This window comes from Quercus suber, unplaced genomic scaffold, assembly GCF_002906115.3.
Source record: "Quercus suber isolate HL8 unplaced genomic scaffold, Cork oak 2.0 scaffold_130, whole genome shotgun sequence".
Lineage (NCBI taxonomy): Eukaryota > Viridiplantae > Streptophyta > Magnoliopsida > Fagales > Fagaceae > Quercus > Quercus suber.
In genome coordinates this window covers 554,897-626,985 of record NW_027069593.1, presented here as the reverse complement: position 1 = coordinate 626,985, position 72,089 = coordinate 554,897, and the positions used below count along the sequence as shown (strand labels likewise).

Here is a 72,089-nt window from a genome sequence, read left to right as displayed (position 1 = left end):
TGTTATTGTATAAACTCTTTTATATATATAAAATACTGTCCCCTTTTATTAATATATAATATATATATAGTCAACAAATTAACAACACAATAAATAAATATAAATATAAAAATAAAATTTATATATATATATATATATATTAAATAACACAAACCAAATATCTACCAAACAGCAATACCTAATATATGAAACAAAATTTGAACACTAAATGTAAGTTTGTAATTATTAAAAAAAAATGACATTTTTGTAATTATATTAGGATGGGAGATAGAGATTTCTCTTCATTACTATATCATTTCTATTCAAATAGAGAAAACCCATATATCATTTTGTTGATGCTCATTTTGAATAGCCCAGTAGAAAGAAGAAGCCCAACAGCATGGGCAGAAAAGAGTTAGTAAGTGGAAAGAAAAACCATTAATCCCAAGCGACGGGAATAATGGATCACAGGCCCATGAAATAAACAAATGGGCCTTGAGGAAGCAAATGGGCTTAAAGGAGCCCGGAGAAAGAGAAGTAGTAAACCCACGGGCAGTATGTAATGTAAAAAAGTGAGAATGGACCATAGTAAGCCCAAAGTAATGCAAGCAAAGAAAGTAAGGGGTTGATGGCAAGCCTATGAGCCCCAATGATGAATGATGAGGTAATTGGGCTAAGGAAACCCAAAAGAGTTAGTAAAAACTCATAGGAACACAGAGTTAGGTAAAAGGGCCAAGGAAGCCCAAGGAAAGCAAATGGGCCGAGGATACCCAGGAAGAAATAAATGGGACAAAAGAGCCCATGAGCCATGTAATGCCAAGCCCAAATGACCGTATTGAGTCGTTGAGAGAAGAATAAGCAGCAAGCCCAAAGAGACATAGCAGGCTGAGGTCAAATAACATCACAGCAACAATGGCAGAGTGGAACGGCAAGAACAGGTAGCAAAACAGCAGAAAGGATTAAAAGGGAAGGCTGAAAAGAGGAAAATTCCACCATCAAAGAAAGCCCAGCCCCCAAGGGGAGCAAACCATAAAAGGATGGGAAATCAGAAAATAGCTCAAACCATAAAAAGTCAAGGACGAACAGCAGACTGTGCAGACGAGCCTCCAAACCATGGTGAACGCATAAGCGGCAGGCAGATTTTAACATACATAAAGGTGAAGCACACACAAGACCCAGACATCATCAGCCTGTACCCAGCCAATACAGAACATCGTAAGGTCATGGGTCAAAGGTAAGAGGGCATGGTCTAGCAATGGGGAGAAGGGAAAACCTATTTTAGGGCTCTTGCTCAAGTTCTTTTGGGGGAAATGTCCTACTGGGATGACATGCCACCCAAAAGAAGTAAGAATGAGTTGGAACCACTAGGTGCATGTCATGAGGGATAGAAAGAGAGCACCCACACCATAATAGGTAGGAGGGCCACAACAGACAAACAAACAAAATAGCCTTCTTTGTCTGGTAATGGGAAGTGGCACAACCAGCATAGATAAGTGGTGATGGTTGAACGACTGACGAACTAGTAGTGGTCAGTAAGGACACTCATACCAGACAAAGATAGTTAAAGGTTAAAATAGTAAAAATCAGTCATGGTAGGCACTATATAAAGGGCCTTTGCCATGCACAACAGAGGGGGAGGGATCACGATCATAGTAATAGGAACCTCTAGAAGAAAATCACAAAAATAGGAGGAAGCACTAAGAACAGAAAAGGAAAAAACAAATTAAAAAGAGAGAACTTAGAATGGCAGGCATGCACCAATAGGTTGATATCATCTCTCCCTCTAAAGCCCTGCTCTCTATCAAAGAAACAGGATCCTCATTGAACATAAACCATTTAGGCCCATTCCCTCAAAGCAATTAATTTCTTTTCCTGGAAAGATTATTCGCATTAAAGGAGTGGTTTCCCTTCTTGGTTTTAAGCTCCATAGCCTTACTTGGCGTGGCAGACTATTTTTTTCCTTCCTTGAACCAGGAAGCCCATTTTATTTCTTGTGTTATCTTTATTATATTTGTCTGCCATAACTTCCCTGTAGCAACTTCGCCTGCCATGGGTATGTAATCAAAACCTGGCAAAAAGGGGGCATAGTTTGTACACAAGTCAAACCAAAGTGAGTTACTGTAGGACCAGTCTCAACTCCCTTACTCAGAACACTTGGGCCCAATACCGCAGGAGGCAACCCAGCCCAACATTGTAAAAAGGCCCACTACACATTTCAAATAGAGAAAATCCATACAAATTGGGGTGGAGCGAAACAAAATGACTTTGTCATCATGAATTGTTAGTACTGTATAACTTTTTTTTTTTTTGGGAATGTCGTCCTTACATGCTAAAACTATTGGTGGAATGATCCTAATTGAAACTAATTCATAATAGGGTCTAGTTAGATCATTCACATCCAGTTTCTACAAAAAATTCCATTTTATCATTTCAAAAGCTACTTTATCATTTATACCATACCATTTTATAATACACTCAACATCCTAACTTTTATTTTACCATTCAACACATCAAAATAATATAAATTATACAATAAAATAATATAAAATTATCTATCACTCATTTCTAATTTCTGTCTCTCTATCACTCTCTCAACCACACCTCCACACAGCAACCACCCTCTTAACCATGCCACCTCCATACAACAACCACAGTGACCCCAAACCCACCACAATCCCAGCAAATACCAACCACAAACCTAGCCACAACCCATTAAAAAAAAAAAACTATCAAACCACCACACATCAACCGCCATGACACCAAACCCGCCATGACACCAAACCCACCATAAACCCAGCAAATATCCAGCCACAAACCAACCACAAACCCATTAAAAAATAACCAAACAAACCCAGCACCACCAAGCCACCACCATGCCCACTGCTTTCTGCCCACCACTGCCACTGCCACCACTACGACACCACGAACCCACATCACCCACCACCATCATCAATCACCCATCCCCACCACCACAAAAACCCTCCACCACCACAAACAGCAAATACAGAGAAACCCACCCCACCCACGACCAAATCCATCACCACCCACCACCAAATTTGATTAGCAAACCCACGAACACACCGCCGCAAACCACTATACCCACGCTGATCTCGCAACTAGAACCACAACAACCCTTGACCATGCTGATCTCACCACACAAAAAAATCACCATCGTCGTGAGAGAGGGACTAAAGGACTGAAGGAGATCCAGTGGCTGCTCGTCTCAACAGACAAGCTCACGCCTTCATTGAAGCATGCTTTGGCCAACAACGGTGCCAGAAGAATGAAGGAGACGAGAGCGAGTTAGAAAGTGAGAGAGGGGGAGATGAGAAAACAAAGATGAGGAAAGAGAGAGTTGAGAAAGAAAAGGAGACCATCAAAGAGAGAGAGAGAGAGAATAAAAGTGATTAAAAAATAAGATACAATAGTGCTACAGTGCCATCATACTTTTAGGATGACACTATAGCACAATTGCAATTTTATTTGTAATTGCAAGACTTTGCAAGACCAGATAATGGTGGGTTTTGGGGCTCTGATGCTAAATATTACCAATATATGACATTTGCAAGACCCAATGTGAATGCTTTTAATGTGTGCCCTTAAAGCATACATTAATAAACTATTTTATGAAACTTTTTATGGGAAATTGAAAAAACTATAAAAAATGTCAATTACTTTTTCACTTCCTCATAAAAAATTTCTTAAAATGATTTATTAGTAAAACCCATTATATAATACATGTCAAATCTAAACCTCATACAAAGTAAGAATGGGGATTATCAATAAAAACGTAAGAATGGGAAAAAAAATTTATATTTTATTATTATACTTTTAGGGTTCTTAATAGTGAAAAATATATATTAAAGGTTTATTTGAAATCTGCTTATTTTATTGAAATTAAAAACTTTTTACTGAAAGTATTATATATAAAAGTAAAAATTAGCTGAAATAGTACAGTAAGATCCATAAATAGTACTTAGAACTTATAAATAGTAAATACTAACAAAAATAAAAATAAGATAAATAGTAAAATAGAGTTCAGAGATTCAGCAAATAGGCCCAATGTTAACAAAGGGTCCATCATTAACATAGGCCCATTGGTAATCTTGTAATCTGGTCCATATCCCAATATCACAACCAACACTTCGAAAACTGTGTCGGTATCAGAACAGAACTACCCACGACTGTAGTGTGTCGAAGATGAATCAAGGACTTCTACAATGGCGGAGTCATTGCCTACTCTCCTCTTCCATTCCCTTGTCTTCTATCCCCAGAAGCAGACTCATAATCTCCGCCAACAACGCCCAGCAGCAGCAGCAGGAACAGGAACTCAGCGCCAGGGAAAAAAGGCAGCTTAGGAACGAGAGAAGAGCCAGCAATAGCACCAACTGGAGAGAACAAGTGGAGGAGAGACTCATCAAGAAGCCCAAGAAGAGGTTCGCCACTTGGACTGAGGAGCTCAACCTCGATACTCTTGCCAAGTTGGGTCCCCAATGGTGGGTCGTTCGTGTAGGCCGTATCAGAACCGTGGACACCGCCGAAGTCCTCGCTCGCTTACTCGCTAGAAACTTCCCCGAAATTGACTTTCAGGTGTGTTTAACGTTCTACTACGCTTTGAAATTGAATTCCCACTTTCGGTTTACTGGGTTCCTGGAAATGCATTTGAAACCAGCTGATGGGTCTGTTTGCATTGGAATGAAATTGGTTTTTTCATGCTTTTATCTATGAGCTAATTACTAACTAGACTGTATAGGATGCATTTCTGAATTATTTAATGGCCTAATTTGGCAATAGATAATGTGGTGTTCTGTTTGTTAGATTAAATGGTTAAATTCACTATTTCATAATAACTTAAGCTTTTGGAACCATCTTTAATTTATAATGATTTTAGGGGCGGTTTGGATATTACTTATTTGCTGAGAACTGAAATATTATAGCTGAAAACAGCAAAATATTTTTTAAAAGGTAAAATACTGTTCACTTGTTAATGTTAAAGCGTTTTTGTGCTTTGGCTGGTCTATGAACAGTGCCATGGGACCAGCCAAAAAATGCAGACACCAGCTTTAATGCAGACACATTGCTAAACAAACGCACTTAGAGTAGGAGATTCTAGGTTTAACCCTATCTCCATCTTATCTTATAAAAAAAATACACATGTTGGGCCTCATTTAATAAGGGTAGTTTAGGCTTGAACGTGAAGGGGAGCGTTAGATGAAATGATTAAATTCACTATTTCTTAGAAAAATTACACTTTACCACCCCAAAGTATACCACATATTACACTTTGCACCCTAAACTTTTTGAATGCACGCTTTGTATCATAAACTATGACCCTTGTTACCCTTGATATTATTAATGATTTGCATTGGCACTAACACAGGACAGTGCCTTAAGGGCTTGTGTAGACACCTAGATAGGATGAAACTTCAGTGGGAATTACATAATTATGATGCATGTAGTATTTAACAGTGATTTATGGGCATATCTGTAAAACCATAATAAATTCAAATTTGAAGCCTAAGCTCAAATCTAATAACCATGGAAGATTGATGAAATTTTGACTACTTAATTTATTCACTAACATTGGGACAGTGTATATATATATGTATATATATATTTCAAGTTTGGCTGTTTGCATTGTTCCTTGCCAAAATTATTCACAATCTATTTGTTTTAAATTAGTCTTTGAAAGCTGAAAGTTTAAGATGGTAAACAATGGGTGGTTGAGAAATCAAAATAGACATAGATTTGCAACCCTGTAGTGTTTGCTTTCAGGTCTATACTGCAGCTGTCAATGTGAAGAGGAAGTTGAAGAATGGAACTTGCTCGGTTAAACCAAAGCCCCAATTTCCTGGGTGTGTTTTTTTAAGATGTGTATTGAATAGAGAGATACATGACTTCATAAGAGAATGTGAAGGAGTTGGAGGGTTTGTTGGTTCCAAGGTCGGAAATACGTGAGTATTTGTTCTTTTTGTACTTGAATGCTTAGTCCAAACCAGTTGTTTGCAGTTTGAAGCAAAAATATAATGTAATCTGAAATCATGCTGCACACTGTAAAAAATGTAATGAATGAAAAGTACTCATTTGAAAGAAAATGTAAACATCATGGTGAAAAACACATCATCTTGAGCTTTAATGCAAAGATGGAACTTTGAAAAGATTAAGAAAGATTTGTCAACTACTCGTAATTATCTGAATTATACCCTATGTGGGTCACTAGGTCTCACTTGGGTTGCAGGTTTCATGGCATGGTGGACTTGTACATGATATAGGAAGATTTCAAATCCGTATTGTGAATGCTGACTTTACCTAAATTTGAAAAAGAAATAATCTGAGGGGACTTGGGGTACCTTTCTGAAGGAGTTCCTTGTCAATATGTGAACTGGGATATATAGGCTTATGTTCTAGTGAAAGGGGATAACATGTAAATGTTTGGTCGAGTTTTCTGGTTTATTGGTCTTTGTGAGTCCTCAGATAGATATGAGAACTACAACGCTTTGTCTGTTGATTTTTGCTGGAGTTACTTCTTGTTATATGGAGTATATGTGTGTGTGTGTGTTATTTTACATTAAGAAACGGGTATTCTTGTAATCATGTCATAAATCCTAATATAAATATTTGCTAAGGTGAGAGACAGATTGACGCAATTCTAGAATTTTTTTTCAAATCTCTCTCTCTCAATTCTTCTTTCCTCCTTTTCTCTACCTCTTCCATTCCCTTGTCTTCTATCCCCAGAAGCAGACTCATAATCTCCGCCAACAACGCCCAGCAGCAGCAGCAGGAACAGGAACTCAGCGCCAGGGAAAAAAGGCAGCTTAGGAACGAGAGAAGAGCCAGCAATAGCACCAACTGGAGAGAACAAGTGGAGGAGAGACTCATCAAGAAGCCCAAGAAGAGGTTCGCCACTTGGACTGAGGAGCTCAACCTCGATACTCTTGCCAAGTTGGGTCCCCAATGGTGGGTCGTTCGTGTAGGCCGTATCAGAACCGTGGACACCGCCGAAGTCCTCGCTCGCTTACTCGCTAGAAACTTCCCCGAAATTGACTTTCAGGTGTGTTTAACGTTCTACTACGCTTTGAAATTGAATTCCCACTTTCGGTTTACTGGGTTCCTGGAAATGCATTTGAAACCAGCTGATGGGTCTGTTTGCATTGGAATGAAATTGGTTTTTTCATGCTTTTATCTATGAGCTAATTACTAACTAGACTGTATAGGATGCATTTCTGAATTATTTAATGGCCTAATTTGGCAATAGATAATGTGGTGTTCTGTTTGTTAGATTAAATGGTTAAATTCACTATTTCATAATAACTTAAGCTTTTGGAACCATCTTTAATTTATAATGATTTTAGGGGCGGTTTGGATATTACTTATTTGCTGAGAACTGAAATATTATAGCTGAAAACAGCAAAATATTTTTTAAAAGGTAAAATACTGTTCACTTGTTAATGTTAAAGCGTTTTTGTGCTTTGGCTGGTCTATGAACAGTGCCATGGGACCAGCCAAAAAATGCAGACACCAGCTTTAATGCAGACACATTGCTAAACAAACGCACTTAGAGTAGGAGATTCTAGGTTTAACCCTATCTCCATCTTATCTTATAAAAAAAATACACATGTTGGGCCTCATTTAATAAGGGTAGTTTAGGCTTGAACGTGAAGGGGAGCGTTAGATGAAATGATTAAATTCACTATTTCTTAGAAAAATTACACTTTACCACCCCAAAGTATACCACATATTACACTTTGCACCCTAAACTTTTTGAATACACGCTTTGCATCATAAACTATGACCCTTGTTACCCTTGATATTATTAATGATTTGCATTGGCACTAACACATGACAGTGCCTTAAGGGCTTGTGTAGACACCTAGATAGGATGAAACTTCAGTGGGAATTACATAATTATGATGCATGTAGTAGTTAACAGTGATTTATGGGCATATCTGTAAAACCATAATAAATTCAAATTTGAAGCCTAAGTTCAAATCTAATAACCATGGAAGATTGATGAAATTTTGACTACTTAATTTATTCACTAACATTGGGACAGTGTATATATATATGTATATATATATATTTCAAGTTTGGCTGTTTGCATTGTTCCTTGCCAAAATTATTCACAATCTATTTGTTTTAAATTAGTCTTTGAAAGCTGAAAGTTTAAGATAGTAAACAGTGGGTGGTTGAGAAATCAAAATATACATAGATTTGCAACCCTGTAGTGTTTGCTTTCAGGTCTATACTGCAGCTGTCAATGTGAAGAGGAAGTTGAAGAATGGAACTTGCTCGGTTAAACCAAAGCCCCTATTTCCTGGGTGTGTTTTTTTAAGATGTGTATTGAATAGAGAGATACATGACTTCATAAGAGAATGTGAAGGAGTTGGAGGGTTTGTTGGTTCCAAGGTCGGAAATACGTGAGTATTTGTTCTTTTTGTACTTGAATGCTTAGTCCAAACCAGTTGTTTGCAGTTTGAAGCAAAAATATAATGTAATCTGAAATCATGCTGCACACTGTAAAAAATGTAATGAATGAAAAGTACTCATTTGAAAGAAAATGTAAACATCATGGTGAAAAACACATCATGTTGAGCTTTAATGCAAAGATGGAACTTTGAAAAGATTAAGAAAGATTTGTCAACTACTCGTAATTATCTGAATTATACCCTATGTGGGTCACTAGGTCTCACTTGGGTTGCAGGTTTCATGGCATGGTGGACTTGTACATGATATAGGAAGATTTCAAATCCGTATTGTGAATGCTGACTTTACCTAAATTTGAAAAAGAAATAATCTGAGGGGACTTGGGGTACCTTTCTGAAGGAGTTCCTTGTCAATATGTGAACTGGGATATATAGGCTTATGTTCTAGTGAAAGGGGATAACATGTAAATGTTTGGTCGAGTTTTCTGGTTTATTGGTCTTTGTGAGTCCTCAGATAGATATGAGAACTACAACGCTTTGTCTGTTGATTTTTGCTGGAGTTACTTCTTGTTATATGGAGTATATGTGTGTGTGTGTGTGTGTGTTATTTTACATTAAGAAACGGGTATTCTTGTAATCATGTCATAAATCCTAATATAAATATTTGCTAAGGTGAGAGACAGATTGACGCAATTCTAGAATTTTTTTTCAAATCTCTCTCTCTCAATTCTTCTTTCCTCCTTTTCTCTTTAAATGGTAACATCTCAACTCAACTTGGTATTAGAGGGTACCAATCCAACCCTAAAATCCATTAGGACAATCTAGAGGTCATCTACATAGGATTGGGGTGTGCTAATGTCAGCATTCGTATGCTAACATCAATACCAACATGGTTACCAGATTATAGCAGCCACACGATCTAAGTTACCAGCTCCGTTGGTAATTATGATTTATTTTTCCAAATTTTTTTGAAATCATCTTATGTGAGTTTTTTATTATCTGCAGCACTATTTTTGTTAATACATGGTTTTGGAGCTTGGTTGCTGGTTTTGTTGCTTGTGTTTACTATGGGGACCGAATAAGACTTAAGAAGGCTTGAGTGATGGTTGTTTGCTGATTTGTGGAGTTTGGTGGATAATTTTGTGGAATTTGGGAGTTTCAGTTGGGCACTTCACTTATTCTTATTCTAGAGGTTGTTGTTGTTGTTGTTGTTGTTGTTGTTGAAAAAAAAAAAAAAAAAAAGGAAATAACCGAACAACATACTCTTCAGGAAGTTTGGCCAGCCTTGAAGACTGTAATTTCTGAAGGTTTGTTGCAATTTTACTCTATGGGGATGTTAGTTAATTTGTGAAGCTTTTTCTTTTTCCTTTTTTTTTCCCCCGGTGAATTGGGTTAATGCGTGTGCTGGAATTTGGTAGTTTTCCTCTTTTATTTTGGGTTGATCTTGTTTAGTTGATTGACTATTAGCTTGCTGAATTTCATTAATGTTCTACCTTGGATTAGTTGTGTTTAACACAATTGAAGAAAAATTTGTTGTCATGGCTTAGGGAAAAACATCACAAGTCAAGGATGATGATATTGGTTAATGAAATTATTTGGCTTGGATACATGCTATGAAAACCTTTGTGTGGGGGAAATATTGAAATATTTTATTAATAACCTGCCTAACTAGAAGATTTAGCTTGTAGGTACTAGATGAGTGAGGATTCAGTTATTTCGGGATGATTGTGGTATAGCATAGAACCTCATATTTCTGCTACAGTAAATTTGTGACTCTTTTAAGAAGATTTGAGTCTATTGTAGATTTTTCTTTTCATTTTTGCATCATAGTAATGTTTCTTGAGTTTATGAGACATGACAAAAAATTTACCACTAAGCAATCTGATAAACTATTGTCTAAGTATCATAGGAATCTTAAGAATGTTTTGATCTTTTACTACTGATTTGGAGCAATAAATGTGACCTTGGGAGGAATTTATGATTGCTTTCTTGTTATTTGGTTTAGATTCTGATCTACGTGGGTTCATATTAGCCAATAAATGTTTTTGTCCAAGAGCCTTGTAACTCATTTGGCACCTTCTGGTGTTTCTAATGGAAACATCTAAAGTCAAATCCCCCCTCCCCCAACTATCGAATTATCCCCACACACACACACACAACCAAAAAAAAATCCTTCTTGGCATAACCTTCAGGAGGGTGTTTTTCATTCTACTAATTTGTTATCTTTAACATCTTGTCTTTATGGTTCTGATTATCCTTTTAATATACTTTCTATAGTCAATTGACGAAAGCCTTACAATTATCTATAATGTTTTATCCCATTTCTTGTGTCTATTAAGATGAAGAAGATGATTGGTTTACGGCATGAGGACGAACTGTACTATCTAGATCCTAATGGCTCTTTCTCATTCACCCTCTCCGCTAAGTGCTCTGTGTCTTTACTTTAGTGATATTTTCGTTTAAGACACCCTTTCTTGGCCAAAGTCAAGTTTGCCATTCCTACATTGAGTCATGTGTCTAGTCTAGAATGAGAAGCATGTCAGAAAGGAAAGTATTACTGTAGTACCTTTTTCAGTAATAGTCATAGTCACCAATCTGAGTCCTTTGATGTAATTCGCGCAGTTATTTGGGACCTTCTCATACTTGTCCTTTGAATGAATTTTTAATTTTAATATATTTGTTGACACGATTGCTTTTTATGAAAGGAATGTATGAGTTATCTCATATTTTTTCTAAATTCATAAAGAAATCTTTGTTCCATTTAGTAAGCTCATTAAGATTCTACACTCTGATAATGCAATAGAATATATTTAGTTTGTAATGAATTCCTTTTGTGCTAATCACGGTTTTATTCATCAAACTGGTTGTGATTACACCTTTTAGCAAAATGGTGTTGAACAAAAGCATTTTCATTCATTGGATGTTGCACGCATCTTGTTTTTCAATATGCATATATTGAAACACTTTTGGGCTGATGTTCTTACCGCATGCCATCTTTTTAATTGCATGCCTTCCATTGTCCTTAAGTCATAAGTCTCCATATTTTTTATATTCTAATTGTCCTCCTTTTCTGCTTACTCTTCGTATGTTTAGGTATTGCCTTTGTTCATGTCCTTGATTTTGGCCTAGATAAAGTATGTATTCTGGCTCATAAGTGTGTTTTGGGTACTCAGAAGGGTATAATTGTTATACTCCTTAGTCCCACATATACTTTGTGAGTGTTGATCTAACCTTTTCTGAGTCAATGTCCTTATTTTCTTCACCTAGTCAGAATTTTTCTTTTGATCTAATAATTAGTCAGATTTTATCAGCAATCTCGAGATAGACCCATTTCGTATAAGGGCCACTACATCTTCTCCGTCTGAGGTTCCTACTCTATCCCCTCTTCCAGAAACTGATGATTTATTTATGACGAGATAAATGTTCTTGTACTCAACACCCTATTGCTTATTTTCTGCCCTATAATTGTGCTTTCATCTTGTCTGCATTCATTTGCTTGTACCATATCCTCTATCTCTGTTCCCTCATCTTATAAGCAGACTTTTGCCTTCGACTGAATGGAAATAGTATGGATGAGGAAATGGGTGATCTTTAGTCTTTACAAGAATTTGACTTAGGAGTTCACTGCTCTTCCCCTTAACGAAATAAATGGTATGTTGTCATTGGGTCTGCACTGTTAAGTGCCTCCCACATGGTTCTGTTAAGCATTTTAAAGCACACATGGTAGCCAAGGGGTGTACACACACATATATACATATATGGTGTTGATTATCTAGAGACCTTTCCTGTGGCACGTCTCAATTCTCTTCAAATCCTGCTTTATGATTCAGTTAGTCATTCTTGGCCTTTATATCAACTTGATATTAGTGTATATGGATTAGTCCTCTGGATATGTTGTCGCCAATGGTGAACACCTTGTGTCAATAGCAAAAAGCCTTGTATGGTCTGAAGCAATATCATTGTGTATGGTTGGATCAATTCAGTGCTATTGTACTTGGGTATGGATTCCAGTGTTATACTTCTACTCAATCTGTCTTTGTTTGTCACCCCACCATTGGTATTCTTGTCATGATTGTTTATGTGGATGATATTATCTTTGGAAGTGACTCCACAAGTTTGTTGATTTGAAAAGCTATTTGGCTAAGCAATTCCATACAAAAGACCTAGGTGTTCTTAATTATTTACTCAAGATTGGAGTTGCTTGTTTTTCTCAGGGCATATTTTTGTCTTAGCGGAAATATGTTCTTGATCTGGTATGATAGACTAGTCTCTTAGTTGCTCAATCTGTTGATACTCCTGTGGATGGTGAGCAAGATGATCTGTTTCATGGCATTAGTCAGTACCGGCAAATAATTGGGAAGTCAAGTAATGCATGCTGCCCATCAACCTAACTTCGAAACTATTTGCTGTATTTTGTGTTATCTGAAAGTTGCTCCTGATCATGGGGAGTGTAATTATACAAGACCTTTACTTCTTTGTCTGTGACAAGTTTTAGTGATGTTTACAGGACTAGTTTTCATTCTTTGTCTGATACAGGTTTTAGATGATATTGTCATACAGTAGATAACTCATGCCTCCTTACAAAGATTGTCTTTCAAGCTGGGCATGTTTGATCTATATGCTCCAGCTTGAGGGGGAGTGTTATTTTTTACATTAGCATAACAAAAGTCTTGTAATCATGCCATAAACCCTAAAGTAAGGTGAAGGACTGATTAATGCAGCCCTAGACCTTTTCTCAAATCTCTCTCTCTCTCTCTCTCTCTCTCTCTCTCTCCCTTGGGGGGATGCCCCCTCCGCTCTTCTAGGTGGGGAAAACCTGCATGGGGCAGGACAGGCAGGGCAGGGCATGGAATTAGTTTACCATTCCTAGATATGAGAGAGAAGAGGAGGGGCAATGATGAGGGTGCTAAGAAAAAAAGAGACAAGCATGTTTAGGAAATGTTAGTAGAATATTTATAGTAAAGTAAATTATAAATAGGACATGTATAAAAAATATTAATTATATTTATAAATAAATATATACACACTCGGGGTGAGATGGGATGGGGAATTTTCGCCATTCCTCTCTAAATTCTTCTTTTCCCTTTATCTCTCTTTCAACCCTTATACATCAAATTTTAAAACTGAACTATTTCAAATCTTAAAACCATGTTATAGATGTTCTCTTTTCATACTATCTTTCATTGTTTAATTTCCGGTCTTTCTAATTTGAAGCTGTTCTTTTCACATTTGCAGAAAAAAACAGATCAACAAACCTAGGCCAGTATCTGAGGTTGACATGGAAGCGATCTTTAAACAGGCAAAAGAGGAACAACAAAAAACTGACCGAGCTTTTGAGGAAGAACAGAAAGAAGAAAACCTCAACTCTAGGATGCTCAGTGTTGACACTCATTTAGATCCCAATGATGATACACAATCTGTTACAGAGTCCAAGTCAAGAAGGGTATCTAAGAAAGCTTCTGATTCTATCAGAAACGGTTCATCTACAGCAAAGAAATATAAGCTTCTTGTCCCAGGTTCAACCGTTCGAGTTGTATCTGGCACTTTTGCAGAATTTGTAGGCAGCCTTAAGAAGGTGAATCGCAAAACTGGAAAGGTAAGTCATTCTTTCCCACAAATCATTTGACTTAAAGTGTTCAACATCAGAAAATTTGTTTGCGTGCCATTTAAAGAATCTTCAAGGTCCAACTGATGCTTTACATGGAACAAAATGTCTTTGAGAAAACATTGGTGTCTCATTTTCTACTTATCTTCTTCAGAATCCAGAAATATATCCTTTCTTGGAAATTTGTCTTCTTGCAGGCAACTGTGGGATTCACACTATTTGGGAAGGAAAGCTTAGTAGATTTAGATGTCAATGATGTTGTTGCAGAGACTAACTGATGTAATTATTGTCTCTCCACATGACGATCATTCAAAGGTAAGTCTATGAATACTTTTGATATAATTCTCATTTACTAATGTTTCTTTCTTTTTTCTATACAGAGAATGTGGTGCCCTGCCATTAGGTTAAAAGTAATATATTAGGCAGTGCATATGAGCTGAGTTGTCGATTAAATATTGAGGTTCTTTATGACACCATCTATGAGTTGCTTAAATTCTTATACTTTTCAAGTTGCTACAGTAACGTGCTTCATCATGTCAAGATATATATATATATATATTAAAAAGAATCATTTACCAAAGATGCTAAATGATTGTGAGGATTAATTTACCAGTCAAATCAGAATCATCTTAAGGGTTTCACATGCTTAAATTTCAAGTAAGTTTCCCGGAAAACAGTTTCACACTTCTTGGCCTATTGGGGCATTTGCCTCCAATATGGGGGTTAAGCTTGACTTCCCCTAGAAAAAATAAAGTCCAAAAAGAAATTATACATCAGATTTTTCAGCTTTTTACTAGGTTTCAGTGTTTCACGGCACACTGCTTGAGGTATACATTTTCTTGCAGAGCATTGTCTTTATTCATTTTCCTGTATTAATATTAAAAAAAATTATTTGATCTTGCACATAAAATTCATGTGTTATAGACTCATATACCCATCTAAGCACATGGCACAAGTGCTTTTGGGTCATCTACAATGCTTAAAGAGTCTGCATTATAATGCTCGAATCAAATGTTACAATTCATTTTTTGCTATTTCTGGAAAGGAAAATTCTTACACAGGTTATTAAAGCAGGTAAATTCTGGTTGAATTCATTTTGGAAGGCATAGTTTAGGAAAAGCTTTCAATTTTTGTAAAAAAGAGTTGCAACTGTTGAAAAAAACTTGACATGGTACTAAATAGATAGTATACTGAAATCTCATATGAAAAGCTACCAAGGCAGACTCAGGCAAAGTCCATTGCATCATTGTTTTGGCTTTCTTTGCTCTAGCTAGACATTGAGCAAGGCCTACTAACACTAAATCCTTGATTGGATGCTGGATTTTGTGATCCTGATGTAGTTTCTGATGAGTTAATTATCAATAATTGTTTAGGCAAGGCAGTTGCATGTTTTATTATTCTATTTTAGAATCAAGAAAGATCCCAATATTAAGCGGTGAATGCTAGTTAATATGTGGTATACTAGCATTGGGTGCATCTCAAGTAACTGTGGAATATAAGACTCCATTTATCTTTTCACTTGCCAATTGTTGACATTTGCCATTTGGTTTGGCCTCTCTCTTCTTCCAATAGACATGGATGGAATCCAGCCTGATAAAGATTGGACCTTTTGTTCTAGTTTTGTTTTCTGAGCTTCTAAGAAGTTTTTACTGTATGCTTTTCTCCCAACTCTAGAGGACAGTTGATCTCTCGTATGCATATTTGCGCATGAAATGTTAGTTAAACACTACATACATAGCAAGTGTGCACACATTTATGCTCTTTCTTGCTTGCTTGTTAACCACTATTTGGTCAGTGCCGGGAGAATCTTTGTTGCCTTCTTGAGCCGAGCAACTGAAGTGTTAGAAACATTAATTGCAATCAATTATTGTTTTTAGGCCTCACCATCATGCTCTTACTTTAGACCCAGGGAAAATGTTAAAAGATACTACAAAGAGTGATGCTAGTGAATAGTGATATTTCAAATACATCAAAAGGATTCAGACTTACCTTTAAATAATCATCCTAAGGAGAGACAGTATTTACATCATTTTGTAAAAGTCATGTAGTAAAATTTGTAGTATCGACAACATTGCTGTAAATACAATTCTCTCTTTTTTTTTCTTTTTTTTTTAATTATTTTTATTTTTATCTTGAAGTTATGTCAATGTTTATAATGGGCTGAACAGCATGCTTTTGAAGCGGTCCTAACATGCATCTTTTTGTGAAAATCTTTAGGGCACCAAGCAGTAAATATGGCATCAACATTTGTTTAAAGGTTGTGTTTGAAGTTTGAACTAGACAGAAAAATCTGTTGTCTTTTGCAGTAAGGCTGCCACGCCAATGACAACTCTCTCTCACGAAAAGTTAACTGAGGCTAATACGAAAGAAAAATTCTGCCGACCGCCGGATATTATTTATCTTGTTGCTTTGAAAATCTGATTTTTTCTGGGTGCTTCTCTTTTGTTAGATCTACTTCATGCATTAAATGCCTAACTGTAATATCAATCTAGAGCATCAGATTTGATGGGCCACTAAGTTAAAACAGTCTTATTTCTATTATTATTGTTATTATTTCCAATCTCCAAGGGATGTGCTCTGCATGATGGCTCTCTCTGATTGGAAGACACATATTTTGGATAAGGTGCCTTGCTGATAATGCCACATTATGTGGCTCAGACTACTTTGTTGTATTTTAACTGTAAAGGCTTAATGATGTACCAAAAGAAGTATATAAAGGATGTAGAGAATTGTATTAAGTGTAGTTGGTATAATTACGCACGTTATTTGGATTTAGTTGCATTTTACTCTGTCATGAATTAAAAAGCATTCTTTTGCCCACATATAGATTAAAAGTTATCATTTTTCCTCCTTAGCTTACCACCAGTAAATTTTTAATTAGAAGTTTTTTTTTTTAAATACACAATAATAAGTGATAGTAAATTTTAATCTTCACTTTTTATTTACTCAGTCATGAATTAAAAAGCATTCTTTTGCCCACACAAAGATTAAAAGTTATCATTTTTTCTCCTTGGCTTACCTCCAGTAAATTTTTAAGTGGAGGTTTTCTTTTGTTTTAAATACACAATAGTAAATGGTAGTGAATTTTAGTAGGTGATGTGGTAGTTTCTCATTAAAATAAAAGGAGATTCCAGTTTAAAATGTACTAGAGGTAAGCCAAACTCCTTATTTAAAACTAGTTATGTTATACAATAATAGTTCATAACTCACCTATAAGCTTATCATTAAAAATCTAATAAAACATGTGGGTTCTAGCTAACTCAATTGATTTTTTTTTTTTTAAATGTAAAATCTCTTGTTGAATAAAAAAACTTTTGAGGTTGAACATTATTTATACCAAAAATTAATTAGTGTATTTTCTTAATAATAAAAAGTAATTATCAAGTAATATAGGTATTTGAAATCATGTTTTTTAATTATTTTTGGATTTTTTTTTTTATTGATAAAGGATTTTAATGATGTCTTTGTTTTAATATGCAAATTTGTTTTCCAAGAAAATTGGCTATAGTAAGAAAATCAAAATACAATTCCATATTTTCTATAAATTAAAATATCCATCAACACAAATAGACATTTCATTTAGGAAAACATGTAATCGACAATTTAAATTTTATAAAAACAAAACCAACTCCTTAATTTTACTTTCAGATTTCCTCATTGTTCAGAATGTAAAAGCTCCAAAATTGTCTTCTACTTCTTTTCCTTTGACCCAAATCACCATAAACACAAACCAAGACATTCAAATCCGTCTCAACCAAACCAACTCAAAACCATTAGCAAGTGGCAACCATCAACCAACCCTACAAATCCTATACCAAAATTGTCATGAGCCAGCAATTTATCTCCTAGCCATGTATAACCGCAGCCCCATAACCCTAAAGAAAAAACTCACCAAGACCTACTCAAAGCTAACCAAAGTTGCCACGATCGCCCTTTGGTCATGACCTATCCATCAATTCCCTCGTTAGATAAGGGGGGGAGAGGGAGGGGGAAGTGAGGATATGTGGTGCCACCGAAAAAAAAAAAAATCATTATCGTTGGGTTATCATTTGAATCCCAAGAAGTGGAGATAATTTTTTTTTTTTAAATGGACATAAAGTTGTGGTACGACTACATAATAATCTCAAGTGAGGTGGATAGAGACTTAAAGTGATAACTTTTAAAAGCATGAGTTGGATAAAGTGCAACCTATTCAAACCATAACAGATAGTGTGTAATTATTTCATTATGATTATAAAATTTAGAAAATTTTAAAATAAAAATTAGAAAAATGAGTTATTAGTTTGCGAACCCAAGACAAAGAGGGAAGAGTATCTCATTTAAAAGTAAAAACATTATTAATAAGAAAATACTTTTGAAGTTTCGCATTATTATAAATAAATAAAACCTTCATAAATGCTCCACACTATCTTAGGGTTGTCCATCTAGACCCGCAAACCGACCCACTTGCCATCCAAAATCAAATCTCTATCCATCACCATCCAAGATTTGGCTAAGATCTCATGATCTTCAACGAGATTTGGTGGAGATCTCGTGATCTTCATCAAAATCTTCAATTGTTACTACCTCTCTCGGTTTTGATTGAAACCAACTCTACTCATGAAATATCCAACTCGATCCAATCCAATGATGCTCTAGGTCGATGACAAGTCCTCCATTCTGCCACTTTACAGGATTGGGCTGAATTTGAATTGAGTCCAAACTCGACCTAGATCAACACATGGATAGCCATTTGTGACCACCCATCAATAATTTTAAGCGTATAATGTAAAATATGGGTAACTTTTGTACAAACAATGTTGGCCTTGTTGTGAAGTCCATTTAACTTTAATAAAAGAAGTAAAGTGATGCACGCAATCTCATGAGCACTTTGTTCGGTAAAAAAAACTAAACAAAGAGACAAAGTTTGTTTTGATTTTTGATTTGGTGGTGGAATGGTCAGGTCATTAATTATGATTTTCTTTTTCTTTTCCCTCTCTCTCAAGGCATCCGATTATTAGATATTAATCAAATAGCAAAGTTATGTGTAGTATTTAAGTGCTGTTTTTTAAGTTTTATTTTTTAAAATTTTGTCATGTAAAGTTTTTCTCATAGATGAAAGTGTATGTTTTAGTTAAGTATCTATATAACTAAATCTTAAAAGAAGAATTTAAGAAACAACAATTAACATACTGTACATAAGTTTTGTCTTTAATCAAATGGGTCCATTAACCACATTTGTTAATGGACAATTTTTAAAAAGTTTTTGTATCATTTTTATGAATAATGTAAAAAATTTTCAAAAAAAATAAAGAAGTGTTATATTCATAACATTTTTACAATATTTTCGCAACAAATTATAGGTAATTAGTTGTTATTTGTTCAAATTTGAACTTACCACTAAGATTACTTTTTTGCCTTAATAATAATAACCAGTAACAACCTGCCACTTAGAATTTGTTGTGAAAAGATTGCACACATAACATTTCTCAAAAAAAAAAAAATTGTTTTTCCTTTTTTTCATAAAAAACTTCTAAAAGCATCTTTAGGACATAAGTTAATTTTTCTATAATTGAATATAATGCATCTCTTATTTTGGTTGTAAACTTTTTCCTTTAAAAAATATTTTATTAATAAATTTTTTAAATTGGACTTTTCTTTTAAGAGAGTTTCAATTTTTAATTTATGGCATTTGCTCCTGATGATAAATTTTTTATCATTAAATCAATATATTAATCAGTTTTTAGTGTTGACAACATCAACGATGATATGGTTGTGATGTTAGAGGTAGTGTGGTACTGATAGTGACATTAGGCGGTGGCAATTGTTATGGTGTGACCATAAAGTTGACGGATATGCAAGTTTCAGCGGTGGTTGTGTTGACAACACAAAGGGAATGAAGGAGTGGGGGCATAGAGGGATGAGAGACGAAGGTTTTTATTTTTTTCTCTCTTTTTGGCTTGTTTTTCATTGATCGATCATTAGATACGTTTTTCATTGGCTTTTGTCTTCCGGCGTACCAAACATTAGAAAGTAAAAGAAGACCATTCGCTAGAACAAACAAAACATAATAATATGGTATAAATCTGATTCATGTAATAATACTAATACCATAAAGAAAAAAGAAAAAAATTGTCCCACAAAATTGGGCATAAGAACTCCCATATGTTGTGCATTATTGTTATCGTGTAATCTGAGTGGGACTTTGCATGAGAGAAGTTATGAATTGATACAATTATTAGTTTCTTTGGATGAACTTATTGGTTTATTTTGTTTAAAAGTACAATTATAATTAAAAATAGAGGAACTTTAAAAGTTGTGCATAATGTGATGGTAAAATAAGCTAGGATCTTAAGCTAAAACAAATAAATCCAATAACACCCTAATTATGATTACTTGCTTAAAGCTAAATCCTTTAGTGTATTGCTGACTACAAACAACATTTACACATGCTTCCTCCATTTATTAGATGAAGGGGAAAAAAAAAAAGATAAATCATCTTTACTTTTAAAAAATAATTTTATTCTTTTGGTGTCATGATGTCATCTTTTAAATGTCCATAACAACTTTACAAAAAAAATTATATATATCTTGTACAAAAAGAGATCTACAATTATGGCTAAAATAGTTTAAAAGAGAAAATTTTGAATGTTAGATTTTGTGGAGCCTAGTTGTATTTGATCCGGATGATGACCTGACCCAAAATGATGTTGCATGGTTTTTAATGGGAGATTTTTTTAGGCTTAGTCTACGGAGTGGAGGCTTAGGCCAATAGGCCCAAGCCGTAGCGCTCGTTGCCCCCGGAAAAAAGAATTTTGACCCGTTTTGTAGCCCATTGTGAATCCTGTGCGCAGGATATAGAAATCTTTGTTTTGGTGATTAGGATTTTCTTGATGTAGTTTTGAGAGAGAAAAAAACTGTACTATAGCACTTTGTATTTTTTTTTTTCCTGATAATAGTAAAATCCCTGCAACTCCATGAACATAAGCAAATTGCCGAAGCACATAAATACTATTTTGTGTGTGTGATTTTTTTTTCTTTGATGTGTGTTTTCTCTATTTTATTTCTCACAGGTTTGGGAATTTCGTGTTAACTCCCTGCATTGAAAATCCTAAAATTTTTCACATGATGTCTAATAGGATTCCAATGTATCCAAACTTTTCTCACTTCCTTAAGTTAATTTTGCACACATTTGATTTGAAACCAAATGTGAGAATGTTTTATCATTCCTGAAAATTCTAAAAGATTACCATATACCAAACGTATTAAAAAATAGTTTTACACCACTTATTGTATTTGACAGATTCAATAATGCATAATTTCAAAACTTTGAATTTTCTAAATAGGCATATGTTAACAAGTATCGTGTGGTGCTTGTTAAGGATGAACCAATATGGGTCCTATTTAATACAAAAATTAGATAAATGGAAGAAAAATACATAAAACTGACCCACAACTTATTTTAATTTTTTTTCTCTCTTTATGAAGCTGCCCCACGGCCTATAAAGCTACCCAAAAAAAAAAAAAAAAAAACATAAACATGTTGTTAACGAGCACACCTTATAGTGCCCGTTAATACAACCCTTCTTATTTATGAAGAAGCCAATTTTCCATAAAAGAAAAAGTTAACGAATGCTTTAAGAGAATTTGTTAATAAATTATTTTAGAAAAGTTTTTATGAGAAAAGAAAAAAGTAATAAATATTTTGATAGTCTTTTCAATTTCTCATAAAAGTGCTATAAAAAAAATTCTAAAATTTTTTATTAACAATTACTCTAAGGCATCCGTTAATCGATCCTTCTAAAAAATAAGTTTAATCTATTTAAAAATTTAACATTTCCAAGCTTATTTAGGCTTGCCACCTCAGCTCCCATGTGCTGAACTGCGATGGTGGAGGTTGAAAAAGTTTTACTCACAGAGTTCTTTGAAAAGCTATGGTCCATGGCTATAACAGCTCAAAAGGTTAGTGGTCCTACTCTTATCTCAATTTTAATGCTCATACAAGTGCAACTGCGCAAGTTCTTGTGGTTCTAACTTTTGTCAGATTTTAAGATAAATGCCTTGCATGTTCTAAGGTTCCAACTTTATTTCATTTCAAACAGCAACTTCCTTTGTGTAATTTTAGCGAGCTCTTTGCATTCTCACTCTTTTGCCATGGGTAAGACACGTTGTCAAAAATTATTTGTGAACAGATTTTTTTTTAAAGGCTTAGATAAATGATTATTTATCAACAATAAGTTACCATCCTTTTGCATTATAAAAAGGAAAGAATAAAAATGTCATCATAGGTGATAGGACACAGGTTAAGCAGTACGTTAGGAACTATAATTTTCACAATCAATTTTTCACTAGCATCATTATTACTATAAACAAATTATTAGCCATGTCAATTACTCAATTGTTGTAAAAAAAAAAAAAAAATGACTACATTAAAAATGTTATGTTTTAAACTTAGGATCCAATTAACTAGTGCCCTTAATTTTAACATTATTTTTATGTGAAATATGATAAAGCGTCCAAAAAATACTAAATTTTTTTCCTATATAAAGTTTTTAAAAATACACTCTAAACCAATATTTGCGTCTGTGAATTTTTCTCTTAACTCTAAAGAGTTAGCTAAGTAATTCCTAAATTCTTATAATATTCATGAAATTCTGAATTTAAAATCTTTTATTAACATTTTAGTACTATGACCTAGTGCGTGGAACGGCATACACCCATATAAATACTCAAATACTCAAAAATGTATGAATAACTTATTACAAATTAAATGCTAAAGAAGGATTAGCAGGGACCACATCGAAGTCACGAAATCAAACCACATCAGAGTAATTGTTGAACAGCATAACCAGTACACCCTGGTTGATGAATGATCATTCATTGTAACAGATCAGACTGCCCCAACATAACATAATTGATCCCCCCAAAAAAAAAAAAATAGGCCCCACTTCTTCAAAACTAAATGCTGATTCCATTAAACCCAGTTCTCAGTAGCATTTATGAACCTCATATGTCAGATGTACCTAGTTCAATACCAACACATGGCACAAATGTCCAAACAAAGGCAATATACAATTTATACATTGCCAAAAATAAATTACTACTAGTAATTTATTTTTTGATGTGAAAGCCAAATCGGAGAAGGTTCGTTAGAGGGACCGTTTGTTTTTGTATAGTACTGACAGTAGCTATAGTTATTTCTCTTTCTTTGTTTCATTTTTTTATATGGACTCATTAAATGAGACCAATCCAGTTGTATTTACCAAGAAGACAAAAGCACGCGCACATTAGTTTTTGACTGAAAAGAGTTTGCTAAAGAAGGCACAATGTACAATACAGTTGGTTGGGTCATGCGTGTGTCAACGCTTGCTGCCCAAGTTTGACGACTATGGTCCCCTTGAAAGGGATTCCCATTTCCTTTACACCAATTTTTATTAGTAAAACTGAAAATGGGCAGGGCGTCGGAATTAAAAAAATATATAAAGTTGAATAAAAAATTTAAAATTTAATTTTTTATATTAAAAATTAATTAATATTTTAGTTTGATGATAAAGAATACAATTATTAAAAGTGAACGTTATAAGTTAAATTTAAAAAAAAAATTAGAACCACTCTTTTTGTGCTATAATTATGATATTATACTATAAATAATAGGAAAAAAGTTATGAGTTTATGTAAAAGTGATATATAGACAATTATAGTTTGCTATATTAATTCACAACAATCACCATCCATTTTATTCTTTCATCCTCATAATATCCTATAAAAAAAAACTATATGCAAAATGAATAATATTAATGTAAATTTATACAATTATTATATCAATCATGTATTTTTATATTATTTTACATGATTTGATGTAGCTCATGTGGGTAAATTTTGAGTTTGATTATTTAAAATGTAGTTTTTTATTTATTTGTTACAATAGAGTGCTCCAAGATAATTTCAATTTGAAAGAAAAGTTTATTAAAGGTTGTGAATTTAAAATTAGTGGGAATCTCCCAGAAAAGAAGATATAAGTATATAACTGCAGAGTCGCGGACTATGTTTTACAGCTGTCCTGTTTTGTAAAGTCCTTCTCAAGGAGGAGCAAAAGAGGTTGTCTACACATGAGGGTGCATTAATTTATGTTCTCACAGGACTTTATATAATTGTTGCACTTCCATCCAGCTTTATTAAATTTGTAACTACCCACTGCTTCTTCTTTTATTTGCATTTATATCCGTTCTATTTTCTCTCTCTCTCATTTTGCATCTTCTATTTATAGACATTGAGGAATTACGTATATTCTTCTTAAATTATTTTGTGAAAATTTATTATAATACTTCTTTTTTTCAACTCTTTTTCTTTTTGCTCTATATTTCTGACATTTGATATACTCATATACTGCTAAATTCATGAGTCATGAGTTTTATGATTTTTACGAGGTACAGTAAAAGCCCTGCCACATCCTGGCTACTTTAAATTTTAAATCCTATTAATAATAGGATAATGAGATGGACAAATTAATAAAAAGTAAAATATAAATTTTATCACTAAAATCGAACAACAACAAAATGGACTCAAAAGTAAGAGGGGAAAATTCCTATCAAAAACAAAAAAAAAGGAAAAAAATTCAGCTTAAGTCTCATAATATATGCAAATCATCTAAGACTTTTGAGTATTTATCAAAATAATAAAACAATTTAAATGAGTTGTACTCAATAGAGAATGCCAAGTGGATACATTATTTTTTACTAATTTTCTTACTGCACACTATAAATATAATAAAATTATTAATATTGACGGTGCTTAGTATTTTAGTTGATCACCTAGCCTGCACAAATACAAAGAAACAAAACACTCTCAGTTAGAGGGGTATTCCAAATGACTTTATGTATATGCTATAAATCATTCGATTTGATTTTGATATGTGGTTTTCTATTAGACCATTCTCATTGGTCCAATAAAATGTTTAGCTAAGTCAGAGATAAAAGCCCAATTTTTCTATTTCAGCCACACTTTTTACATTGATCTCCATCAGCCTCTATCATTCTTCATTTCCATTTAAATATTCTTTTTATTCTATGCAATGCAACAATTTAAAACTTCTACTTCATTCTACATTTCTACCTAACCATGAAGATGCAAAAAACACTAAAGTACTCTTCGAGCTATAGTAATATGGAGCAAATGCATTAACGTTAAATTGTATATTCGGTCATAAACCTTTGATTTTTGCTTCAAATCATCATTATACTTTAAAATGTTTTCTCTTTAAACCTAATACTTTCAAATTATTATTTTAAGATAGGTATGATAGGAAAAGAGGAGGTGGGACAAATCACAAACATGAGATACTACAAAGAATACTATTATCGTTGGGCTATTGCTTGAATTCCATCATTTTTTGGTAAATGAAAAATCTAACATAATAGACAAAACTCATGCCATATCAAAGAATCAATGCTATCAAAGTACGACAGTAAATAAGTTTAGCTAAGCCGAGTATTAAAAGTTTAAACTTATTCATTTAATTTTTTTTCAAACACAAGCTGAGCTTGAGCTCATTAGTAAACAAGAGTTTTTAATGTTTAAGTTTGGCTCATTTTCTTGTCGAGCAAGCTCGAGTTTGTTTACGAACTATTTGATTAACTTATTTTTTTATATATATTATGAAACTATAACCAAAAGTTTTTAACTCTTCACAATTTTATAAATTTTTACTATGAATAGGCTATTTTTATCACCAATAAGCTACAAATCATAATTTAATACTATCATATAAACATATTGACAAATTTATATAATCTAATTTTAAATCTATATAAATATATTTTTAGACATGTATACATATAAAAATATAATATTATTTATAGTTAAATCGAGTTCTCATGTTCATGAGTTTGTTCATGAGCACATTATCATGCTTGAGCTTAACTTGTTTAATAATCGAGCCTAAACTTAAGGCTTGAACTTGACATGTTTTCTAAATAAACGAACATAAACAAGCTTTTTCTTTAGTCAAGCTTGAAATGTTGATAAACAGTTTAATTCATTTATAGCCCTCCATTAAAGTGACCTCAATTTCATAAATATTCCATTTACCATGTCAATATTTTTCATACTAAATGATGGTAAAGACATTTTAAAAACATTTTAAAGTTAAGGGTGATTATTAAATAAAAATTAAGTTGATGATCAAATATGCAATTTAACTTAAAATTTTAATTTACATTAAACTATATTAACAAAAGTTTAAAATCCTATTCGGATTAAACATATTACTAAATATTTTTTTAAAATAAAAAGTTAAAAGGAAGAGTTTTTTTAATCCATATACTCAATTATATCTGCATTGAACGTGTATACAAAATGTTAATAACACTGTCTTTCAGCCATTGAAATCATTGATAATCCCATAAAAAAAATTAAAATCGAGTTGAAAAAGGACCTTTCTTGGAAAGCTCTGGACCTCTGGTGGTCATAATCATTAAGATCCACCGGCAAAAAGTTCAAAATCTCAAAACATCATTCACGGTACACCGATCACCAATAGTCGATGTCACTGCCTACAAAAATGCAGGAAGAAAAAATGTGAATATACAAAGTTCAGGGACTACAATTACAAATTTTACAAAGCATGAGTGCACCATTGAAAAAATCACTTTATTATATTCCCTCTGTCAGCAACCACTCAGAGAAAGTGAGTCAGAGAGTTGCAGAAACGAGTAAACGTATTTAATTTTCACAACCTCCAACCCAACCTCCCCTATATTCTTTACTTTCTTCCTCTGCTTTTCACACTCACTCCAACCCTAGAAAAATTCAAAACTTTAGATGCAAGATGGGTTCACCCAACAAGCCCTATTAACCCACAAACTCTTCTCAAAACCAAAATTCATCAAAAACCCATTTCACCATGGCTGCTCTATCCATTTCCAGCCACTTTATGACCTTTACTTTCTTCATTTTCTTCTTCAAGTCATTAGCTGCAGACCCAAATCCTTCTTTTTCATTCACACAGTTTGAGAAAGATCCAAAGTTTGAGTCCAATATTGCTCTTTATGGGGATGCAAAGGTTGTTGATGGTGGGGATGCGGTTCAACTAACCAGTCCGGTGAGTTCAAGTGCTGGGCAAGTCATGTACAAGAAACCCATTAAGCTTGAAGAAGGTAATTCTAGAAAGATGGTTTCCTTTTCGACTTACTTCTCTTTCTCTATGTCTGCGGGCAATGGTGATGGTTTAGATTTCTTTATGGTTCCAAGTGCTTTTAATGTTAGTGAGTTTAATGATAGTTCATTTGGAGGCTTTTTAGGATCTGGAAAGAGTAAATTTAAGGTTATTGCTCTCAAATTTAATACATTAAGTGATGGTAATAATGGTTTGGTTAAGACTCATGTAGGAATTGGTGTGAGTGGCGTTGTATCAGCAAAATTGAGTAATGTGTCAGCTTATAATTTGTCTCGTATTAGTGAAAAAATCCATGCTTGGATAGATTATGAAGCGGGTTCAAGGAGATTAGAGATTAGGTTGAGTCAAAATGGTAGTTTGAGGCCCTCTGGTCCCTTGCTCTCCTACCTAATAGATTTATCCAAANAGTTTTACGATAAAAATATAAATGTATATTATTAGGTAAACAAAGTAAATGATTCAAAAAAAAAAAAAAAAAAAAAACACTTGCCAAACAAAATTGTTCCTTTTAATTATTTTTTTATAAATATTTTTTCTGTTAGAATTGATAATTAATTTTGTATATATATATTTTTTTAAAATAGTAATACTTATTAGAACAAACCATCACAAAAGAAGTATACTGAGAATTAATTCTGTATATTGATGTGTATAACTGTACAAGTGACCGCCTTTATATAGAGGTAAGTGTAGGAGTGTTGTACAAACGTTCTGTGTGCAAGTGCAATAAAAGTAATAATGCACGCCAGACAAATAAAATAAAATGGGCCTAAACACTATCAGGCTTGTACACTTATAGCTCCTTCAAACTCAAAATGGAGGATGAGAGACCAATTTTACTTTGGAAACTAGGTCACAAAAGTGTGTTGTAGGATGTGACGATATAAAAATGTATGTTACCTAGCTAATCTTGGGAAGAAGTGGAGATCAGCAAGAGAGAACCCCGATAGAGGTTGCCCAATCCTAAGATACATTATCATTGGTTTTGTCCATGACCGGAAAAACCCCAATACGCCCAAGATCAGAGAATGAAGCAATCGAATTTGCTAAGCTACCTTAAAAATGAAATCAGGAAATCTCTCGAGGGCATCTAATTTATTGTCAGCCCAATAAAGAGTTTGTTCTGGATCTGAGCTTAGCCAATAGTGCATAGGATATACAGGCCCATTTACTAGGCAAGGTACACTAGATACACATGCATGTCGATCAATCCAAAAGTGGTGGTAATGGAAGCCTGCATTCAACAATAAGCAAGAAAATATTCGAACATGCATATCCATCCATAGAGAAATATGAATAAACAGTTTATAGTCATATATAAATATATGCCTGAATACATGCCCAAAAAATACACGTATGAATTGATGATGCTGAAAATATCACCAGTGAGCTACACGATGCTTGCTCGGTCGATACGTCACCTACACAAAAAGAAGAAGAGAAGACCTCACGAAGAGCACCGGTGTGGTGCTGGCCAAATACCCTCCAATGGTCAAGTTAGAACTTCTTACAACTCTAGAGTGCTAGAGAGGGTTTTAATAATGCGTACCTTGATTTGTGAGGGTATTGAGGCTTTTATAGTAGTAGAGGTTCGACCATCTCTTCCTTGGGCTAGAAGTCCTTTCCTTATAGGAATCCTAATGAGCGTATATTACAGAATCCTTTCCTTGTAGGATACTAGCATTAAACGTGGGATACAAGTCGTTTCCTTATTTATTTATGTGTGGTGACCAAGTCAAGGTTTCAATAAGACCGTCGGCTTTCGGACCGTCAGTTTTCCTTACATCCTTCAGCCATAACGGTGTCAATCTCTTGATGGTGTTATCTTCAGGGTGAGCTAACTTCCTTCTTGTTAAGTCTCTGTCCGTCAGTTTTTTGGATCTTCAATCTGACTCATAGTTTACCCCGTCAGCTTAAGCCATAGGGCCTACTTTATGATCAAATTCGACGGGCTAAATCCAAAGCGCCTTGCTTGCTATATTTCTACTTATCATGAATATAAAAACGCACATCCCAAAAATTACCAGAATGAATAACTGCTGGATATGATAAAATTGTATATCTTACAAATTCGTGGCTTAAGGAACTAATGTTTATCACTGATAAGCAAGGTAGCAACCTCTTTTTCATCTGCTCAAGGATGAGGTATCTGTGAAGATTCAAGATAACCAAGAGCAAGGGACTGTGTCGTTTAACAAAAGAAAAGTGAAGTCAGAAAAGAAGAAGAACAACAACAGTGTTTTGATAAATGACAAGAAGAAGAAATTAAAGGAAACAATGTCGTTCCATTTAAATCAAGAAGATACAAGACACGTGTTGGAAAGTTTAAGCACGTGATTAGTTTGTTAGTTTGTTATTGCTTGTACAGATGTCAGTAACTTATTGGTGTGTTTACAAATTAGCTAGTTAGCTTGTTTTGGCTCCAACTTAATGCTCTAGTAATTGTATATATATAGCAGAGCTTGGTGTAATTATTTCTAATGCTTTCTAATTCATTTTCTCAGCAATAAAATCTCATATTCAGAAAGCTCTCTCAATTTTACATGGTATCAGAGCTCTAAAGCTCATCAATGGCTTCCAACATTTCTTCCAATTCTGAAATTCCTGCTCAAACTACACAACCTGCTTCTATTTCTCCATTAATGGATGATACTAATCCCAAAAGCCCTTACTTTCTTCCATCAGCTGATAATCCAGGCATTATATTGGTTTCTCAACCTTTGCTTGGTCCTGAGAATTACTCAGCTTGGGCAAGAGCTGTCTTTCTAATCCTGAGTGGTAGAAACAAGTTCGGTTTTGTGAATGGATCAATTCTGATACCTGACCTCTCATCACCATTGTTAGATGCTTGGAATAGGGCAAATACAACCATTCTCTCATGGTTGACCAATTCCGAAGACATTGCAGCGAGTGTGATGTACATCAACATTGCAAGGGATCTTTGGATTGACATGCAAGACAGATTCTCACATGGAAATGCTCCAAGATTCTTTGAGGTGCAGAAGGAGATTTCTAGGCTTTCACAAGGGCAACCTTTGATGAGTTCTTACTTTACAAGATTCAAGATTCTATGGGATAAGCTTGTCAATTATCAATCTTTTTCTGTCTACACTTGCACTTGTATTTGTGGTTCTCAACAATCTCAATCACATGCACAACTTAAAGATCAAGTTTTTTGTTTTCTCATGGGGCTAAATGATAGCTATGGACATGAACTCAAATCTTGATAACTAAGCCTCTTCTAAACATAAGCAAGGTGTATTCTTTGATTTTACAAGAGTAAAAGTGTAGACAAATAGGTCAAATTACTGAGGCGATTTTTGAACCAACAGCTTTGTATGTAACTCATCCCAATTCTAAGGGAAATCAGGGACATCAAAGCTATTAAGGTGGTGAAAATCAGAATTATCAAGGAGGAAATTATGTTTATTAAGGAGGAAAATGGGGGAATACAAAGAAGGAGAGACTTGTTTGCACATACTGTGGTTTTACAAGCCATATAGCTAATAAATGCTATAAACTTTATGGCTACCCACCTGGTTATGAGCCAAAAGGAAAGCTCTCAGGAAATCAAGTTTCCAGCAATGGATCTTTCGGAAATTGCCCTCCTACCAATGCCTGTTTTGGGAATTTTGGAAATTTTGTTTCTCAACAAGCCCCTAATCTTGCTAATTCTACTAAGATGATGCAATACTCCCCACAATTTCGTGGTTCACAACATCCACAGACTCAATGACAGTTTTCTATGCCACAGCCACAGTACAGTGCACCTCAATGCCCCATCTCACAAACTCAATGTGAGCAGTTGCTTTCTTTCCTTACTTCTTAGAATTACAAGGATGTTTTTGGACATCAAGTAGCTTCTGTGATAAGCTCTCCTACTGCCCAAGCCAACTTTGTCAACGATTTTTCAAGTAATCCTTTTTTGTCACCTCTTTCCTTAACACACTCTATTTTTTCTACCCACATAGTTGACAGACACGCACATAAAACATCTAAGTGGATTATAGATACTGGTGCCACAAACCATATGGTACACTCAATGTCTCTCTTAACCTCTATTACTTCCACCACAAACACTTTCGTATCCTTACCAAATGGAGAACATGCCTTAGTTACTCATATAGACACTGTACAACTCTCAGAAACATTGATTTTGCATGGAGTTTTATGTGTACCTTTATTTACTTTTAATCTCATTTCTGTTACTCAATTGACTAAGACTATCTTCTGCTGTCTTGTTTTTCTTAGTTCCTACTGTTTCATCCAGAACCTTGTTCATTGGAACACAATTGGTCTGGGTACAGAATCAAGAGGTCTCTACTTGTTGCAGTAGCACACTCTTTCAACCAAACCTCATTCTGTTTTAGCTACTTCTTTTGATTCACAATTTTGTAATAACTCCAACTTGTGGCATTTTAGCCTAGGTCATCCTTCTCATGCTAAGTTGAGTTTGTTGAATAATGTGGTACCTGATGTACATATTGATAAAACGCAGTGTTTTGATGTATGTCAATTTAATAAGCAAAAGAGATTTTCATTTGCTTCTAGTCTTCATGTTTCTAAATTTCCTTTTCAGCTCATTCATTGTGATCTATGGGGACCTTTCTCCACCCCTACCACTGAAGTTTTTAGGTTCTTTCTTACTATTGTGGATGATTTTTCAAAATGTACTTGGGTTTACTTATTGAAAATCCAAAGTTGAAACATCCATTTTGATTCAACAATTTTCAGCAATGGTTGAGACAAAATTTGAGTCCAAAATTATATGTATTAGGAGTGATAATGGAACTAAGTTCATAATGAAAGTTTTTTTGAAAAAAAAAAACTAAGGGCATTCTTCATCAGTTAACCTGTGTTGATACTCCTCAACAAAATGCTATTGTTGAAAGGAAGCATCAACACATTTTAAATGTGGCAAGAGCCCTAAAATTTCAATCCTCTTTGTCATTGTCTTTATGGGGGGATTGTATTTTGACAATTTTTTATCTTATAAACAGGTTGCCTTCCAAAATTCTTAATAACAAGAGTCCTTATGAACTTCTTTTCAACAAATTACTATTCTATGATCATCTTAGAACTTTTGGGTGTTTGTGCTTCATTTCAACACTATCCCACAATAGAAATAATTTTGCTCCTAGAGCCAAGAAGTATGTCTTCCTTGGTTACCCTTCTGGTATCAAAGGTTATAAAGTTTTGGAGTTGGAAACAAATACTATTTTTGTTTCCAGAGATATTGTTTTCTATGAGTCCATCTTTCCTTTTGCTTCAATTTCTCCTTTATCTAAATTGGACACTTTTGTTTTTCCTCATTCCATTCCTAATTATGATGCTACTCTTCCATACATTCCTAGTTTTGAATCTTTAGATACTGTTGATTCTTCACATGTCCTAGATAGTGTCCCTTCATCATTGTAGACACTCGATTTTACACCCATAATTTAATCAAGGAGAATGACTTAAATGATCATTCATGTACACCAAAAATCATGATTGCATTACATGCATTAACTTGTTCTTGCATTACATGCATCAATTCACTCATGATATATCATAAAAATGATCTTGAGATTTTAACGGTCACAATGGTATGTTCGATTTCCAAATCGGACCATCGAATCGAAAGATATCGCATAATCAAGTTTGCACGGTCAGCATGCATTGTGTCTAGGTAGAGTCGACCACACATGATTAATTTAAATTAATTCTGATTGGTTAAACAATTAAAATTAATTAAATAATTTTGTGATTGGTTGATAATTAGTGTTTAAAATAGGATTGCATGCATAGGAATAAAAGGGATGATTGGATAATAATAAAATTGTAGATAATCTGAACTTTATCAAGATCTATTTTAGGGTATTTATCTACAAGATAATTATTCCTAAAAAAACTTGAATTATCTAGAAAAAGAGATAAAAATCATAGACTAAGGATGAAAACACATCTAGGTGTAAGGACCGAATCAAAAAACCCTAAAAAGAGAATCCAAAACGCACCCGAACACGGAAGAACGTTCGGTGTCTAAGAGCACCATTCGGCACTTTTGGAGTGCCGAACAACACTTTAAAAGTGCCAAATTGGCTCCTTTCGGGCTTTGGCCCAGCTCCCTTAAGGTGACAATAAGGCACACCCTTTTCGATTTTTTCGTGGAAGGATGCATCCGGATTCGCATCCTAATCGTCTGTGCCTATTTTTTAGAGTCTTCTAGCCTCTATAAATAGAGATTGAATCTCATAATTCAGCACTATTTTTTACGCTTTGAGAGGCATACGTTTTAAGCTCTCAAATTGCTTGTATTTGCTGATCCTTTCTGATATTTGCTGCTAAAATTAGCGTTTTTAGGTTTCAAAGATAATTGAATAAGTTTCTTTGAACCCTAAAACATCCCCTCAAGAACAAGGAGTGCTCATGCAAGAGGTTGTTTTCAATCACCCTATTCTTTTTATGCTACTTGTTTATGATGATGCATTTTTTTTCATAACATGATTTATTAACTATTGTTTTGTTAAAAGCATGATCTTGAATCTCTTGTATATAATTGTTACAATCTCTTTCTTAATTTCAATTATCTGCATATAACCAATTAATTTTTCTTGAAATAAAAAACAGATCTACATCTTTCCTAGATGTAGATCTGATTTTTTCTTAAAATAAAAATGAATCTGCATCTTTCTTAGATATAGATTTGAATTTTTCTTAATAAAAATGAATCTGCATCTTTTTTAGATGTAGATCTGAATTTTTCTTAATAAAAAAAAGGACCTGTATTTTTCTCAAATCTGAATTTTTCTCAAATCAAAAAAACTGACCTGTATCTCTTATAGATGCAGATCTGATTTTTTAAAACATATGCAAATTTTGAAACAAAGAAAAAGATTATGTATGATTGTGTTTATGGTTATTTTTGTTTTGGTTGTTTCATAATGCATAAATTTATGTTATGAGTAAAATTCTCTTTATAAAAAATCTTTTTCATTTTTTAAACATATAAAAACAGATCCGGTTTTTCTGTCATAAAAAAAATAAAAAAAAATAAATAAATAAATAAAACCTTCTTTTTAGTTCTTAAAAATAGATCTGATCTTTTATAAATCAAAAACCATTTTTTCTAAGTTCTTAAAAACAGATCCAATATTTTTCAAATCAAAAGACTTTGTTTTATGTAATAAGAAATAGATCTGAATTTTTTTATCTCCAAAAACCATTTTTCTACATATTACAAAATAGATTTGGCACCTTTGACAAATTAAATTTTTTTTTTTTTTATCAGTAAACATATTTGAATTTTTTCTAACAAAGAAGAGATTGAATTCATAAACAAATTTATGTGATTTAATTTTTATTTAACATGTTCAACATATCATTCATAGCATGCATAAAGGGTACATAGGTCACAAGAGTCTAGAAGACCAGACTCTGTCTGTGCAGAATGGGTGCCTAACACCTTCCCATTCTGTAACCTAGTCTCTAAATCTAGTTCTTTTGGATAGGTAGATCTAAGCATTGTCCTTATCTTTATTTTTATTTTGGGTACAATGTAATTAGGACAAAAAGGCCATGTATTTTGGTAGATTCTAACTAGGACCTAAAGCCATGTAATTTTAAAATTTTCAAACATGTATTTTTATTCAATCAATGAGAATGGAACAATTCAATCATATATTTGTATATATTTAGTTTTTTATTTTTATTTTTTTGTATAAAAAAAAAATAATAAGTGACAACTCCACACCACTTATCCAAAAAAAAAGGCGCCCTAAAAAGTACCCAAATCTCTTTTTTTAAAGCACCCCAAGGCTCAAGGTCTCTCACAATCACATAATTCACCATTACATGATTCTGATGGTATTGATGTTTCTATTAAGTGCACCTCAGTTCCTCTACCTATTTCTAGGCCTCGTTCTCCACTACCATAACCTACAAGAAAGTCCAGAAGACCACATAAACCACCCTCATACCTGCAAGATTATTCTTGCTCGGCTGTCACCTCTAAACCAATCACAGGTTCTCCTTATGGCATTTCAGATTACCTTACCTATTCTCATCTCCATAAAGCTTATAAAAACTTTGTTCTAGCTGTACAAGCTACTCCTTTAGAACCTACATCCATTAACCAAGTTGTTAAATCTCCAGATTGGAGAGCTACAATGGACAAAGAAATTGCAACCTTTGAACTCAATAATACCTGGTCCATTACCTCTTTACCTTTAGGAAAGATCCCCATATGGTGTAAATGGATTTATAGGATCAAATATCACTTTGATGGTTCTATTGATAGATATAAAGCAAGATTGGTTGCAAAGGTGTATAATCAAAGGAAGGATCTTGATTATACAGACACTTTCAGTCTTGTGGCAAAATCTATTTTAGTAAGGATTGTTTTGTCCTCGGCTGCATTGAAAGAGTGGAAACTTCATCAAATGGATGTGAATAATGCCTTCCTCCATGGTGACTTGGATGAAGAGGTGTACATGTCCCTTCCACCTGATTTTCACAGTAAGAGGGAGAGTGTTTCAGGCAGTAGCAATGGCTGTAATGGTGTTTCAAGAAATGGTTCTATGGTTTGTAAGCTCAATAAGAGTATATGGTATGAAACAAACTTACAAGTAGTGGTTTGCTAAATTCTCATACACAGTCTTGAATTTTGGATTTGTACAATCCAAGGCTGATTACTCTCTTTTCACTTATACAAGAGGGTCCTCTTTTACCATTACATTAATCTATGTTGATGATATTTTGCTTACAGGCAATGACTACAGTTGCATTGTTGAATTGAAAGAAGTTTTAGACAAAAAATTTGGTTTGAAAGATTTGGGTTCTTTGAGGTACTTTCTAGGCCTTGAAGTGGCAAGAAATGAGAATGGCATTACCTTAAATCAAATGAAGTATGCCTTTGAAATTCTGAAAGACACAAGTCAATTAGGTTGTAAGCCAATGAAGACACCTATGGAACAAAATTTGCATCTGCCCAAGAGTGAAGGCAAGCCGATACTTGATCCTAGTAAATATAGAAGGCTCATTGGAAGATCACTTTATCTAACACTGACTAGGCTAGATATTACCTATGCAATGCATAGATTGAGTCAATTCTTAGCTGAACCAAGGGAACCACATAAGTTGGCAACTTGTAGAGTCTTGCAATACATCAAAGGCTCACCTGGTAGAGGGATTTTCTTTTCAAAGAACTTAGAATTGCATGTTAAGGCTTATTGTGATGCTGATTGGGCAGGATGCCCAGATACCAGAAGATTTTTAACAGGCTATAGTGCATATTTGGGTGATTCCCTAATCTCTTGGTGGTTCAAGAAACAAAGCATTGTGTTAAGGTCATTAGCAGAAGCAGAGTATAGGGCAATGACAACAACCACTTATGAGGTAGTGTGGGTTCTTCAATTGCTCAAGGATTTGAAAGTTCATCGTCCTCAAAGTGCATTGCCTTTCTATGATAATCAGGCTGCATTACATATTGCAGCTAATTCAGTATTCCATGAAAGGACAAATCATATAGAGGTGTATTACCACCTAGTGCAAGACAAAATTGTGGAAGGTGTGATCAAGACATTCCACGCCAAGCAATTTACAAGTAGTAGATATATTCACTAAAGCCTTGGTTTTACCAACCTTTTCCAGATTGGTAAATAGCCTAGGTTTAGTAGATATCTTTGCACCAAGTTTGAATGTTCGTTTTAGCTCTACTTCCACATTAGTTCAAGTCTCAGAGCAATTAGTTAAGGACTCGAGGGGGAGTGTGAAGATTCAAGATAACCAAGAGCAAGGGACTATGTCGTTTAACAAAAGAAAAGTGAAGTCAGTAAAGAAGAAGAACAACTACAGCGTTTTGATAAATGACAAGAATAAGAAATTAAAGGAAATGGTGTCGTTCCATTTAAATCAAGAAGATACAAGACACAGGTTAGAGAGTTTAAGCACGTGATTAATTTGTTACTACTTGTACAGATGCTAGTCATTTATTGGTGTGTTTAGAATTTAGCTAGTTAGCTTGTTTTGGCTCCAACTTAATGCTCTGGTAATTGTATATATATAGCAGAGCTTAGTGTAATTATTTCTGCTGCTTTCTAATTCATTTTCTCAACAATAAAATCTCAAATTCAGAAAGCTCTCTCAATTTTACAGTATCTTAGAGCTCAGGGAAGGGTTGATAGTGCAACTAGAGCCTGAGTGTGTGGAGGATGGTGCTGATAATAAGTAGTCCCTATTAAGATCATGTAGGCATCTAAAGAAGAAGGTTGATTCAGAGGAATGATCAGTTTAACTGGGATGGCAACATAACTAAGATGGACACCATGATAAGCTCCCACAACAACTCAACTCCAAGTGTCTAAATATGAGCTGTCAACATTAAAACATAACTCCTAGGCCTAATCTCTCTCATGACGCTCTAATTCAAACCCATCTCAAAGATGAGCTATCCTAGACTTAAGCTCAGTTTGCCAATAAGCATCTCTCTCCAATAACTGAGCCTCAACCTGAGCCAACTTGGCTTGAGTATCCCTCAAATTTGCTTGAACTTTAGCTAACTCAGTCAAAAGCCTCGCCCAAACTGAAAATGATCGAGGGTAATACCTCCAAGCACTCTCCTGCTTGTAACCAGGTTCTCACCAATTAAAGGACCCACCAAGTTTTGACAAAACCACTCACTATAATCCTGATCAGGATGAATAAATCGAGTAGTATCCACCCCTTCTTCTTATGGGCCACTAGGCTTGACCGCCTCTAAAGACAATTCAACCAGAGGGTTGTGAGGAACTACTACTCTTTCACCAAGCTATCGAAGAGTCCTTTCTCTTAAAAAAAAGCTCCCATGAGTCGAAACCGCAAAGCCAAACCCGCAGTCGTGTAAGAGTAATAGCCCTTTCCACGATACTTATACCCATCAACTCCTCATCATATGATAGAATCTCAATATCCTTATCTTGAAGGCAATCAATTTCTGTGCAATACTCTGACGAAGTGCGTATTGTGACCTTTTTCAATCGTTCAATGTCCCAACACCAAGATCAGGGGAATATTTGGCTATTGTTCTCCTCTATTACCCTCATATTTGGCCTCATAGTGGGAAAATGCTCAAATACCCAGTAGACTATGAACTGCCAAAAGCTTGTAAAGTTACTCGTACTCCAGCTAGCATTTTGACGTAATCCCCAATTGTAGTACGAAAAAGTCGAACTCCCCCAATCAATATCCTTAAGAATAGATATATCCCTGACCGATGAGACCAAATGTAAAGGGATGAAAGTCTTGTTATCCCCAAGGATATAAGCCCTAAGAAAGTACAACAAAAATTGTCGACGAATAGCCTCACTTGACGGCTTATCCAACTTTAAACTCCCTTTCAATGCGACGACCTTTATGCATATATTAGTCACCCCAAAAAAAATAACATGATCTCTGTAAGATACCCAGGAGAATCATCACCTCTTCTATAGTAATAGGGTCAGTAGGAATTGGACGACCCCCAATGGGATGCCAGGGATAACACTCCAATTGGGAGGCGTGGGGGCACCTCACAAGTGCATAGATGGAAAATGTGCCTGTCTTTAAGAAAAACCTCTCGTACCAAGCCCTAACTAGGCTATGTCTAAGAGCAATAAAAGGGATACTCAAGAAATGACCAAAACCAAGGCTGACCAAGAAAGCATGGTATTCAAGCAATGCACCACTCATCTTACGGAAAAATTCGATCCACCCACCCCACCCAAAAGTGGTTCTTGGTTGATCCTACATAATGAAAGACCATTATTATCCAAGGCATGAGAGTATATCACAAAATACAATCATAACAAGAGCAAGAGAATGCAAGAAATGATGCAACATGAATGGAAATGCTAATACCTCACTACATCGAACATGAATCAACAGTTGTGTAGCCAAGTTCCTCAAAAAATGAGTGTCAAGAACTTGAAGTCCGCTTGGTAACCACGAAGTTGTGGGACCAATTGGCAGATAATGGTACCCTAATTTTGCTGCCCTCACTAGATGCACCAGAAGAAGATCCTCTTCAAGAAACTCTTCTTCCTCTTACGGTTCTAGTAGCTGTGGCATCAAGCAATCAAGTCATTTGGTTTTGAACAAAATCTTGATGAGCCATGTGTGTACAAAAGACATCGAGATAAAGTAGTAATGTTCCTAGTGTTTAATGTTGATGATATTCTACTCATTGGGAATGATGTAGGGGTAATGTCATCGGTAAAATTTTGGTTGTCAAACCAATTTGATATGAAGGACTTGGGTAAGGCCAACTTTATTTTAGAGATCAAGCTTTGGCAAGATCGCAAGAATAAGATGTTAGGCTTATCACAAGCTAGATATATAGATAAGATTCTAGAACGATTTAGCATGCAAAACTCCAAGAAAGGGTTGCTTCCTTTCAGACATGGAGTTTCTTTGTCTGATGACCAAAGGCCTAAGACTCAAGAGGAAGAAAATATGATGAGACAAGTTCCTTATGCTTTTGCAGTAGGAAGTCTCATGTATGCCACGCTTTGTACTAGACCAGATATCTGTTATTCAGTTGGCATGGTTAGCTGATATCAATCAAATCCAGGACCAAAACATTGGCAAGCTGTAAAGCATATTCTTAAGTATCTACGAAGAACGAGAAATTATATGCTTGTTTACCGGAGTGAGGATTTGATTCCCATTGGCTATACAGATTCAGACTTTCAATCGGATCTAGATTTCAAAAAATCCACTTCAGGATGTGTGTTCACCTTAGGAAGTGGAGCCATAAGTTGGAGGAGTGTTAAGCAATCTTGTATTGCGGACTCCACCATGGAAGCTGAGTATGTTGCTGCTTGTGAAGTAGCAAAGGAAGCTATTTGGCTCAAGAAATTCCTTTCTGATCTTGGTGTAGTAAGAATGGAGCAAGTTCCCATCACATTGTTTTGCGACAATAGTGAAGCGGTTGCACAATCCAAAGATCCAAGGAATCATAAGAAAGAAAAGCATATCGAGAGAAAGTACCACATCATTCGAGATATTTTTGCTCGTGGAGATGTAGTGGTAGCAAAGATTGAAAGTGCAAATAATCTAGCATATCCATTTACCAAAACATTGGCTCAATAGACTTTCGAGTCACATTTGGAAGAAATGGGAGTTAGATTAGTGCATAATAGTCTTTAGGGCAGGTGGGAGATTGTTAGGATTAATGCCCTAAAATCCTATTGTATGATGCTATGTATGTTATTATGTATGACTTAATGTTGTAATTAATAAAATTGCTTTATTTTTATCTAAAATGATGGTAACATGAATATTTGGACATTATCATATAGTCCATGAGATGTATAGTATATGATTTATGTAAAAAGTCACAGAAGATATAAATCATAAGTTTTTTGTAAATTCAGAATTTTAGTTCGTAGTCAGCGATTAAATTGGGCATTTCATCTGCGAAGACTATAGCATATCAACTAAAATGATTTGTCTTGATCATGGAAGTGAAATCTTATAGTTGATGTATTGATATGTTTTAAGAGTTAAGACATATTGAACTGGACCCCTATGAGATTTATTATTCTCCTAACGACTGTCAAGTGAATAATAAATTTCATGACTTATATTTACATGAACTCTTAATCCTTGGAGAATAATGGACCTGATTATGAAGTGTAGCTTGTTTTGATATATCAGAAGTGAGATCTAAAGTAACGGTCAAAACCTCAATATGTTGGGCAGCCACATTTAGTGTTGATGGAACATATATTCTTAAGATGGAATTCATAGTCTCTTAATGGAGATACAAAATATTCCCTTAAGATAAGTTTAATGAGTTTGTTATTTAGAATGTTAGGCCTAACTACTTTAGTAAATAGTTACTAAAGTATATATTTATGAAATTGGATTTCATAAATATATGATGAATAACTTAAAGGATTAAACTAGGTACTCAATGATTAAAATGTAGTAATCTACAAAGTGGCAATTTACATTCATGACTTTGTGTTACTATGAATATTTTATGAAGGGGTTGCATGTACAATAAAGTCTTGGAATATAATTTATTAATAAGGTGTAGAGTGCAATTATATTTATGTAGTGGTATTAAATATAATTAATGGTAACTTTGAACTTGTCAAGAGTTGACAAAAAAGCCCAAGACCTATTGGAGCTAGTGTCTTATTTGTTCCCTTTTGGTCCCACTCCAAGCCACATACTAAAACCCAATTGAAAATGCCCAAAAGGCTAGCCCAATTAGATAAACAGTTATTAGGAGAAAAACATACAGAATTTTGTAACAAAAACAAGCAACATGAAATGGTATGTATATGAGTGTTGGACAGTCTTTCATTCTCTCTAGAACATACACATATAACTAATTGAGAGACCATACTTATTGGGCACAAGTGGAATTGGAGTGAAGATTGAAAGTGTTCTCAAGAACTTCTGATCTTTTGTTTTGAAATTCACCACACCAAAGTACACTCTCTTATTCTTAAATTCTGAAACTTACATAGTTCATGTTATCAATTGCGAATGAAGTAGATCCATTAATTTTCCATTGCGTACATTCATATTTCCATCAAAAATAGGACCAAGGCTCCTTAGGTGCATATAACTATTTCTAGGATTAATCTAAAAATTTAACATTCGTTAAAATTGGGACTATGATGACCTACATTTTTCCACCAAAAAAAAAGACATCCACCCAGATTTTTCTAAAATAGGATAAGGACTTCTTAGGTGCAGAGATTCATTTCTAGGATTAATATTAACAGTTTTTTAAAATTGAGACCAAAGCTTCTTGTTATAATCAATAGTAAGGCTTCCCAGGCGTGAAAACTTGCATTTTCCTTCTTTTTTTAAATCCCTACGCTTTTTCTAAATTTTTTTTTTTTTGAAAAAAATGATTAATCTAAAAGGGGTTTAGCAGGTATGAAGGCCCATATTTAAAAATTATTAAAAAAAATCAAATATTTTTTAATTAAAAAAAAAAAAGGCTGAGATTAAACCTAACTTCAAAGATTAAACCTTAAAATCAATCTTCAATTCACATAGAAGTCCCTAATAATTTTTGTTGATGCCCATTTTTTATAAGAGAAGCCCAACGATAGAAAAAACCCAGTAACAAGCAAAAATGAAAGAAAGAAAAGATTAGAAAGTAATGACAGGAACAATGGGCTATAAAAGCCCAAAGAGAAGGGATACCCATGAAGAATGGGGAGTGGAACACGTTGACCCATCGGCCATATGAAAGGGCCTACCACTGAAGGATGGTCCCCTTCAGGAAAAAAAAAAAAGAATGGGCCCAAAGAAAAAAAAGGAAAGAAAGAAAGCCCAACAGGCCAGCCTAGCAGAAATCAACAGCCGCAAAATCCATAGGCCCAAGAAGTGGCAAAATGGGGCAAGCCTAACAAGTCCATACCATTCTTCAAAGGTGACAAGTATGGGTGAAGCAGATTCAGACTTAATAGAGGAGCAGAACGGGACAAAGGTAAGTAGCAGCGGTAGGAATGGCATGGGAGAGGAAGAAAACAAAAGCATAAAGTAACAAGACAACCACACTATGGCCGTAGCACCACCAACTTGTACTCAGCCAATGTAAAGGAGGTCAGCCACTTTCAAGAGACTTACAGAGAGTGATTTGGTGGAGGGGGGAAAAGGGTCTATTTCTGATATCCAGGCAATGCCTCTTTTGAGAGGTGCTTAGCTGTGAAGGCATCTTTACTCAAAATAGGTAGTAGATGGTTGGGACCGCTTGATGCATGCCAGAAAAATATGTAGAGAAAGACCCCATAGGAAAGAGAGAAAGACTCACAACATAATCAAATGGATAAGAATTGTCATGGAATGGGTAGTGGAAGAGAAAAAAAATAGGCATGCTCAAGTGTAGTGGAGGTCAAATAGCCAGCAAGGTAGTAGGTAGCTCTGAGGAGGTGTTCACAGCAGACAAAAATGGTTGGTGAACAAGGAGTAAAAGAGAGAACGAAATTAAAAAATGTAAGGACCAAAACGATATTGCCTTTTGATTTTAGAGACTAAATGTGGTAAAATTAAAAAAATATGGACTAAAATGCGAATAAGGTCAAAATGTAGAAACCAAAAAGGTCTTATGCTTTTCTCTCTCCTCTCTTTTCTCTCTATTTGCTCTCTCTTCTTCTCCTGACTTAAACTCCCTCAAAAAACTAGTGTAGAGATCAGCAACCACGTGGAGCATTGGTGTTTTGGGTTGCTAGGTTTAGTGGGTTTGTGAGTTTCCTGTTGGTATTTTTTTGGTTTTTGTTGGCAGTGGTTGGTGAAATTTAGGTGTTCTGATTTGGGTTTTCTTAGGTGTATGTTCATACGGGTTTATGTTTGATATAGATGTGGGCCAAGGCTGTGGTGGAGGTGGTTGATTTTGAGTCATGGGTTTGGTGGTTGTGGGTTGAAGAGCCAAGAGGCACTTATTCCTCGTTAATTTACTAGTTTTCACTATCGTATTTTAGTGTACTTTGGTTTTCACCAAATTTATTGATGATGTGCAGGTTTTGGCTTACTGCAATGGCCGAACATCAAATTATTGAAGGTAATAACTTACTTTTTATTGAAGCTATTACAAACTTGTCTACTTCAAACATAACAGAATTTCCCTTAACATCTATAATTTTTAGGCATTAGCAATGATTAACTCGACTTGGTTATCAAAAACTAGACGTTTTCACCGAGTACATATGCAGCATAATTCAAGCAATATGCCATGTATCATGATAGAAATCAGCGGGGAACAAAAGAGCAGATTTAAACATTGACAAAAGAAAATGAGCCCTCACTTAAAATCTCATATAAACATATATAATGGGTCCTTGTTCCCTTTACCCCCATTCCCTACTCCCCAAGTACATAACAAACCAGAAACAAACTTGAGATTGAGTAATGCTAAAAAGATTAACCTACAGCTACTGGAACAGGAACAATCCACACAACTTTTTGCAAGAGACAGGCAAACAGGAGTGCAGGCATTTATGCATTCATTCAATACTCTCCCACAATGAAAAACTCCATACATCAATTCAATACCAAGTACACCAACATCACATTACATGCCATCAACTTCCTCCTCTTCCTCCTCCTCGTACTCATCCTCATCAGCAGTGGCATCCTGGTATTGCTGATACTCAGAAACCAGATCATTCATGTTACTCTCAGCCTCAGTGAATTCCATCTCATCCATACCTTCCCCTGTATACCAATGCAAGAAAGCCTTTCTCCTGAACATAGCAGTGAACTGCTCGCTCACACGACGGAACATTTCCTGGATAGAAGTTGAGTTACCAATAAAAGTGGAGGCCATTTTCAAGCCTGTTGGTGGGATATCACAGACAGTGGATTTAACGTTGTTGGGAATCCATTCCACAAAGTAAGAAGAGTTCTTGTTCTGCACATTGATCATTTGCTCATCCACCTCCTTGGTGCTCATTTTGCCACGGAACATAGCTGAGGCAGTGAGATAGCGGCCATGTCGTGGGTCAGCAGCGCACATCATGTTCTTTGCATCCCACATTTGCTGGGTGAGCTCTGGGACAGTAAGTGCTCTGTACTGCTGGGAACCTCTGGAGGTTAAAGGAGCAAAACCCACCATAAAAAAGTGAAGCCTAGGGAAGGGGATTAGATTCACAGCAAGCTTTCTAAGGTCAGAGTTAAGCTGCCCAGGGAATCTCAAACAGCATGTCACTCCAGACATTGTTGCAGATATCAAATGGTTCAGATCTCCAACTGCACCAACCCAAACAAATCATACTCAGTAACCTAATTCATAATAAATTACTAATCATCCCAGAAGCTTAATCAACCAATGAAATTTTAAACTTTTTAAAGTGGGATGTTCCTTAATAAGTAGGATCTAGTAGAGTAGAAACATGATTCAAACTCAGAACCACCTACTCAAGTAACATGTTGAACTACAAATTGATTCCAAAAGCTTAAACTGATAGAAATTAGTGAATTTAATCACTTAAACCTCACACAAAAGGGGATCATCTCCATTTCACTAGAAATGCGAAGAGTCCATTCCACCATTAATATTGTACTTCTTAGATTTGACAGTGTGTACAAAGTGCTATGTTATTCAACATTTTAAATGAGGAGACACTAGATCTACCATTAGATTTGTAATATTCAATCTAAACCATCAAATTGATTCATTTCAAATGCAGACATCCTAATACCAGTTACACACACAAACACAAAACCCACATAAAGGAAAAGAGATCTTTGATTAGAAAATGTTAATTAGCAATTGGCGGTATCAGATCTTACAGCTTGGGGTAGTGAGCTTGAGTGTGCGGAAGCAAATGTCGTAAAGAGCTTCATTATCAAGGACCATACACTCATCAGCGTTCTCAACGAGTTGGTGAACAGACAAGGTTGCATTGTAAGGCTCAACAACAGTGTCTGACACCTTTGGAGATGGAAAAACCGAGAAAGTAAGCATCATCCGATCTGGGTATTCCTCTCTGATCTTTGAGATCAAAAGGGTACCCATTCCAGACCCAGTTCCTCCTCCTAGTGAGTGACACACTTGAAACCCTGCAAAAACCCAGAACCCAAAAGTCACAAACCAAACATAAAAACAAACAAACAAAACTGTATATTCTTAAAAAAAACACAGAGAAACAAAAACCAGACCTTGCAAGCAATCACAGTTCTCAGCTTCTTTACGAACCACATCGAGAACCGAATCGATTAGTTCAGCTCCTTCAGTGTAATGCCCCTTGGCCCAGTTGTTTCCAGCGCCGGATTGGCCGAAAACGAAGTTGTCGGGCCTGAAGATCTGGCCGTAGGTACCAGATCTGATGCTGTCCATGGTACCAGGTTCCAGATCCATGAGAACAGCACGAGGAACATAGCGACCGCAGCTTGCTTCATTGTAGTAAACGTTGATTCTCTCGAGCTGTAGATCTGAGTCTCCCTGGTACTTCCCGGTCGGATCTATGCCGTGTTCGGCACACACCACTTCCCAGAACTTTGCTCCGATCTGGTTCCCACATTGTCCACCTTGGATGTGAAGAATCTCACGCATTTTCTCTTTTCTTTGGAATTCAAATTCTTGGGAAAAAGTTTTCCTCAAATAAGAGAAAAAAAAAAAAGCAGAGAGAGTGAGAGAGTGTTTTTTGAGAGAAATGGATGGAAGTGTGGGGACGGAGAAGAAGGGTCTTTATAGAAAGTGTAGTCTACGTCTCTACCGGCTCAATTATTTTCTTTTTATTTATTTATTTATTTATTAGTTTTTTTTATTTATTTTGGGTTTGAATGAGAAGCGGGAGTGAGAAAAGGAAATGATTTGTGAGGAATCTTAAACGGAGTTGAAAGTAACGGTCGGATTGAGCTGGATGGTTTTTTTTTTTTACGTTTTAGTTTTACTAACAAGTTTTGAAATTTGAATTTTGTGAGAGACAGCTGGATGGAGATGGGGCATAGGGTTTCATTAATATGTTTGTTGAGTTGGGGAAAAGGACAGAGGGAGCCTCGTAATACAGAGCTGGCGTCTTTTTCTTTTCTTTTAATTGAAAATTTGAAATTTAAAAAAAAGGTCATTAGTCAAAAAGGAAATTAAAAAAGAGGTGGGGCCAACTATAATGATGTTACCATTTAAAATAAAATTCATAACAATTTCATAATATTTTTATATTAGTATTAAATAATTTTAAATTTCTTATTACGGCAGACAGATGATAGGCTACAGTGTATTTTCTGATAGTGTGACCAGACACCTAATTATGTAACCTTTGGTCCTATCAAAAAATATATATATATTATGTAACCTTTGGTACCTCTGGCTAAAAAGGAGTTTCTTTCAGGAGCTTATTTGCATTATGTTTGGTTATGGTGAAAAGTAAGAGTATGTAAGATAAGGAAGGAAAAAGTGGGAGAAAATTGGGATTTGTCGTTGTTTGGTTATAATAAAAAGAGGGAGAAAAGAAAATGAGTTGTGTATGATTTTCACCGAGATTCACCATTTATTTTCTCTCCAAAATAAGGAGAAAACAGAAAATAAAATGGCATTGCAAAGAAAAAAACAAACCCCACCCCACTCCACTTTCTCATTTTTATATAATGTTTTGCTTGATTAGGGGTGAAAAAATGGGAGGAAGGAAAAATTGTGAGATGATAGAAAAGTAGTGAGATAAGAAAAGAAAAAATTAGTTTTTCCTCATGTTTGGTTGAGAAGATAGGAAAGTGGAGAGATAAAAAAACAAATTTATCAAGAAAAAAAATAGAAAATAAATAATGTAATTTATATAAATTTATTATTGTGTCTCTATTACATAAAACAAAATTTTAAATAGTTTATTAGGGGAAAAAACACATAACAACAATACTAGTACACACACAATGGAGGGAAGACAGAAGGGGGATAGCATTTTTCTTTTTTTTGTAGGCACAAGGAGAAAACATTTTCTTTTCCCCTCAACCAAACAACACTCCTACCTAAAATCTCCATATTTTCCCCTCCCTATTTTCTATTCCCCCTCAAATTACCCTAACCAAACAAAGGCTTAATAATAAGGGTATAATAGAAATTTATTATTTATCCTTCAACTTCTCCACCTGCTTTACCAAACTCACATTATGGAAAATGCATATAATTTTTATCCTCCCACTTTCAATCCTTTTAAGTTCCAACATTTTTTATCATCCCATTTCATAACCAATCATAGCCCAGTAATAAAGTATGCAATGTACAAGTCTTGGATTGAACACTATTTATACTAGGGGTTATCCAACTCATACTCGGACAATAAAGTATGCGTTTGGATAGAGCTTCTTCTCCCTGCGTTTGTGTTTTGTTTTGTTTTGTTTTTTTTTTTTTTTTTTGAAAGATGCATTTCATGTGGTAATGTGTCTATTAGTAGGTCTTGTGCATTGTGCATAAGACTTAGAGAGCATTTGGGTGGCACGTTTTGCTGCGTTGCGTTTTGCTTTTTTTTTTTTTTTTTTCCTCACGCGGTTCAGTCCACTGTTTTTCACTGTAGCGGCTACTGTTCATTGAACAGTAGCCGCAAAGTTTGACTTTTCAGCACAATTTTACTGTTCATAGACCCACAAATTTCACTTTTCAGCAACTTTTTCATTAAAAATGGGTCTCACGATACTATTCACATATTTAAAAATTATTTTGCTACAGTATTTTTCAGTTTTCAGTTTCAGTTTTTAGTTTTCAGCTGTATCCAAATAGGCCCTTACGACCTCTTTGACTAGCAAGCATTTCATGTGGAAATGTGTCTGTCAGTGGGTCCCGTGTACTATTCACGAGACCCATAAACCTATTTTTTTTAACAATTTTTTCATTAAAAATAGTCTCACAGCACTATTTACACATTTAAAAAATTATTTTGCTACAATATTTTTAGTTTTAGCAAAATAAACAATATTAAAATAGACCCTCAGAGTGTTAGAGAAAACTTGATTAAACATCATCCAATTCAATCACAATTTTGGTCCACAACAGATGTGTCCTACGCAAACTCAATAATCTCAGGTAGAGTGATGGGTTTCCCCATCTGAAATTCAAGACTGACAAATCCATTTGAAAGTATTATTATTTTCCTCCTCCTCCCTTCACGTTGAGCAACCGTTATTTGTTGCGTGTTGCTGTTTTTCGTAGATCTAGCAAGTTGTCCACCACATTTGGCAAAATCTAGACTAGAGCTAGCGAGTCTCCATCAGAGTCAGACATGTCAACTCTACCATAATGCATTGACTCCACCTATTTTGAGGCAATTTTGATCAATCCAATTGTTGGAACTTCCACATCGTGGTGGTTGTGATCCGTGTACTGTACCCACCATTGGCGACAAGTTGGGTAATTTTAGGAGAAACCGGGCACGACTAGGTCAATTATCACGTTAACACCAACCCACAGATAGTAGTAGTAATAATTATGAAATGAGGCGTCATAAGTTTTAAATCATTTTGGCATGTTTGGTAGATGTATTTAAAAACTAAAAGTTATTGTTTAAAAATATTTGTAAAAATATGTGTAAGTAAAAAAGTATATTGAAATACTTAAAATATTATTTAAAAACTGAAAATGATTATTTTAAAATATAACTAAACACCACCTTTATATCTTAAAAAAGTAAAAATAAAAACTCTATTTAAGATGCATTTCACAGTTTCATATTGAAAATTTTCAAATCCATACCAGTTCTCGGACTTGGCCAATCATTCCACGTCCATAATCTCTATCTTTTTTCTTTTCTTTCTTTTTGGTGATGAAACCATTATCTCTTAAATTATAAACGAGAAATGTTAGATTGAACTGCTAGTTCTTGTATGAGAGAACTCTTTATGGACCTTTCAACTGGCTTAGACAAGCCAAGTTCATAGAGGAATTTGTATAATTTTTTGTTTACTACATCTGTTTAGTTTGTAGCTATTGATTCATTTTATTGTATTGAGTCACTCTGAATAACCATTACACACTTTATCTCATCGTCAATCTAACCACCAAGATTCAGATCTGAATCTTTCTGAATTCTCATATTTAAAATAAAAGTTTATATTAATAGATGCTCTTAGTACAATCGTTATAAACTATTTTTAAACTATTTTTAAGAAGTTTTGAATCACTTTTATTAAAATATATATATATTAAAAACATTAATTATCTTTTTTTCAATAATAAATTTCTCAAAATGTTTTTTTTTTTAAAAAAAAGATGTTAGGCATCTGATAACTTCTTCCCAAAAAAAAAAAAAAAAAATATATATTAAAAACATTAATTATCTTTTTTTCAATAATAAATTTCTCAAAATGTTTTTTTTTTTAAAAAAAAGATGTTAGGCATCTGATAACTTCTTCCCAAAAAAAAAAAAAAAAAATTCAGACAATATAAAATACCGAGAATGAAAATCTCAAGGCAGCCAAAAAAGAGCAAAGGCCCCACTTAACTTATATATTACTAGTATTATATTAATTACAAGAAGCTAGCATGTGCAGAATCTGCAGGTGCACCTACCAAATTGATAACGATGCTCTTGCATGTGAAGAAGCACATATGGAGTAAAACTCAAGATACGAAAACTCCAATGAAAAATACAGCCTGGAAAACCTAGTATCAAAACTAGCACATGGTGCTTCAAAAACATGAAGCCATACACAATCAAACATGAGCTTTATACGTATTTTAATTGTAAAGTTCACGTGACACCAATGGCCACTCTGACATTGTTTCAGAGTCCAAGTCTTTTTTATAATGGCACATGTAAAGCTCAATCCTGGTGGTCCAAAAACAACATGTTGTTGCAAGCACAAGTAGTTGATGTAGAGAAACGAATCAGAATAAGATAATGTAATTAAAAAACACTAGTCAAGAAACTTGAACGGCGCAATTTCCATTCATATCTTATAGAGGTTAGCACCATTAAAAAATGAACACTTCACGGGTTAACAGTTGCAGCATTTCAACTAAAAAACTTTTCTTCAAACTCATGAATCTTTCTTTCGAGGGAACCCTCTTCCAAGTTCAAACTCAGGGATGTGATGAGTAAGAGAGAGAGAGAGAGAGAGAGAGAGAGATAGTCTTTAGAGAATTACAGTCAACCCCATCTTTAAACCAGAATACATTGGAAGAAATAAATTAAGCTTTACCTACAAAATTGTTTGGAAAACCTAAAAAGTACACCAGGTAACCATATCTGTGGAACTGCTATGAAACAGAAATAAAAGCCACATAAAGGATCATCAAGCCACTAAACGTGTTAAAATGCTTTGTTAGATGTTTAAGCAACTTCCATGTGATAAAAGTAAAACTGATACTCATACAAACTGCTCCATCTGATATGGTTAGATAATGATATTCTGACATTTGCAAAATACAAGTATATAACAAGTACCTTCAAAATTCTTTAAAAACAAATCAAACCCGGGAAAAAGAATTTGCAGAAGAAAAATAGCAATGACAAAATATTATTTTTAAAATCACTGGATCTCAGAATGTTATTATTATCTTCAATTCCATTTAGGAAATTACAGATAGATAACGCAGTTTCTAAACATCATTGATCCAATAATGATACATTTGTGCCGATGGCTGAGCTTGAAAAAACATCAATTTAACAAATGCCTTACAAAATATTATAAATAAGAAAAATATACAAAATACAAAAGTAAGTAAGTCTCTGATATGAATCAATCCTCACCCTCTTCTTCTTTTTTTTTTTTTTTTGGTGTGTGGTGGGGGTGGGGGCGTAAGTGGAGAAGCTTCTTTCCAAAAGCCAAACCACTGATTGAATTTGCAGACAATGATTCTTCAGCTGATTATGTGTCACACAATTAAAATAAGAACTAACATTAGTTGCAACCAAATAAAGGTTAGAGAAAGTGCGAGATATCAGGCCAATATATGATGGGCTTCATATCTTTTCACATATTTGAGGGATATAGTATAGATCCAACCCAATTAAGTCAGTCTGGAAAGTACAACATTGAACATTTCCCAATATGTCTTTCATTTTATATGGAAGAAATTATTCAAATATTTCATTTTACATTGCTATTACAAATATGGAGATCCATATCTCCAGGTCATTTTTTCATCTTCTAAGGAGAAGATTGGCGATAAAAATGACTTACCACTCAAGTCCGTGATGGACTTCATTATAATCTAACTTCCACTCATTTCATATAAAATGTAAAGATATAATGCAGAGTGCATACACTGAAATTCAGTCTCGCAACCACCACAATAAGGTTAAGATAGAAACTTAATTTCGTGACTTTATGTATAAAAAGTAGACATATTTGCTGCAGCCTAGAAGTAACTAGTACTTGAGATGAAGACAGACAAATGTCAACACGTCATGTTTGTCCTGTGATGTGGTGGGAAATAGCTAAGGAACTTTGAAAGGAAATGGGTTGGGATTGAGTTGCTTGAGAGAAAGAATAAAGAGAAACAACTCTTCAAGATGACTATTGGAAACCCAGTGTAAAACTGAAAGGTTTAGAAAATTTCAATCAAAAGACCCCTTTACAAATGCATAGGAGCTGATATTCATGATAGCAGGGTAATGGTGGCATAGCCACTCTAGACTTATAGGATTGTTCTAACTACTTTCTTGACAGTTAATGCTTAAGAAATCAGCCAAGATGCTTTCTTGCTTGTGCTGTTACTGAAAGCACAACCATAAAGTGATATTTACTAAGTTCGAACAATGATGCACTGCATCTAATTTTGAGAGAAGAACAGATGGGTGAAATTCATATCAATAAAGATTTGACATTCGCTAAATGTATTATTAAATTTAACAAAGGTAAACAGAGGAAAAACCATCTATATACACCAAGACCAGACTAGTTCACCAAAGAAGCAAGTTTAGAGCAAATGAAAAAAAAAAAAGATTGCCAAGCGTGTTATCTCACAACAATGAATCAATTAAACAGAGATGCGCTTATTGAACAAGTTTTAAACACACCCCAGAAAAATACTCAGATGCTTCTGCAAAATTGATTAACTTACAATAACCACAATGCCAAAGTATCAGCGAATCGCCCACATGCAACTCAATAGAAATAACTATCACAAACAAACATATGCACGGCAAAATTTAAGGGGGCTTCAAAAACTATACAAGCTTGATGCATATTTAAACTATAGTTATTCTACAGGCACTATGAATGCATTAAAATGTGTAAAAATGCAATTAAGTAATGCACAGAGGATCTCAGTAAATTATGATTATCTTCAATCCCTTTACGGAAATTGCAGAAAGATAACGCAGATTTTTACAATCATCAGTGATCCATAGTAATGCAAAACCCATAAAAACAGAAATAAGAATTAAAATATAAGTATAAAAGCAGAAACAAAACAAAAAAATAGAGCATCTCAGATAGAACTTTCCCCATAATTTTCTTCACGGGCAATCAAAGTGCAAGGATAACAATGGAATCTACTCATCACTGATGCCCAAATCAGGGAAATAAAATTCAATAAAAACAAAAACATAAAAATCTACTAGTCCTAAAACAAATATTCATACGCGCAAAAATTAACCTTAAAAAGAAAGACAAAGATCACATAATATTAATATACCTCGATGTTTATTGTTCAACCTAGCTAGGACAGATACAGACAGAGATATAATGTGAAAAGAGGTCTAGACAAAGCACATATAGCGAGCATTAGCTTCGAAAGTGGTAGTCTGAGCTCACGGAGAAAAGGGATTAGAGTTGTTTATGAGGCCAAAAGGAGGAGCAACAGAATGGAAAACGAGAGACAACGCGAATGAGAGTTGAGAAAGACATGGCAGTGGGGGCTTTTAAAAACTGGATATTCTGCTTGGTTTGGGAAACCCTAGGGTGTGTTTGGTATTTTTCTTTTATTTATCTATTTTTTACGATAAATTTTTTATTATTATAAAGACTTATAATACTTAAACGCTTTTTAAACTCACACGCATAACTGAAACTAAATAATGTGAGACAAGAGCCCTATAGGGAACCTCACCACTTAGCTAAACTACAACCATTTGTTTTTTTGACTATAAAGACTTACAATACTTAAACCTTCAAAATAGCTTAACTCTTGAAGGCTTAAGTAAGGCTTTTTAAACTCACACACACAACTGAAACTAAATGATGTGGGACAAGAGTCCTATAGGGAACCCTTGGATTAATTCACCACTTAGTTGAATCACAGCCATTTGTTTTTTTGATTATAAAAACTACAAATAAATATTTTTTACGATAATTAATGTTGTTTATTTATTTATTTTTAAATTATAAAGTTTAGTTATAAAATTAGACTACAAATTTGCTTAATAAAATAAATATTATTACATATTTTGAAAATGTTCTTTACGCTCTTAATACGTATGTCTAATTTTGTTTTAATAAGATATTATTTATTATATGATTTATAAACTTAAATTTTTATGCATAATTTTAAATTACAAAAAGTTGTAATTAAAACAATTTATTGATGATATAGTTATTAATTTTTAATTTTTTATAAATTTTGCAAGTATGAAAGATATAAGAAGAAGATATAATTTAATGACGGTTTTGGTAAAATTCACCTTCCATAAAAATATATTAAGTAAGATTGTAACCTTAGTCTACAACTGATTTTATAGCTAAATTTTATCATTTTTAAAAACGCTTAATTTTTTTTCCTTTTTTGGGGTGTGTGTGGAGAGAATGTGAAAGGCCAACAAGGATTGGCTTTAACATTTGAAATTTATAAATTCATTTTTTGATGATTACTCTTTTAACATAATGTTAATATACTTTTAACCTAAAACACTTACTTGACAATAAAAAACTATATATTGAGTGTCCATTTCATAAATTCATATTTTTTGTAACTTATTTGTTTAATATAAGACCAAAAAAAATTAAAGGTTAGCTTATTTCTAAAAATATGAAACTTAAATTATTTAAAATAAAGTTGAAACAAAAAAGTAGGTGAGACCCACAAATAATACATAAAATAAGCAAAAAGCTAGTTTATAATTAAATGCCAACGCACACATTGAATTAGCTAGTATAACAATATCCATACAAAAACCTAATGACGTATTTGTTTGATTTATAAATTTCATTTAAACCAGTCACATAATGTTTAATGGTGTTGACATAAAAAATGTGATGAAAGATTTAAATGTTTTCATTTAATTTTTTATACTGTTTAATTTTTATAATATTTGACTTGTAAATGATTAAGTAGGTAAAGTGATTTTTATTATTTAAATTATATAATTAAGTAAATTTGTAAATGTTTCTTAAATTTAGAAACTGCTAATATACTCTAACTTGGTAATTTCTAACTCATTTGACAAATTAAAAAAAAAATCCAAAATGTCTGAAGAATATTAAAAGGAAGAATATAACTTAAAAACATATATAGTTGGGATTGTTCATGAGTCGGACTGGGTTAGGTTTGTACCCAACTTAGACTTGACCTGATCAACCAAGAAAAAGAGTCGGTTCGGGTGACTTGGGTCTCTTTGAAACTCACTGGATTTTGTGAGACCATCTTAAATTTATTGAGGTCTATACAAGATCTTTCGAGATCTCATAAGATATAGACCAAATCTAATTGGAGAAAGCCTTATTCCAATGGAGAATGACGACTTATGATGGTGAAAATTGGTTGGGCCAGTTAGAATAAGGTTTTCATGCAATGACCTGCCAACTGACATGCCATAATCGATTTTTAAGGGTGGTACCTACCATTGATCATCACAGGCATCGAGTCAAATCTAGTCGGTTGGTGCATGTGAATCGATTCCATTGGTTGCTTGGACGTCCCTTTTATACATTAATCTCTCTCTCTCTCATAGTAGTGACAACACAGGCACAGTAGGCACATAACAAAATTTGTCTGTCTGTCTCACAGTAGTGAGAACACAGGCATAGTGGGCACATTATGAAATCTGTGATGTGCCTCCAAAAGGGTGTTGAAAGATGAAAACTATGATAAAGATTTATAAGTCAAAATTTGTAGATCTATTGTGGGTCTTTCTATTTCCTTTTCAAAAGATTAAAAAACAAAAACTAAGATCGAAAGTGCCTCTGATTGCTTTAATAACTATGACTTTGGGATCATTTTGGCATCTTAACAAAACCGTTCAAAACTAGTTGAGTCGTGTCGATTTTCGGTTTTCATGGTTAAACCGGCCGGCTCCAATTAAACTTGTTTTTTTTGCTATTTTCGGTTTTTAGCCATAAGGCCCATAACTGGAGTTGAAAGATGAAAACTGTGATGTGCCTCCAAAAGGGAGTTGAAAGATGAAAACTATGATAAAGATTTGTAAGTTAAAATCTGTAGATCTATTGTGGGTCTTTCTATTTCCTTTTCAAAAGATTAAAAAACAAAAATTAAGATCCAAAGTGCCTCTGATTGCTTTAACAACTATGACTTTGGGATCATTTTGGCATCTTTACAGAACCGTTCAAAAATTAGTTGAGCCGTGCCGATTTTTGGTTTTCATGGTTAAACTAGCCGGTTCCAGTTAAACTTGCTTTTATGCTATTTTCGGTCTTTAGCCATAACTGGATTGAATTAGTGCTCAGTTCTCAGTCAAATTAGTTAAACCAGCCAATTCGGTTTGTAAAACCATGATTATATCAAATATGTATTATATTTATATCAAATCTTTTGTTCTATATTAAAAAATAACATGTAGTTCCTATTAAAAAAATAATAATGTAGAAATTAAAATATAAATATATTTTATGTATAAATAATAGATATTTTATCAATAATTACTATAATACTAATAGGCTATTATTTGAACTAAAAAAAATAAAAATTACTAGGTAATTTATGGGTTTTTTTTTAATGGGTCTTTGTTAATCTGCTGAAATGGGAGAAAACGTCTTACGGCTGCCCGAACCGGAAGGTGTTGATCTTCCAACTCTTTTTGAGGAGCTCAGCAATGGCGAAAGTGCGAATGATAGGCAAGTAACTCTTCAACTCCCCCTCCCACTTTTTATAATGCAATACGATAATCAACCATTCTCTCTCTCACTAAGCTCCAACTAATCACTTCTCATCCTCTCTGTATTCTCCGACTTGCTCTAATTGAAAACAGATATAGCCGTTAACTTCACAGGTCAGTCAGGCATTTCGTCAAACACGTTTTGAACTTCAATTTTCTTTAGTATATTCCTTAATCAAATATGAATTTCGAGTTTCAAACAACAGATGGCATGTTCAAAGGGATCTACAATGGCAAGCAATGCCACGTATCGGATATAGCCGTGGTTTTGAGCAGGGCTTGGAGTGCCGGCGTCGACCGAATCATCGTAAGTCTTATAAGACACTGCCTTTTGCATTGTTTGGTGCACAATTTGTTTTAACTTAGTCAATAATTTGGTTCCTAAGTATTTGCAAGGACCAAAGCGACTGAATTTTGACGACTTAGATTATTATAGTACTTTTGATGGGCTTAGTGAAGTTGGGAAAACCATTGGAATTTGGACCATAAAACATGGGGTTCAAAGATTTCAATTGTTATTGTTTATGTTTCTTTTCTTTGCCTACTAGTTTTCTTTAGTTACTGAAATTGGGGAAATTTAGACTGCCAATTAGCAAATTCAGAAAGACTAGTTATGAGTTCAATTGGGTTTATTGTAGTGTTCTGTATGGTTTGTTTGTGGTGTAGGTGACTGGTGGGTCACTTGAAGAATCAAAGGAAGCTCTTGCAATTGCAGAAACGGATGGTTTGTTAACAATATTTATATATATTACTCACATTTTCTTGTTTTTGGCTATGAACACTTTATATATGTTTCTCAAAATGGGGTTTTCACCAATTTGATGGTTCATTGTTTGTCACAGGAAGGCTCTTTTGTACGGTTGGTGTGCACCCAACAAGATGCAAGGTCGATTATTGTTCCTTGAAGTCGTGACTTAAATTTTTTTTTCACCACGTATACCAATTATGAGTTTAATGGCATAGTTTGGTAATCAAAGTTTGTCATTGTGAGATATTGTGTTTTGTTTAGGAGTTTGAAGAAAATGGGGATCCAGAAAAACATTTTCAGGCTCTTTTGTCATTGGCCAAAGAGGGGATTGAGAAGGGGAAGGTATGTCTTATTGTCTTTATCAGAAACTTCAAGTATAGATGGTATGCAATTTTTTTTTGATAATTTGATAGTTACAACAAGGAGAGGGGATTTAAACCCGGGTTCTCCTCCTAAGGAAAGTAGACAATGTCACTGAGCTGCAAGGCTCGTGACAGATCATTTGCGATATATACTTGAAGTTCCTAATCAAGTATCTATATGTATGTATATGTTAAAGTTTTAAATGATTTATGTTATAAACTTTTTTGTGTTTCTTCTTTATAAAGCACTTTGTTGGATATGTTTTGTTGAGATATGGATATTAATGGAAGAAATGGTACTTCAATTGCATCTTATGTAGATATGAACAACAGCAACAACAACAACCAAGTCTTAGTCTCAATTTTTTGGGTTTCACTATGGATCCTCAACAGATTAGTTGGGGTTAGCCATGTGTATTCTTTTCCACCATTCTATTCTTTTTGAAGTCATACTCTCTATTGCTTCTTTAATTGATACATCATTTTTTACTACTTCTCCCTATATTATATTTAGTATTCCTTTACCTTTTTTTGTTCCCTCAACTTGAATCAACTCACTCTTTCCTGTTGGTGCATTAATCACTCTCCTTTGAACATGACCAAACCATTTCATGGGTTATTGGAGAAGTTGAAATGATGTAGGAAGTAATCTGAAAAAAATTTCATGGGTTATTAGAGCAGTTTGGTTCTTCACGAGTACTATTCATGTGTTACTGTAGCAACCTGGTTTTATTTTAGGTTATTTAAGAGTATTTTGGTATTTTGTTATATTTTTATTATGTATGGATCGGATTAGTTTGAATAAGGTTTGTGCTAGATTGTTTCGATGATTTTCAGGGCTATGTCTTCATATAAATAGAAGATTATGAGATTATTATAACGATTTGACTTTTATCATCAATAAAAATATAGCATTTGGCTTACCTATCAAAAAAAAAAAAAAAAAAAAAAAAAAAAAAAAAAAATATCCAAGCACCCACTCTTTGACATATTTCCCTCAGCTACTGATGCTAGAAAGCAAATCACTGCTGTCAAGATTGTTCTCCACATTTCTTTCCACCACCGGTGGAGAAGCAGACTGAGCCCTTTGTGCAGCCATATTTAATCGTAAAGGCCGCCCTTCAACCTCCTAATTCCACAATTACATAAAAAACAGGTTATTATTGATTAATCATTAGAATGATTCGCTTCTGTAAATTCAGTAGCCAAGCTTATCTTACCACTCCGTTCATGGAACTCAATGCAGATTCTGCATCCTCAGCGGTTTCAAAAGAGACAAACCCAAAACCACGAGATCTTCCTGTGTCTCTCTGGTAAATGACTTTGGCACCCAATAGGCCTCGCTGATCTGCAAAAGCATCTCTTAGACCCTGGGAAGTGAGGCCCCAACCAAGGTTTCCAGCATAGATCTTGTGAGGGCTGTCTATATAGCCCTGTTGCTGCCCACATCTTTGGCCCCATTACTTCCCTTTCACCTCCCTTTGGCACTTCTGGGAAGTTCACCTTAACAATTCGGCCTCCAACTTGCTGTCAAACCATCAGAATCATTAAGAACAACATTAACTTTCTCTGCTCTTCATGTGTTCTTAGCTTTTGTAAGCTTCTGTGAATTATTTTGACAGTTTTTACTTTAAAGTTAATGTTGAAATTGGAAACGTATTACCCAGACATCCACACACACACAAACACATACACATACAATTTTAAGTTAATCCTTTGTTTTTTTTCATATGCAAATATTTGCTGACTTTCATATATTGGTATACTTTTTTTCATCTGCCAACTCCACACACACAAACAACTTTAACACGAAAAACGTTATTGCTAAAGTTGATTGAGGCTCTATTGAGTTTATATGTGCTCAGGTTGCCTTTTCAGGGTAAGGCTTCCATGAGTTATTTTCAATTAAACATGGTTGTTTTCAAACAAAAAAAAAAAAAAAAAAAATCCATCCAATTTGGACTGCTTTCACTGAGAACAACATGACTTATTCTACAGCCTGTAGGTGTGTCACAAACATGGTTGGACAAGAAATAAATTTAAGAAAGAACCACTGGGTCTATGTTGAAGCCATTTAATGACCAAGCTAGAATTCTATTGACCATCCATGATTCTATTAGCAAAGCAGAAAAATGATCATTTGTGGCTAATTTTCCATGATCCCTACGCTACAACTAAAGGCAACACAGAAGGCCTATATTGTTTCTCAAAAAAGAAAAAGAAAAAGAAAAGAAAGCCTCTATCCTGGTATGGTAACCACACTACTATAAATCCAAGTAATTCTACTATGCTTGCAAGTAGTTCAGACAAACTGAACATTCTTTTGCTTGGACAAGGTTCTACTGCTATCAATGTTATAGTTACACTACAAAGTACAAACAAATGCAAAAACTCTATTAACCTACTAGCTTTAGGAATGGGTGACAAAAAAGAGTAATGCTAAATAAATGTNTCTAGCCTTTGGCTTAAAAGCTCCTTAAGAACTTTGGTTTGCTTGAATATTAACTCAAGAAGAGGATTTCCTTTGTTTTCCTCCAAGAAACTTAGGCTTTGGTGGACAATCAAAGTAAATCCTTGTCTCATTGCTCTCTTGACTACATCAGTTGGTATCATAGCTAAAGACAATCCATTACATTGTAATAAAGAAGATTGTAAAAGTTGAAAAAGATTGAACTAGTTATCTAAGTGGCTTGATGAATTGGAAGCTTTTCTATAGAGATTTTGCAATAAGTTTGAAATATACTCGAAGATGGTCTCAAGGATTAAGATTATGAATTAAAAGAAAGTAGGCTCTGCTTAGGATGTTGTACTATTATAACATGCGGCACCAGGCAGAATGGAAGATAATTATAAATTGGAGTTTGTTCTAAGGTTCTCCACCGATCTACTATACTATGACTACTTTAACTATGACGATTTGGTGAAGGTGCATACTTTATTCCATGTTAAAGAAACCATTCAAGAGAGTGATGCATTTGATGCAAGCAAGTCTTAAACATCTTTAGGACATGGAAGCTTTCATGCACATGTTTATGTTTGATGAAAGTCCACATGATAAAAAATTGGGACAATTTGATGGTTTGTCATCTCGCGATGATGGTATTGTATGATGTGCCTTGTTTGCATTATACAGAAAATGTTATGTATGATCAAAATTGGGAAGATTTTATGACAAGGGAGTTAATTCAAAAAAATTATAAAGAAGCAAAGATAGTAGTGATCCATATTTTGAAAGAGAGCTGCGTGGAATTCAATGATGGTTTATGCTTATTTTTCTTTTATCACAAACTGCCCACAAAGTAAAATAAAGAGAAATAAAGTTGTGCTACACAACGGAGTAAATTATTTATGGTGGGATATCATAGAAAGAATGGAAGGCATTGTTTGGGGTTACAATAAATTGTGGAAGATTGAAGCCAAACTAGAGGATGGGTTTTGTCCAACTTGGGGAGAAATGACACTAGACAAAGATGGGAAAAAATTCCATGTGTTATGTAGTGGCACCATTCACAGATTCTATTCATGTGGCACTATAGTAACCTAGTTTATTTTAGGTTATTTAATGTTTGAGTTTTATTTGGTTTATTTGTATTATGCATGGTTAGGATTAGTCTAAATTAGTGGTCATGATTTATTTTTTCTAGGATTTTTGGGTTTTTATTTTTTATTCTTGTAAATAGATGGATTGACCATGAAAAAGAACATGTTACATGATTGACTATAAAAGAGACCGTTTGCGCCCATGAAAAAGAACATGTGTGACTATAAAAGAGACCGTATGCGACCCCACCATCCTTAAATCTGGCACATGTTAGATGCTACTCCAGCATTAATATGGAACATGTTGGATGATACTAAGCTAGTAGATTAGGAGTTTTATTTTATTAAGTTTTTGGGCATTAAATAGTTGTGGTCAAATTTCTTACACTTACATTTAATTTAAAGTGTCCATGGTAGTGGTAAATTTTTATTTTTTGGTCTGTGGGGAATGGGCCCTTCTAGACTTCTAGTCGACCATTGGGTCTTGTTTAGGTATTATTTGAGTTTAGTTGTTTAGTTTGGCCTCACTAGTAAAAGGCCAAGGAGTCCAACCAATATTAGGGGTTAAGAAATCCAAGTTCCACTGGATATTGGAAATAAGTTTTCTAAATTTTTAGAATCTGTATTTGAGGTTTGTGTGATACAACCTTCTTCGAGGTGTGATGCCAAGGAAATCCCAGGTGTGAAGCCTAGAATTTGTTCCTTTTTTGCCCTTAAAACTTCCAACAACTTGAAACCTAGCAAGCACACAATGATTTGTAACCTTTTAAACCATAAAATTGAAAACTTCAAAACTTAAAACAGCTATCCATCAAATAGCCCCAAATATCCCATAAAGAGCTAAAACACTATTCACAGCCCTGGAACAGAAACCCAAACCTTAGTTTTTCCTCTTTGTTTCATCCCCAAATTGTACAATATTCACCATTAGAATCCCTATATTCCTTACCATCTTTCAGCATTCTTCCCACCAAACCCTATCCCTAATTCCTCAAAATCAAGCTATCCAGGAACTGCCAGACCTGACCCAGGATTTCCAAATCAAAAATGTTTTGTTCCCTTTGTCCTGCATCAAGATTCAATGGAAAATTTTTGTGGGTCGGGGAGATAGAAAATTTAAATTTCACCCCTTAGATTGAAATACTGTGTGCCACCTAGTATTTACTTATCTCAAACATACCTATAAAAAAACAAGTGGATGTTGGAAGTTATTTGAAAGCCTCACGAGTGTAGCCTATAAAAGGAAATCAAAGCTGGTTGGAAGAAATTATCTACTTTGTTTTTTTTCGAAGGTAAGGTATAGTAAGGGGATTAAATTATGACATAATGTGTGAAAAAAAAAAAAAAAAAAAAATCCATCCAATTTGGACTGCTTTCACTGAGAACAACATGACTTATTCTACAGCCTGTAGGTGTGTCACAAACATGGTTGGACAAGAAATAAATTTAAGAAAGAACCACTGGGTCTATGTTGAAGCCATTTAATGACCAAGCTAGAATTCTATTGACCATCCATGATTCTATTAGCAAAGCAGAAAAATGATCATTTGTGGCTAATTTTCCATGATCCCTACGCTACAACTAAAGGCAACACAGAAGGCCTATATTGTTTCTCAAAAAAGAAAAAGAAAAAGAAAAGAAAGCCTCTATCCTGGTATGGTAACCACACTACTATAAATCCAAGTAATTCTACTATGCTTGCAAGTAGTTCAGACAAACTGAACATTCTTTTGCTTGGACAAGGTTCTACTGCTATCAATGTTATAGTTACACTACAAAGTACAAACAAATGCAAAAACTCTATTAACCTACTAGCTTTAGGAATGGGTGACAAAAAAGAGTAATGCTAAATAAATGTGGGCTAGTTTCTAATAATAAATTTGTAACCCAATGGAATTAAAACTTAATAATCTTTCATTAAGTTAAAATAAATGTTACTACTTACAGAGCCATCAAACATGCGAATTGCTTCTTTAGCTTCTTCAACACTTCCCATTGAAACAAACGCGAACCCTCTACTCCTGTCTGTAACTCGATCATATACAACCTAAATGAAACCCAACACAGCCAACAAACATCCTAAGATCACATTGGTGAAAATGATAACTGAAAGTGAAACAAGAAGATTGAGAGAATCACAAACCTCGACAGAAACCACATGTCCAGCCTGTTCAAAAATCTCAGCCAATTGAGCAGAAGTCATAGAATATGGCAAATTCCCCACGTACAGCCTCCTTTCTTCATTAGACCCAAATACCTTTTGCTGCTCTCCTTCTTCTTCCTCTTCTTCTTCTTCTTCTTCTTCTTCTTCTTGATTTTCACTGAATTCTGCTTCTGGGTCTTGTTGTTCTGTGCTTTGGCTCTCCTTTTCGGTTTCTAAGTCGTCGAATGAAGCCACAGCACGGTGAAAGTGTGGCAGAGAGATGAGAGGTAAAGGAGGGAATTTGTAGAGGTGGGCTTTGAGGTTAAGGGGTTTTAGAGGTTTGGGTTTTGATGGGAAGTGAGTGTGAGTGTGAGTGGGGATGGGAGAGTGAGGGAAAGAGAGGTTGTTGCAGAGTGAGGAGGAAGAAGCTGTGGTTGTAGCAACAGCCATGGAGAAGAGGGATGAGGCTGACATTATTGTCAAAGATACTTACTTTTTCATATGTATGGGAACGAAGCTAAAGCTATTTCAATGTCGAAAGGCATTCAGGAAAAGAACGAAAGGGCTTGGAGTTTGACAGAGAGGAAAACCAAATGGAATGAAATCATGGATAAGGTTGGTTTGGTCTTCGGAATTGTGTGTGTTTTGGTGGGTGGTGTTGAACTGTTGAAGCCGCTGGGCTGGGCTGGGCTGGGAAAATTAGAATGAAGTGTCTCCAGAGTTTTTCTAGTACAGTCCAGTAAGTAAAAATAACTTGTTTGCTGTGATCCATTCCATTTTGTTTGCTGCTTGGTGCTTACTAATATATCCTTGTCCTTTATTTTACTTTTAATTATCTTAAAAGTTAAAACATTGAGAAAAATATAAAAACGTCACATAAAGGTATTGAGTATAATACTTTACTCTTTGTGATATGTTTTATGCGTAAACTATTAATTGTGTAACACATAATCTTGTGAGTTTTTTTTTTTTTTTTTTTTTTTTTTTTTTAATTTTTTAATTTTTTTAATTTTTTTTATTAATATTAAAATTTTAATAAGAAAATTATAAACTTTATTCAGATGGAAAAACAAAGGTTACATCCTAGAAAAGAGCTTGCTCTAAGAAGTAAGGACTCTTCAATCTAGGTTAATAAATTAACAACCAAAAACATGTTTTGCTAACAAATGTGCTGACCTATTCCCTTGTCTACCTACATAAAAATACTCAGTTCTTTGAAATTCATAGAGAGAAGATAAACCCTCCAATTAGAGTAACTCAACACAGAATAAGGCCAAGATTCTTGGCATGATAGAGTAACTCCAATTATGCCCATGATAGTAGTATGGAGTCTACTAACACTCATTATGGGCCATGACCGAGGTAATGATAACAATTAAAGAGTAACATGTGTCATCATAACACCTAATTGAGTAATTCTAGGATCACAATATTTACTGATAAAATCATGACAAATGAATAGAATGACAAAATAATCACTTAGTTTTTGTTGTGTTTCCACCATTGGTAGGCTAATGAGTTTAGATTCATATTTGTCACCTTTAAAAAAATGTTCAAAATATTCTTTACATGTTCAAAATCCAAATTACATAAGGTGTGATGGATCATTAGGTGGTCTAGTGGCGCATCATATATTTGTTGTGTTTGGTGTTATAACCTAGTCAATTGTTAGCCCATGGGTCTTAATCAAGGGCGGAACCACATAGAAGGTCCAAAATTCTCAAATATTAGATTTTTACTGCTATATTTAGCTAAATTTTTCAAAAGATATATGGTTGCCCCTCTAAACTTCTCAAATATTAGATTTTTACACCTAAATTTACCTAAAATTTACAAAAAAGATACATGATTGCGCCCCTTGGCGCCCCCCACCCCCAATTTTTTTTTTTTTTTGCATATTTCTTGTATGACACTTTTAAATTCGTTCATTTTTTTTTTTTTATATTCATTATTATCATGGCTCCCCCTATTCTTAAAATTCCAGTTCCACCCTTGGTCTTAATGGTAGTTACTAGTCATTTGCTTTAGGGTTTTGGGAATATATTTTTCGAGCATTCCTATATTTTTAGGAATAATATTTTTAGTAAAGTTGTTGCCATGAATTGGTAAAGAGAGGATGGAGAAAGACAGGAACAGAGCCATAATTTATCAATAAAGGCTAAACGAACTAAAGAAAATTGACCTTTTAAGAATAAGAAATATATTACTCCTTCCATCCCACTTTTTTTGTCTTGTTTGAAAAGTCAAATTTTTTAAGAGAACATCATTTATTGTCTTGTCTACCTTTTAAAAATGTATAAGTTTCCAAAACTACCCTTAAAAAAATTTATCAAAAAATTGAATTAGTAAATTAATAGGGGTATAATAGGAATATTAGTAATTAATGACTTTCATTTTTAGAAACATGACAATATTTTGGGACATCTTAAAATGGAATAGAGGACAAAAAAGTGGGACGGAGGGTAGATATTCAAAACTAAATTAATATGTAAAAAATAAAACTAGCATCTATTCAGTTTTAATAAAATATAAAAAATTAAAAGATACAAAATAGTTATTTTAATACATTTCAACTCAATCATTTATAATCTATTAAATTGAAATTCAACATTTAAAAAAAAAAAATCCAAAAATCATCTGTTATTGATTTTGTAATAAATTTCACAACAATTTCTCTTTCGACATACAAAATCAAGGAGTCCGTTATAAAATAATCTTTCATTTTGTTAGTTTTGAAAATAATTATAATGGAAAATGATCATTTTGAAATGGAAAAAGTTTAGCTTCAAACCAATGCTGGTACTATCTTCCTCCAATCCATTATGTGGCGATTAAAGAAACCACTCATGTGTGATTTTAGTTAGGTGACTGTTTTAATGAGTTATGTGATTTGTTTAAATAATGCACACGACTAGTCTTAAAATCGTCATGTAATGGTTTGGAAGAGATTCCTCCAAATTTGAAGTTAGTAGTTAACATTTTGTAATTTGTAATAAACACTAGAAGAATAAGTGTGTGTCTATATATAATCACTTTATAAGTACAATCACTTTATAAACAAATTGATAAATATTTATTTTCTGGTTTTTAATAATTATTGGCACAATTCAAAAAAAAAAATTTTTGAATTTTTTTAAAAGTTTGAATCCTGGACTACATTATGCTCATAACGATTAAATTCAATTTTCTAGTTTTTCATGATAAGTAAAATCTTGCAAATAAAACCTGTTTACCAAAAAAATAATATAAATATTAATTTTTCCTATGTTGTGTGCGTCTGAAAAATGTTATCATTGTGGTAAGTAAAGCATTTTATTCTTTTTATTTATTTATTTATCTTTTTTATAAATTTTTTTGATAAGCACTTTGGATGTAACAAGATGAATGACATCAAGACCTCAGATATAAAAACGATAGGTCCACACATGATTTTCATTAACTTACTAAGAAAATTAGAACTATTTCCTAAATGATTAAAAAAAGTGCAATTTTTCCAAATGCATTATGCCTATGAATTCCAAATGACTTATTAAAGAGATATTATGGTAGTAAAAAAGTAAGCGAACATTCAATTCATGGAGGGCATAGCATAAACCGTGAAGGTTGACAATCATATTTATTATCTCATTTATATGTCCAAAATTTTTCTAACTAAATAATTAATTAGTGTTAACAAATACAAATAGAAAACCAAAGACAAAACACCCAAACAATTCTTTAGAGAAAATTATTGTGTACTCCATTCTCTCACATGAATGGTGGGTCCTACTAATTAAATTCATATATGGTAGGACCCACCATTTATGTGAGAGGGGGGACTATGCATTTATGGTAATTTGAAAGTACCTAATAATTTTCCATTCTTTAGGGGAGTAAAACAATATGGTAGTACTTAGATTTCAAAATGCTAAAATTTTAACTTTGGATCCCAAAAAATAAAGTGTGATACCAATCACAAATGTGCCTTAGATGGTCAACTGACTATTTTATTTATTTGGGCTAACATTTAATTTTGAGGGACCAAATATAATTTTCTAGATCCATAGTTTCAAATTATATTATATTATATTATATTATATTATATATATATATATATATTTTTTTTTTTTATAAAAAATTATGGGAGTGTGGGGAGTGGTTGGGAGGGGGGGGGGTCCCTTGAGAGAGAGAGAGAGAGAGGAGAGAGAGAGAGAGAGAGAGAGGAGAAGAGAGAGAGAGAGAGAGAGAGAGAGAGAGAGAGGAAATAAATAAAATAAAAATAGGTGGTTTATTTTTATTTTAAATAGTAATGTATTATATTTTAATAATAAATTTAATAATTTTTTTCTTCATAATTTCTTATAAATATGAATTCTAAAAAATAACAAAACTAAGCCATTCTATAGTGTTTAGTATCTATTTGAGAACAATTTATCTATTTTTTGCTGAGAACCTTTTATTGAAAGTGTGTTAAAGTATAATTATACCTTATATAAAAATTAAAAGCTGAAACTGATGCCAAATAAACTCTTAATGACATAGTTTTGTGGACGGAAGGATTACATACATTAAGAACTTAATTAATAAGTTAACGGATGAAATGGAAAAAACAATAAAATTATAGGGATAAAAAATGAAAATAGGTTAAAGTTAGAGGTACAATTTATTGTTTATATTTTAGATTTTTTTCTTTTATTTATTTTGAGGACATCACCTAAAATTGATGGGTGATAACTAGTAACCATGACATTAAATTTAAAAATACAAAAAATATTTTTGAAAGATTAAATAATTCATATAGTTATTCATAAACCAAACAAAAAGGTCTTACCTTTGGATGGATTTTATTTATTTATTTATTTATCAAACGAAACGTGTGCATAATTATATTCTCCAAAATCCAAGTTGTTAGGCATTACATTTAAGAAAATCTAGATGTTGGAAAATATTAGATGTCCTAAAAGCATACTATGTTAAGGTTTCTTTATTATACTCTCTCTCTCTCTCTCTCTCTCTCTCTCTCTCTCTCTCTCTCTCTCTCTCTCTCTCTCTCTCTCTCTCTCTCTCTCTCTCTCTCTCTCTTCCTTCTCTCTCTCTCTCTCTCTCTCTCTCTCTCTCTCTCTCAACCTAATAGGATTGGATTGAGGGTTAGAGTATTCGCATTTGTTCGCATTTGGGTGGCCAAAAAAGGTTATATTTTACACCCTAAAAACCTACTTTGTTTATTTTACCAACTCATTTTACAACTCAACTTATATGCTAATTTTTATTTTTGCATACAACCTAATAAAATAATATAAACTGCTGTATGTGTAAGTTAGATTTGGACTTATATGAGTGAGTAGAATAAGTTATCTAATAGTACATTTACATGAAAAAGCTTGAAAAGATGCTAGTTTTAACATGACACTCGAAAGAGAGGAAGAAAGTGATAATAAGAAAATAGAAAGACATGGGATGTATGTGGAAAACCCTATAAAGGGATGAAAAACCATGGTGGGAGTAAGAATAGAATGTTCTTGCATTTCTCATACTGTATTATGTGTGAAAAAGAGGTCAATCTTGTACAATAAGGATGTTTTCCTTCCTATCTTATCAACTTTCTACTCTCTTCTCCCAATATCTATTTGAGTTTTTACCCTAAAAATACAGATGCATGTCACTCTTATAATTTGAGGAATATGGCTGAGTACAGGGATAGTTGTCAAGTCATCATTTTCTTATCTTGGACTTTTTCATAGCTGTGAGGTTATCTGCTAACTAGAGGATAGGAATTGCACCAACGTGGCATTGGGACCCGTGTGTAGGTGACATTGCCACTGCTCAAGGAACAACCCTTGGACATTGAGAGGGATATCAGGAGTACTATGAATAATACACGTGTCATTGAAGTGGTCCAACATGCACTCAACCAATAAAGGGTATCCTCATAGCTGCTAACCTCAGAAAGTCACTATCTCCCTTTTTTGTGAGTGCTTGAGTATCATGTCAGGTGCATATCTTACTTCCTTTTCAAAGTAGTCCCGCCTTTAGCACGAACCAAGAACAAGATCCCTTAGCCAACACTTTCTCTTCCTCTTCTCACAGCCGTTCCACGTGTAAGGTCTAGATTTAACCACATATTCATTCTCCCATGTCTTAGTAGTGTTATGTACAACTACTCAATAAAATAATATAAAATAAAAAATTAATTTCTCTCTCTCCTCCCATCTCACTCTTTCCTCTCTCTAGCAACCACCAGAAAGATTTGCTCAGTCACCCACCACCCCACCGCCACACAAAGAAAATATAAAAAATGTCACTAGTTTATTTATGAGAAATGTAGCAACCAGGGATGGTTAGGCTTCCATCCACCATAATTAAAAAAAAAAAAGATTGAACTTTCAAATAGTTATTTTGCATTGAGAACAAAAGGCCAAGTTTGTCCCTGTGATTTTTTTTGGTGAACTGTCCAAAAGATCTTATGGAAAGCAAGAACCGTAGGCAATATTGTAAAGAAAAGAAGAAGAGAAATTGCATTGATCTTCTTCATAGTTTTGAAGAAATTACTCTACGTACGTCTCCACCATTTCGAATCAGAAACTAACTTTTTAAATTGGTAATAGTTAACCACCGTTCATTCCCTAGGGACTAAAAAAATGTAAAAACAAGGTTCTAATCAATATATCAATATCAATATCTAATCTATATTTATATACATCTAAAAAGTTGAAGCGTAGAATTTATTGTTACTGCGCTCCAGTTGAGCCACATTAGTTTTTACGTCATTATCTTTTTTTTTTTTTTTCTCATTTTCCTATAATATTTTTAACATTTATTTATTTATTTTTTAAATAATTACACTTTCTCAAACCTTTCTCTTTCTCTTATCTTTTCATATCCCCACTACTTTTAACCTTAATATTACTATTCATCTTTCTCTTCGTTTTCCTTTACTTTTTCCTTTTATCTCTCCCTCCCTTACATTTTCATCTCTTTTCTTCGTCTTCTTTTATTTTGTCTCTTCATCTTTCCCTCTTTTACATTTTTATCTCCCCACTACCCTCAATCTTAATATCACTATTCATCTTTCCTTTCATTTTCTTTAATTTTGTCTCTTCATATTCACACCATTTTAATATAAATTTGTCATTATCTCTTCCATTTTTTGCATAATTCCCCCCCCCCCAAAATGTTATTTCTCTCTCTCTCTCTCTCAATATTTTTTGGAGTAGTTTTTTATTTTATTTTTCCTCTACTTTGGGTTGATGAGATTTAGTTTTGTGTTTTAAGTTTTTTTTTTTTTTTTTTTTTTTGGGGTTCTTTTTGATTGTTAAATGTTATCCTATTGTGTTATAAAAAATTAAAGATAATATATAAGAATAAAATATATATTATTCTATTACATAACATGATTTGGGTAATTTGGTATTATTTATATTTTCTCTTATTTTTTATTTTAAAATATTAATCATATAATATTTTATTTAAATTCAAATAAATAAAATTGTACTAATTTTTTAACATTTACATTTTCTCAAACCTTTCTCCTTCCTTTTACATTTTTATCTCCCCACTACCCTCTATCTTAATATTACTCTTCATCTTTCTCTTTATCTTTTTTTATTTTGTTTCTTCTTATAATCATTCATTTAGTATTAATTTAACATTCTCTCTTCCATTATATGCATAATTTTTCTCTCTCTCTCTCTTTCTTTCTCAATTTTTGGAGGATTTTTTTTTTTTTTTTTTTGCATCTCGGCTTTAGGTTGATAAATTTTTTTGTTTTTTAGAAATCTACTCTAGGTTGATGCGATTTAATTGTGTTTTAAGTTGTTTTATTTTTATTTTTATTTACATTCAAAAAAAAAATTTGTACTTATTTTTTTAACATTTACACTTTCTCCAACCTTTTTCCTTTCCTTTACATTTTCATCTCCCCACTACCCTCTATCTTAATATCACTCTTTATATTTCCCTTTATCTTCCTTTATTTTGTTTCTTCTTATTATCATTCTTTTAGTATAAATTTGACATTCTCTCTTCCATTATATGCATAATTTTTCTCTCTCTTTCTCTCTCAATTTTTGTTGGATTTTTTTATTCTATTTTATTTATTTTTTTGCATCTTTGCTTTAGGTTGATAAATTTTTGTGTTTTTTAGAACTCTACTTTAGATTGATGCGATTTCATTGTGTTTTAAGTTGTTTTTTTTTTTTGTTCACTTTGATTGTTAAATTTTATCATATTGCATTACAAAGAAGGCGTAAATACACTTAGGGCTGTCCAACCCACCCGGGAACCCGCCCAACCCGCCTGAGCTCGACCCACCGCCACCCGATCCGACGTCTCCGGCGGTCGGACGCGGGTCCGAATTCTCTAACCCGACCCCACGCGGGTCGGTTGCCGGTTTCACGTTTCAAAACCCGTGACACCCAACCCGAACCGAAATACTCATCCTCTCCGGTGAAATATTATGATTTTTGACCAAATCCGGCAAGATCCTTCGAGATCCGGTGACGTTCTAGTGTTCTTCATCTTCGATCCGGCCATCCTTGGTCTTCCTTCGCTCAGATCCGGTGTTCCTCAGCTCCGATCCAGCCATCCTCGCTTAAGATCTACACAAATCTGGCGAGAATCCGGCGAGATTAGGCTCTGATCTGACTTAGATCTACACAAATCTGGCTATTCTTGGTTAGATTAGGCTCCGATCTACTCAAATCCGGCG

The 72,089-nt window shown here is 33.9% G+C and overlaps 5 protein-coding genes, 1 long non-coding RNA gene and 3 other non-coding genes across 9 annotated transcripts; 3 read left to right on the top strand and 6 right to left on the bottom strand.

The window, feature by feature from the left end:
* The first annotated feature begins 4,179 nt into the window (after window positions 1–4,179).
* LOC112004094 (uncharacterized) lies at window positions 4,180–16,782 on the top strand. Its single transcript, XM_065776193.1, has 7 exons — window positions 4,180–4,683; window positions 5,755–5,808; window positions 6,617–7,030; window positions 8,218–8,396; window positions 13,638–13,998; window positions 14,205–14,322; window positions 16,225–16,782. The coding sequence occupies exons 1-6, from the start codon at window positions 4,180–4,182 to the stop codon at window positions 14,283–14,285; spliced, it is 1,593 nt and encodes a 530-aa protein (XP_065632265.1). The 3' UTR covers window positions 14,286–14,322; window positions 16,225–16,782.
* Window positions 16,783–26,601: 9,819 nt separating this feature from the next.
* On the top strand, window positions 26,602–27,601 carry LOC136068699 (L-type lectin-domain containing receptor kinase VIII.1-like). The gene has a single exon (XM_065776192.1). The coding sequence runs from the start codon at window positions 26,888–26,890 to the stop codon at window positions 27,599–27,601; it is 714 nt and encodes a 237-aa protein (XP_065632264.1). The 5' UTR covers window positions 26,602–26,887.
* Window positions 27,602–43,907: 16,306 nt separating this feature from the next.
* LOC112004091 (tubulin beta-2 chain) lies at window positions 43,908–46,297 on the bottom strand. The gene is made up of 3 exons (XM_024036313.2): window positions 45,788–46,297; window positions 45,419–45,688; window positions 43,908–44,875 (listed from the first exon to the last, which is right to left on the bottom strand). The coding sequence occupies exons 1-3, from the start codon at window positions 46,179–46,181 to the stop codon at window positions 44,199–44,201; spliced, it is 1,341 nt and encodes a 446-aa protein (XP_023892081.1). The 5' UTR covers window positions 46,182–46,297; the 3' UTR covers window positions 43,908–44,198.
* Window positions 46,298–50,474: 4,177 nt separating this feature from the next.
* On the bottom strand, window positions 50,475–53,473 carry LOC136068707 (uncharacterized). The gene is made up of 2 exons (XR_010630018.1): window positions 53,199–53,473; window positions 50,475–51,420 (listed from the first exon to the last, which is right to left on the bottom strand). It is a non-coding gene; the product is annotated as an uncharacterized LOC136068707 (long non-coding RNA).
* Window positions 51,088–51,175, bottom strand: LOC112004103 (small nucleolar RNA snoR27). Its single transcript, XR_002882057.1, has one exon. It is a non-coding gene; the product is annotated as a small nucleolar RNA snoR27 (small nucleolar RNA).
* LOC112004104 (small nucleolar RNA snoR27) lies at window positions 52,820–52,910 on the bottom strand. Its single transcript, XR_002882058.1, has one exon. It is a non-coding gene; the product is annotated as a small nucleolar RNA snoR27 (small nucleolar RNA).
* LOC112004102 (small nucleolar RNA snoR26) lies at window positions 52,985–53,075 on the bottom strand. Its single transcript, XR_002882056.1, has one exon. It is a non-coding gene; the product is annotated as a small nucleolar RNA snoR26 (small nucleolar RNA).
* Window positions 53,474–56,441: 2,968 nt separating the features above from the next.
* Window positions 56,442–58,607, top strand: LOC112004098 (uncharacterized). Its single transcript, XM_065776209.1, has 6 exons — window positions 56,442–56,569; window positions 56,704–56,724; window positions 56,817–56,917; window positions 57,277–57,334; window positions 57,453–57,496; window positions 57,620–58,607. Exons 1-6 carry the CDS (start codon window positions 56,548–56,550, stop codon window positions 57,758–57,760), a joined length of 387 nt encoding a protein of 128 aa, XP_065632281.1. The 5' UTR covers window positions 56,442–56,547; the 3' UTR covers window positions 57,761–58,607.
* Window positions 58,608–58,684: 77 nt separating this feature from the next.
* LOC112004095 (33 kDa ribonucleoprotein, chloroplastic) lies at window positions 58,685–64,032 on the bottom strand. The gene is given in 5 exon segments (XM_024036319.2): window positions 58,685–58,849; window positions 58,941–59,166; window positions 59,168–59,247; window positions 63,206–63,307; window positions 63,404–64,032. Coding segments are annotated over 5 exon segments (1,014 nt in total). The 5' UTR covers window positions 63,878–64,032; the 3' UTR covers window positions 58,685–58,717.
* Between the last annotated feature and the right edge of the window lie 8,057 nt (window positions 64,033–72,089).

Coding starts and splice junctions, on each gene's coding strand:
- LOC112004094 (XM_065776193.1), top strand. CDS start 4,180: ATGAATCAAGGACTTCTACAATGGCGGAGTCATTGCCTACTCTCCTCT. Junction 4,684..5,754: donor TTTGCATTGGAATGAAATTG/GTTTTTTCATGC, acceptor GTTTGCTTTCAG/GTCTATACTGCAGCTGTCAA. Junction 5,809..6,616: donor TGAAGAATGGAACTTGCTCG/GTTAAACCAAAG, acceptor GGTGAGAGACAG/ATTGACGCAATTCTAGAATT.
- LOC112004091 (XM_024036313.2), bottom strand. CDS start 46,181: ATGCGTGAGATTCTTCACATCCAAGGTGGACAATGTGGGAACCAGATC. Junction 45,689..45,787: donor GAACTGTGATTGCTTGCAAG/GTCTGGTTTTTG, acceptor GGGTTTTTGCAG/GGTTTCAAGTGTGTCACTCA. Junction 44,876..45,418: donor CAAGCTCACTACCCCAAGCT/GTAAGATCTGAT, acceptor GGGTTGGTGCAG/TTGGAGATCTGAACCATTTG.
- LOC112004098 (XM_065776209.1), top strand. CDS start 56,548: ATGGCGAAAGTGCGAATGATAG. Junction 56,725..56,816: donor TATAGCCGTTAACTTCACAG/GTCAGTCAGGCA, acceptor TTCAAACAACAG/ATGGCATGTTCAAAGGGATC. Junction 57,335..57,452: donor TGCAATTGCAGAAACGGATG/GTTTGTTAACAA, acceptor TGTTTGTCACAG/GAAGGCTCTTTTGTACGGTT.